Source organism: Chiloscyllium plagiosum, chromosome 20 (assembly GCF_004010195.1).
Source record: "Chiloscyllium plagiosum isolate BGI_BamShark_2017 chromosome 20, ASM401019v2, whole genome shotgun sequence".
Classification (NCBI taxonomy): Eukaryota; Metazoa; Chordata; class Chondrichthyes; order Orectolobiformes; family Hemiscylliidae; genus Chiloscyllium; species Chiloscyllium plagiosum.
Genome location: NC_057729.1, coordinates 38,925,625 through 38,997,713, shown reverse-complemented (window position 1 = coordinate 38,997,713; position 72,089 = coordinate 38,925,625). Strand labels below are relative to the sequence as shown.

General features: G+C 41.3%; 1 long non-coding RNA gene across 1 annotated transcript; it reads left to right on the top strand.

Moving 5' to 3' along the window:
• The first annotated feature begins 25,991 nt into the window (after nucleotides 1–25,991).
• LOC122560190 lies at nucleotides 25,992–56,815 on the top strand. The gene is made up of 4 exons (XR_006314689.1): nucleotides 25,992–27,346; nucleotides 45,499–45,684; nucleotides 55,496–55,608; nucleotides 56,311–56,815. It is a non-coding gene; the product is annotated as an uncharacterized LOC122560190 (long non-coding RNA).
• Nucleotides 56,816–72,089: the final 15,274 nt, after the last annotated feature.

The window sequence follows — 72,089 nt, the reverse complement described above, 5'->3', positions numbered from 1 at the left end:
GGGTGGGTCAGAGTGGGATGTTCTTCGGAGGATCAATGTAGACTTCTTGGACTGAATGAACTGCTTCCACACAAAGGATTCTATGATTGGAAGGGTACTTCCTGCACCACTGCTGACACAAGGCGTTGTGAACCTGAAGGCAAAGTACACTCTTACTGCTCTTCCAAGATCAGTCACAGGGAGTACTTTGGATGTGCATAAAAAGATTTTATATGCCAATCAATGCTCAGCCTTCAAATACTTTTATTTAGACTTTGGTTTGGTTTTGACTTCTTTACTTAGACACTAGAATAAGATAGGAATAATGGATAACATCTTTTCCCTGAGGCAGGGGAGTCCAGAACTAGAGGGCATAGATTTAGAGTGAGAGGGGAAAGATATGAAAGGGAAGTTCCCCATGAGAGACTGGTTAGCAACATTAGATCTCATGGAATACAGGGAGAACTAGCCACTTGGATACAGAATTGGCGCAAAATTAGATGACAGAAGGTGGTGGTGGAGGGTTGTTTTTCAGACTGGAGGCCTGTGACCAGGGAATGCCACAAGGATCGGTGCTGGATCCTCTACTTTTTGTCATTTATACAAATGATTTGGATATGAACATAGGAGGTATAGTTAGAAAGTTTACAGATGACACCAAAATTAGAGGTGTAGTGGACAGCAAAGAAGGTTACCTCAGATTATAATGGGATCTTGACCAGATGAGCCAATGGGCTGAGGAGGAGCAGATGGAGCTTAATTTAGATAAATGTGAGATGCTGCATTTTGGGAAAGCAAATCTTAGGTGGACTTATACACTTAATGTTAAGGTCCTGGGGAGTGTTCCCACCTCAGGCGACTGACTGTGTGGAGTTAGCACATTCTCCCCGTGTCTGCATGGGTTTCCTCCGGGTGCTCCGGTTTCCTTCCACAGTCCATTCAGAAACGATTTACAAGGATGTTGCCAGGGTTGGAGGTTTTGAGATATGGGGAGAGGCTGAACAGGCTGGGGCTGTTTTCCCTGGAGCATCGAAGGCTGAGAGGTGACCTTATAGAGGTTTATAAAATAGGGGCATGAATAGACAAGGTCTTTTCCCTGGAATGGGGGAATCCAGAACTAGAGGGCATAGGTTTAGGGTGAGAGGGGAAAGATATAAAAGGGTCCTAAGGGGAAACTTTTTCACGCAGAGGTGGTGTGTGCATGGAATGAGCTGCCGGGGAAGTGGTGGAGGCTAATACAATTGCAACATTTAAAAGGCATCTGGATGAGCATATGAATAGGATTGGATATCTGGTCGACATGGACAAGTTGGACCGAAGGGTCTGTTGTCTAAAAGAAACATTATTCCTTTCCGTATCTCTTAAAATAAATTTGAAAACTTCTCATTTTTTTTTTTGGTGTTTAACTGTCCAGATTCCATTTCCATTTTTTACTTTGTTCTATCCTTCTTCATTTATTGTCTTACCGAGCCAAATTCTTATTTTTGGTCTTAACGTTTATTACAATATTGCAACAAAAACTAACTAATGATTAATGAAACTATTACTCCCTCATTTTCAAATTAACAGTCCATCAATTCTGGTAGCTTGCTAATTGTCAAATTTCATATAGCATCTGCTGTGCTACTCTGCTACCAACCACGCATTGATTATTGCTAGAAAACTGCTTGCAATTTTATCTCTTCTTTAGTGACACTGGTTAGTCCAATTGATAGCTGAAAAATAAAGATTTTCTGTGATTCTCATTTACTTGTACCCAAAGGTGTCTTATGAGGTACAGGTCGTTCTGCTACAATGCACGATTCATTAACACGAATTTGCTACAACGTGATTGACGAATTGGGGACACTGTTTCTAAAGCATGAACATTTGGGGCGGCACGGTGGTTAGCACTGCTGCCTCACAGCGCCTGAGACCCGGGTTCAATTCCCGCCTCAGGCGACTGACTGTGTGGAGTTTGCACGTTCTCCCCGTGTCTGCGTGGGTTTCCTCCAGGTGCTCCGGTTTCCTCCCACAGTCCAAAAGATGTGCAGGTCAGGTGAATTGGCCGTAGTGTTAGGTAAGGAGTAAATGTAGGGGTATGGGTGGGTTGTGCTTCGGCGGGTCGGTGTGGACTTGTTGGGCCGAGGGCCTGTTTCCACGCTGTAATGTAATCTAATCTAAAAAATCTAATCTAATTTAAAGCATGTATTAGTTATAACATGATTCCGGCACCATTAGTTTAAATGATACTGGTATTAACATGAAATTCTTATAACATGGGATTGAACTACTGCATTATACTAAAACTGACTATATTGTTATATCAGAACTATTAATCTGAGACCAATAGATGTAGATTGCAATGAAAACCATTTTGGACAGAGTAATACTTATACTGTGGTATAAGAAGTCAAAGCAGGACTAGATCATATGTCCCATCAAGGCTGCTCCATCATTCAGAACATTTGTGGCTGATCTGATCTAGGCCTCAGCTCCAATTTCCTGAAAACACTCCCCAATTCTTGACTCCTGTATTTCCAGAATATGTCTGTTTCATACTTGCATATATTCGATTACTCAACCTCCACTTCTCTGTGGGGTGGAGAATTCCAAACATACATGATCCCCTGATGATTCCCTAGATGACCACATACAAGAAGTGCTCTCAGCTGCAGAAGCTGGAGTCGCGTTCTCAGAGCTTGAGCAGCGGTTGGAGACTATGAATAGCACATCCGTGAGGCTGAGAGTTATGTGGATCACATGTTTAGAGAGGTGGTCACACTGCAGCTCAAGAGACTAGAAGAGAGAGGGAATGGTTGACTGTCAGAAGGAACAGGCAGGTAGTTCCGATATTCCATTTCAGAAACTGATGTGGGTGCTGTTACCTCAGAGGAGTGCAGTCAGAGCCAAGTTTCTGGAACCACAAGCAGCTTGACTGTATATGGGGGTGAGGAAAAAGAAAGGAAGAACAATAATCATAGGGGATTCTGCAGTTGGGGGAGCAGATAAGCATTTCGACAGCCAAATATGTGACTCCAAATGACTGCAGGGCATCCTGACCGGGGAGGGTGATGACTTAGATGTCGTGGTCCATGTTGGTCCAAATGATATGGGCAAAGTGAGGAATGAGGTCTTGCATTCAGAATTCAGGAAGCTAAGCAGTAGAGTTAAAAGACAGGACCCCAATGATCATAATCTCTGGATTGTTTTTGGTGCTACGCGCTTGTGAGTTTAGAAATAGGAAAATAAGACAGATGAATATGTAGCTCAAGAGTTGTTCCAGTCAAGAGAGTTTTAGATTCCTGGATCACTGGAACCATAAGGTTAAAAATCACACAACACCAGGTTACATTCCAACAGGTTTATTTGGAGTTCGGTACCCATGAGGATGACATCAACCGGGACCTTGGGTTCACGTCACACTACAGGTGATTCCACTGCACCATACACTCTCTCTCATACACAGACCCTCTCTCATACACGAGCACCCTCGCATACGCCCACAAATGCACCCTGTCATAGGCTAATACCCCATCACACTCACACACATTACTTTACCAAGCTTGCGCACCCACAAGCACACACACTCTCACATGCACACACACTCACATGTACACACACACTCTGTTTCTCTCTCCTGCACGCACACACACACATAAGTTTATGGGTGAATTTATATTTGCGTATACATTCTATTTTGCTCAAAAAATGCATAACCTACAAGTAGTCAATCCATGTGATATCTTGTAAATTTCACTATAGAAATTGAACCTGTCTGACTCAAGATTGGGATACAGAGAGACTTTAACCTCACATCTTTAAAGCATTATCTGAACTGAGATGGCACCTTTTGTTATAAAACCTGAAGTTATCTCTTGAGAATGTGACTTAAAGGAAATTCTTGGATTTATGTATTAAAGAACTGAAACTAGTTAACCCATTCTAAAAGATGAAAGACTTAACCTAGTTTGTTCAATATATCCTTTCAGCTGCATGACACTGTAATCTTTTGCTGTAAATTCTGTGTCTTATGTCCTGCTTCACAACTACCTGATGAAGAAACAGCGCTTTGAAAGCTAGTGCTTCCAAATAACTCTGTTAGTCAATAACCTAGTGTTGTGCGATTTTGAACTTAGTCCACCCCAGTCCAATACTGGTTCCTCCAACTCATGTATAACGGTACCCTCTCTACCATAAAATTCTGTAGACCCTCCCTGTTTAAATTATATTTTACCTTTTTTCCACCAATGTGATCAATATCACATTTTCATATATTATATTCTTTCTGCTAAATTTTTATCGACTTGCTTAACTTGTCTGGAACCCTCTGCAGATACTGTGTCCAACTTACAACATTTTTTCATTTTTATCTTTGTATCATCAGCAAATTTTGTTCCAGTACACATTGTCCATTCATCCATTTTAATAGTTGGGACCCATGGTACTCTACTAGTTACAATTTGCCAACCCGAAAAATACCCAGTTTTCTTGATTATGTTTTCCATTAGTTAGCTAATCCTCTATTCATACTAATATATTATCAATATATTATAAACTCTAAACACACTACACTTACTGATACTCCTTTACCCACCAAATCATTAAACCCTCAAATAACTCTAATAAATTTGTCAAACACAGTTTTCCTTTCATTAAACTATTTGACTCTGCTTAATTGTATTGCGATTTCCTAAATGTACTGCTATTACTTCCTTAATGGATTCCGGCATTTTCCCAATAGCAGATGTTGGACTGACTGCCCTATAGTTTTCTGCTTTTCATCTCCGTCTTTTCTTGTGTGTTACTGACCTTTTTTTCTACGTTGGTAGTTTTTGCAAGTTTAAGCAAACTCCCATGAAATGAAAAATATCGCTTTTATTTATGAAGTGATTAAGCAGCTCCCATACATTTAAGGAATGGCATTGCATTTGGCCTTTTTTGTGCAACAGCTGGGGGAAACCCTCACCCAGTTGAAGTGAAGGTAAAATGGAATTACGTTGTTCAACTGCCTTCCAACCCATATTGTGTGAAGTATTGCCAATTTATTTTGTATTAATATTGCAATTATAACATTATTCCAGCAAGCAGCTCTCTGTCTCCCTATTATACCTTTCTTGCTGTATTACTAATGACTAACAAATTGCTTTTGCTATCTCCTTTCTTCTGTTCTGTCCAACCGTTCCACACCTTTTATGTGATACTAACATCAGCAGTACTCATACACCTAACTTAAATAGCTCCATCTCTTGGCCAACTTGCACTAGCAGTTCTATTTCTGTAATAGTAATAGCATGAGTATTTTCACTCTTAAATCAGTAAATAAGATTGGCAAGTTAGAGATGCAGATTGCCATGTGGAAATATGGTCTAACAGTAAAATAAAAACCTGACCCAAAGAAAAGCAGGTCTGGGTGGTAAATATTCCTGGCTACAAGGTACTGAGAAAAGATGGCACGGGAAGGAAATGAGGAGCAGTGGCAGAATTGATTAAGGACTGAGAAAGAGAAGGTCCCAGAATGTTCAAGGACCTAGAGCTAAGGAACAAAAAAGGTGCAATTACATTGCACAGTGTAGACTCTGGACCACCTACTAGTCAGAAGGATATAGAAGAACATTTTTGCAGAAAATTTACAGAGAGATGCCCAACATTACACAATAGTTATAATGGGACAATAAGTTTAAGGGGTAGAGAGAGAGAGAGGAAGTGGCAAGCATTCTGTGAGTGTGTTCATGTAAATTTCCGACAATAGTATGTATCCGGTTGAACAAGGAAGTATGCACTCATGGACCTGGTCCTTGGAACTAATGTGGTCCAAGTAGAAAAAGTTACGTTGGAGGAACATTTAGGAGACAGTGATCACTTGTATCATAAGATTTAGGATGATGAAGGACAATGTCAATCCCAACTAAGAAAATCAGATTTCCAAACAACCTACGTCCAGGGAGCATTGAAGTCATAATTCAATGGGAACTGAGTTGAATAGATTGGAACAAATTACTGTTGGGAAAATTTGTAAGCAATGGGCTACCTTCAAAGACCAAGACAGAAGCTGTGAGGTCATGGTAGGCAATAAGGTAGCGCTTTTGGTAAGATATAGTGAGAGATCTCACTTGACTTTGAGGTAAAAAACCTCCAAATAACATGATGCATCTTGGACCTAGCCAAAAATTGCAAGCTTCAGCACTATATCTTTGTTGAGAGGTATGGATATATCTCCTTATTTGTCTGCCACTGCTTCTCTACTGTTTTATCTTTTCACCTATTTTCCTTCCAGTTTAGCCAAGAGTGCCTTATTTCAATATAGCCTATAATGAAATTTAGACATACATTTCTCACCCCCAATCTGAATTTCTGTCTTGTTATGATCATTCTCACAAAGAGAATCCCCAATATGAAGAAACAAATCCTGCCTTATTACAAATTGCTAGGTCTAAAATAGCCATGTCCTTGATAGGTTCCAGAATGTATTGTTCTAAGAAATTGAACACACTCTATGATCTCATCCTCCAGGCCACTTTTGCCAAATTGATTTGTCCAATCCATATATAGATTAAAATCTTCCACAGTTATTCCAGTACCATTCTGACAAGTGACACTTTTATTTCTTTTTATTACTCTGCCAAAATTGCAACTACTGTCAGGGAACCTGCTCACACTAGTGACTTCGGTCCTTGTATTATCGAACAGCTTCTTCAGGCCAATGTTAATTTCCAAAAACCAAAACAAAACAGGAATTATTAAGTTGAATTACATGACAAATAATAAAAGCAATTTCAGAAAGAACAAATCATTTTGTACATTTTTGAATGTCAAATTTAAAAGCCTTGGCTGTAATTTTCCATTTTTACTCTGACTCGCACAATAACTTGTACATTAAAAAAAAAATATGGTTTACCCTTAGGGGCCAGGAACAAACAGTTTTGATTGAAAAATTCAGATCATGATGAAAATAAAAGTTATTTACTGAGCACAAACTGAAAATTAAAAAAGAATTACTAAAGTTAATCTGTCAAGATAGGGGAGAAAGAGAGAGAGAGACCCACACTGCTAACTGACACAATAGTGTACCTGCGCAGTTACTGCCTTTATTGTTTGAATTCATGTATCGCTGGACATCGGAGTGTGTCTGGGAAAATTAACATACAATGAAATTCATAACTGATCTTGGAGGAACCTGTTTGGGAGAGGTCACAGTACAGAGACAGATAAGTGAATGTTTAAAGTGTGGCCTTACAGAAAGTCCACAGTGGTGAGTAGAGTGGGTTCTTTCTTGATTATATGTTTTATTGAGATATGTCTCTTGATTAAACTTAAAATATAAGCCATAAGTATTAAGTTAGCCTGGAGTAATGTTTTGTAGAGGAGTAAGACAGTGCTATTTTCTGAATCTGTAGATTGGAAGAAGCAAAAATGGCCTTTAGTAGATGATATGCTCTTCTTGTCAGATGTGGGAGATTAGGGAGAGTTTACGTATTACTGAGGATTATATCTGCAATAAATGCTGTTGGTTGCGAATCCTATCAAATTGCATGGATCGATTGCAGAGACAGTTAGTAGCAAGGGGATGTGATTGATGGTAGTTATAGTAAGGGAAAAAAGTGGCAGATACAGTCACATGGATGGGTTAACTCCAGGAAAGGTAAGAGAGTTAGGCAGGTAGTGGAGGAGTCTTCTGTTGCTATCACCATTTCAAGCAAGTATGGTGTTTTGGAAAATGTAGGGGCGATGGATTCTCAGGGGAATATAGCAAGAACAGCCAAGTTTCTGGTATCGCGACTGGCTCTAATACAACGAGGAGTACGTCGGGTTCCAAGAGATCAATTGTGTTAGGGGACTCTCTAATCCGAGGCACTGATGGAAGTTCCTGTGGCCAGCAGTGAAAAAGCAGAATGGTGTGTTGCTTCCCTGGTGCCAGGATCAAGGATGTCTCAGAGAGAGTGCAAAATGTTCTCAAGAGGGAGAGGGCCCAGCAGGAGGTGGTTGTACATATCGGAACCAATTACATAGGAAGGCAAAAGGATGAGAATCTGAAGGAAAAATATAGAGAGTTAGGAAGGAATTTAAAAAAGAGATCTTCGTGAGTAGTAATATCTAGATTACTGCCGATGCTGCGAAGTAGTGAGGTTAGGAATAGAAGGATAGAGCAGATGAATGTGTGGCTGAGGAGCTGGTGTATGGGAGAAAGATTCACATTTTTGGATAATTGGAATCTCTTCAGGGGTAGAAGTGACCTAAACAAGAAGGACGGATTGCACCTAAATTGGAAGGGGACTGATATATTGGCAGGGAGAGCTGCTTGGGAGGATTTAAACGAGTAAGGTGTGGTGATGATGGTGGTGGAGGAGATGGGCGGGAGAGGTGGAACCCAGGGAGATAGTGAGGAAAGAGATCAATCTGAGACTGGTACAGCTGAGAAAAATAAGCAAGTCAAACAGTCAGGCAGGCAGGGACAAAGTAGAGAACAAGGTAGGACTGATAAATTAAACTGCATTTATTTCAATGCAAGAGGCCTAACAGGGAAGGCGGATGAACTCAGGGCATGGTTAGGAACATGGGAAGCCTTCAGAAATGAGATGACAAGAGTCCAGACACAGTATATTCCTGTCAGGGTGAAAGGAAAGGCTGGTAGGTGTAGGGAATGCTAGAAGACTAAAGAAGTTGAGAGTTTGGTTAAGAAAAAGAAGGAAGTACATGTCAGGTATAGACAAGATAGATCAAATGAATCCTTAGAAGAGTATAAAGGCAGTAGGAGTATACTTAAGAGGGAAATCAGGAGGGCAAAAGGGGACATGAGATAGCTTTGGCAAATAGAGTTAAGGAGAATCCAAAAGGTTTTTATAAATACATTAAGGACAAAAGGGTAACTGGGGAGAGAATAGGGTCCCTCAAAGCTCAGCAAGGCGGCCTTTGTGTGGAGTCACAGGAGATGGGGGAGATATTAAACGTGTATTTTGCATCAGTGTTTACTGTGGAAAAGAACATGGAAGATATAGAATGTAGGGAAATAGAATGGTGATATCTTGCAAAATTACAATATTAGAGAGGAGGAAGTAATGGATGTCTTGAAATGTATGAAAGTGGATAAATCCCCAAGACCTGATTAGATTACCCTCGATCTCTGTGGGATGCGAGGGAAGTGATTGCTGAGCCCCTTGCTGACATATTTATATCATTGATAGTCACAGCTGAGGTGCTGGAAGACTGGGGGTTGGCTAACGTCGTGCCACTACTCAAGAAAGGTGGTAAGAACAAACCAGGGAACTATAGACCGGTGAGCTTGACGTCGATGGTAGGCAAGTTGTTGGAGGGAATCCTGAGGGACAGGTCGTACATGTATTTGGGAAGGCAAGGACTGATTAGGGATGTGGCTTTGTGCGTGGGAAATCATGTCTCACAAACTTGATTGAGTTTTTTGAAGAAGTAACAAAGAGGATTTATGAGGGCAGAGCAGTAGATGTGATCTATATGGACTTCAGTAAGGCATTCAACAAGGTTCGACAAGTGCGAGACTTGTTCCCAAGGTTAGGTCTCCTGGACTACAGGGAGAACTAACCATTTGTATACAGAACTAGCTCAAAGGTAGAAGAAAGAAAGGGTGGTGGTGGACGGTTGCTTTTCAGACTGGAGGTAAAAACAATGACTGCAGATGCTGGAAACCAGATTCTGGATTAGTGGTGCTGGAAGAGCACAGCAGTTCAGGCAGCATCCAAGGAGCTTCGAAATCGATGTTTCGGGCAAAAGCCCTTCATCAGGAATAAAGGCAGTGAGCCTGAAGCGTGGAGAGATAAGCTAGAGGAGGGTGGGCGTGGGGAAAAAGTGGCATAGAGTGCAATGGGTGAGTGGGGGAGGGGATGAAGGTGATGGGTCAGGGAGGAGAGGGTGGAGTGGATCAGTGGAAAAGGAGATAGGCAGGTAGGACAAGTCCGGACAAGTCATGGGGACAGTGCTGAGCTGGAAGTTTGGAACTAGGATGAGGTCGGGGAAGGGAAAATGAGGAAACTGTTGAAGTCGTCATTGATGTCCTGGGGTTGTGGTTGATTGGTGCGGGTGTCCTGGAGATGTTCCCTAAAGCGCTCTGCCAGATGTAGAGGAGACCGCATCGGGAGCAATGGATACAATAAATGATATTAGTGGATGTGCAAGTAAAACTTTGATGGATGTGGAAGGCTCCTTTAGGGCCTTGGACAAACGTGAGGGAGGAGGTGTGGGCGCAGGTTTTACAGTTCCTGTGGTGGCAGGGGTAAGTGCCAGGATGGGAGGGTAGGTTATAGGGGGGCGTGGACCTGACCAGGTAGTCACGGAGGGAACGGTCTTTGCGGAACTGGAGGCCTGTTACCAGTGGAGTGCACAAGGATTCGTGCTTTGCCCACTACTTTTTGCCATTCATATAAATGATTTGGATGTGATCATAAGCGGTATAGTTAGTAAGCTTACAGATGACATCAAAATTGGAGGTGTAGTGGACAGCGAAGAAGGTTACCTCAGATTACAATGGGATCTTGATCAGATGGGCCAATGGGCTGAGAAGCAGCAGATGGAATTTAATTTAGATAAATGTGAAGTACTGCATTTTGGGAAAGCAAATCTTAGGTGAACTTATACACTGAATGGTAAGTTCCTGAGGAGTATTGCTGAACAAAGAGACTTTGGATTGCAGGTTCATAGCTCCTTCAAATTGGAGTCGCAGGTAGATAAGATAGTGAAGAAGGCGTCTGGTATGCTTTTCTTGATTGGTCAGAGTATTGAGTACAGGAGTTGGGAGGTCATATGCGGCTGTAGAAGATATTGGTTAGGCCACTTTTGGAATATTGCATGCAATTCTGGTCTCCTTCCTGTCAGAAAGATGTTATGAAACTTGAAAGGTTCAGAAAAGATTTACAAGGATATTGCCAGGATTGGAGGATTTGACCTATAGGGAGAGGTTGAACACGCTGGAGTTGTTTTCCCTGAAGCATCAGAGGCGGAGGGGTGACCTAATAGAGGTTTATAAAATCATGAGGGGCATGGATAGGATAAATAGACAAAGTCCTTTCCCTGGGGTAGGGGAGTCCAGAACTAGAGGACATTGGTTTAGGGTGAGAGGGGGAAGATATAAAAGAGACCTGAGGGACAACTTTTTCATGCAGAGGGTGGTATGTAGGAAGGGTTTGGAGGGATATGGGCCAGGTGCTGGCAGGTGGGACTAGATTGGGTTGGGATATCTGGTCGGCATGGACAGGTTGGACCGAAGGGTCTGTTTCTGTGCTGTACATCTCTACGACTTTAAGACTGTTGTATCTACCCTGCATCATTATCCATCCCCTTCTCTCTGACCAATTATCTCTTTTCATTACTTTTCAAGTACATGCATACTACTGCTGTAACTATTACAACTTAACCTATACTGGGTTGAGAAACCTTTGTCACAATATATCTCCACATTAACTACAAAAAGATACCTAAAGTTCAGGTGATTTAGCATTGTTAGGAGGATTGGGATCATGGGTGGGGTGGGAAGACAGGGTCACGTATACTGCATTTCTCGTTCATGTGAGCATAATCTGTTGGGAGGCTACTCAATCCACTATTCCTGTGCCAGGTCTTCAAAAGAGCTATCCCTTTGGCCCCACTTCTTTGCTCTGTTCTCACATACGTGTCCTATATACATGCATCCATACAGGTAGGTCTATGCATAAATAGTTGCCTTATTTTGTAGAGTATATAACCTTTTTGCTTACTTCACAGTCTTTACTATCAAAGTGAATAATTATTTGTGATTTGTTCAATGCTTGAAAAATTCTAGCCATTGGTTAATATCAATAAAAATCACAAATGGAAACATCTGCACTACTGATGTCAGGCTTTGTCAGATATTACAAAATTCAAAACATATGTGAACCTTTAGTCCTGAGGAGAATAGTTCCAACTATCCCAGATTTAGCTGTAACATGATAATAACAGACACATTCCTTATCAGTGATTGGTTTATTTTGTTTGCTTCCCAAAACTTTCCACGCTCTTAGACCTTTTCAACTTTATTTTGATACTGCTGTAAACCAAATATATCCTTCTATTGTTTAGATTCTTTCCAGACATTCTTTTAAAATTTCCCACCTATCTGATTATCTGATTTTTAATGAGTCCCAATTATTAGAGGCTTATATTATCTTTTTTTTGGTTAAGTTAGAGTTGCATTTGTTTTTTCTTTGGAGAGTTTATTGCCACAAGAACTAGCAAGTTCTCTTACTAAACTTCTCATTAATTACCTATCATGACCCTCAGTGTCTGTCACAACTGATTTCCACACCATCTTACCATGTATTGTTCACAGAAAAACTAGGCAGTCAACGGATATCCACTGAAATACTGGCATTTCTTGCACTTGTCCCAACTTTAAACATGCGTTGTAAACTTGGACAAGCAATGCTGTTCCAAAGTTGTCCTGGACAGATGCTGATATTTGCCCTGGACATGGCAGACGAGGGATAATTGATGCCCTGCTTTGTGGACAGAGTCCTGGAGGTCCTGATGAAAAGGGGGTTGCTGATGCAGGACTTCCTCTCTCATGTCTAGCAGAGCAGAGCGTGACACCAATCCATGCAAGTCAAGTCTGAGATTCTCACCAGGTTAAAGCAGCCTCAGCTCTTTAGAAAGCAGGTCAATGCCTTTCTCCATTTTTCCAGGATATCTTCCAACATTTTCCCTTCCACATCTCACAGTCATTCTAACTCTGCTACTGTGCTCACCTCTTACCAAAGCTCATGCTCTATCACTCTCACTATTGCTTGTAACATCTTCCCAACTCACTCTTACCTGCATCAATCCCTGACAACATTAACCTTTTTTACCCTCTATGCTGCCTACTCACTCACCCAGGCCACCTGCTCACCTGCACCAAAAATAATAGCTAATCCATGCGCTTTCATCTTTTGTAATTCCTGCCTTTCTCTCCTTCTATGATGAAAGACTCAAGATGAGTGGCAGACTGCCCAACATCACCACTTACGAGGAGAAGATCCTGACTTTAACCACCCTGAGTCCAGCCTGGACAGGTATCAGAGGATAATCTTGACTTATTGAGCCAAGAGCCCTTGAGTGAAGGCTATTCCCCTTGGCTTGACTGAGACTTATTGACAACTACAACAAGTTTCTGATTTTGTGTCTGCAAGACACTAATAACATGAGCCTGGTAACTCTGGCTGTAGAGACAAAATTACGTGCAAAATTAAAGCTGGATCCTGGAACTTGAGCACAATTCCACTAGCAGAGCCAGAAACTTACTGTTGGTTGGAGGAGGCTGCTATGAGTTAATGATCAGCAATGTCCAACCTCCATTGTCTTCTGAGAATGAAAAGGGAAACTTTGGCACCGCCACATGTCCAACCATCGTCTTGAGGATTGATAACTGAAGTGACTTGTTTTTTGGTTCTTTAAGAAATCTAAGTGCATGATTCATCTCTTCTAATCACCTTTTCTTGTGTGTGAATGATTGCGTGGGTGTAGTTACATTTACATTTTGGATGTTGAGAAAACACATTTTTATTCCTTATTTAAATTTTAAGCTATGAGAAATCCTGCTTTGTGTCTGTTTTTGAAAGTGTGGAAGGTGTTGAAACACCTCTCAAAACACAATCAATGAAGAGGTGGGAAAGGGAGAAAGTGATCCCACTTTTCTTGACAGTCTGTAACAGCATTCATTTTTTAATTCCATGTTTAATCAATCTGTTCAGTTAATGTGTTCAAAATCATTAGATTTTGACAGAGTAACTAATGGGAATCTGTTTCCATTGATGAATGGGATAGAGTACAGGATAAAGAAGGTGTGTTGAACTTACATAACTTGGTTAAAAATCACACAACACCAGGTTATAGTCCAACAGGTTTAATTGGAAGCACACTAGCTTTCGGAGCGACGCTCTCTGACTATCACCTGACGAAGGACCGTCACTCTCGAAAGCTAGTGTGCTTCCAATTAAACCTGTTGGACTATAACCTGGTGTTGTGTGATTTTTAACTTTGTATACCCTTGTCCAACACCGGCATCTCCAAATCATTACATAACTTGGTAAACCTCAGCCAGAGTACTGGGCACCATGCTATAGGAAAGATGTGGAGACATTGGAGAGAGTGCAGAGGAGGTTTATGAGAATAGCTCCAAGCATGAAACATTTCAGTTATGAGAATGGATTGGAGAGTTTATAACAGTTTGTTTTAACTGGAGAGAAGAAAGCTAAGAGAAGATCTGAAAGAGTTGTGCAAAATCTCGCTTGATGGTGTACATAGGGAGAAGCTGTTCTCACTTGTCAAAGGAAAAAGAATGAGACGAAACAGACTGCAAGGGATTTGCAAAAGAAGCAAATGTGATGTGAGGAAACCAACATTTTCTCACAGAGTAGTTGGAATGCTGCGCCCTGAAGGCAGCAAGTTCAATTGACCCATTCAAAGAGGCATTTGATGATTATTTAATATGTGCAAGGGTATTAGGAAAAAGCAAGACAATAGCACAAAGTCATGATGCTTATTTTATTGTTGATTGAATTATTGTTGTGACATGTAACAAGATGCAGTGTTGTTTAAGAGAGCTGCTAGAGACATAATGGGTGGAATGGTCTCCTTCTGCACTATATAACACTTCTGTAATTCTGTGTTTCAAACCAGAAAGCACAGAATTAAAAGTAGCAAAGGGAAGGTATTTCACTTCTTACATAGCGACTTGTAACTCTTTAGAATATCTTGTTTTAATGAGTGATTATCCATAACACCAAAGTGGCTCCCAACCATGCAGAGACATGGCACATGATGCCACCTGGCCATGACTAGCCACCGGAAGCATTGTCAATGTCAGCAGGCTTGAAATGACAGGGCTAGGCAGGCTTGGGGTGAGGGTGAGATGTTAGTGGAGGCTGGGGCTGAAAATGCAGAGCTTCCCCTCTGGTGGGGTCTGTAGAGGAGGTCTGTTCAGCTACTGTTCTTTCATCCCAATTGCTCCTCTGCTGCCCTGTCAGTTGTCCCCTCTGACCATCATGGTGCCTCAGGGTGGGGCCCTAGCTTCCTGGAAATGGAAGGTCATGCCCAGGGCTCAGGCCCTCATCTATTCCCTTCCAGCTGCTGCCCACTTTCATTGTCGCTGTTGGAAAAGGAGTGATCTGCCTGGTCTAACCAGCCATTGATACATGGCCACTGCTTGAGTTTGCTGCTGCAGCTGCATTTTGAAGGCCTAGTTTTCTGATTCCTGTCACTCACACTCAATGTGGGATGTAATTCAGACTACCAAGACCCAGATCCCTCTTCCTTTGATGATACACACTTACAGCAGAACTCTGTTTGAGATTGACTGCTGTTTTCTGTCACTTCTGAACAATATCAGGTTCTTCGTCACACACAAACACTTTTCAATTGCAGCACTCAAAGTCTTGTTTGAAAGGTTGGTAGTAGCAGATTCAATAGGAACTTTGGAAGGTGAATTGAAAAAGATATATTTGCAGGTCTTGAGTGGGACTAATTGTTCAACTCTGTCAAAATGACACAATGCATTGAATGATCTCTTCCTTTGCTATAAATTTCTAAGATTCTAATATTTTTCTTTCTGCTAGTGGTTCTGCAATCAGAATTGCAGATCGAGTGTATATATTACTGATATTCTGAAAGTGACTGTGAATCAGCGCAACATGACAAAAATACATGAAGATGTCCATGCAAAATTCCCCATATAGTGTATACATTGTACAAAGAGAATTTAGCCTGAAGTAAGTTGGAATTGTACTTGGAATTGAAATACAATATGCACTGTGTTTTTTCATTCATGCAGAGCCGTAAATAAGACTGCAACTCTGAAGTGGTGGGACTAACCCAAGGTAAATATTTTGGAGCCAAATGTGAAATGTGATTAGCTCCAAAATCACTGCATATTTCATTCTGAAGCCAAAGAAGGTACTTGACTCCAGTCATGGTTTAGTTTGCCAACAGTGGAAAATCTAGGGTCACTGAAACTTCAAAGAAGGTTCATAGTGAAATGTTCGTCTCTTCCAGAGAAATTAAAGTGAAATCTAATTTGGGGAAGTAAGTCAACAATTTTAAATTGTGGTTTTCAAACTGAGTCTACACATGTGCAAGTTTCAGAACCTTGAATATTGAATATAAAGACAACCAGCAATCCAAGACAGTTCGGAGAAACATAGATTATTCAGGCACAGGCATATAGGCAATTACAAGCACTTCCATTTTCATGAATTAAATTGCTTCACCATCTTATCAATATGAGGCACTGCGAGATACTCATATCACTTTGTTCACTTCCAACAGTGTTTCCTCCAAAAGCTTTACGTAAACGAATGCACTGAAAGTCTCTCAATTGTACTTGCCTGTTCTCAGACCCATTGTGATTTGATTGCTTCTAGCTGTGGGGGATTGTATGTCGTGACAACCAGAGGGCATTATACTATTTATTGTTTAATTGAAGAAGAAAATAGCATATAATTTAAGGCAGAGGATGAGAACAGATAGTTGCTTCCAGTAAGTGAACTCCCATTTTTAATGAGAAGGCATGTCTCAAGCTTCAAATTAGACAGAGGGATACAGGAAAGTAAAAGCATAGGCACTGTTTTGGAGGTTGGTCATAGCTTTCAGGGTTTCTTTCCTTTTATGTTGATGCAACATGTATAATTTGTTACCCAAGTACATAAATTGAGCATCACACACCCCCTGATATTACAAACAAATGGTGAGTGTATTGCTTACTTCTTTTTGTTTCTCCATGACTAAGCTGTTTTCGATCCAGAGACAGAAAAGCAGTGTGGACCTTTCATATAAAATCAGGTGCACCATCAGGCACCCTTTTGAATCTCAGTTGCCTGGTAAAGTGATTAAAATCATGGATCTACAAGAGGCCAGAATTAGCTGACCTGAAGTATCTCCAAAGGTTGTAGGGCTGGAAAGCCTTACAGAGATGAGCACAGACAAGGCCACCGAGGGATGCAAACATCAAGATGAGCATTTTAGAACTGGATCATTGCTTGACTGGGACACATTGTAAGCCGCCAGCACAGCCATATTGTAAGTCAAATAGAAAAGAATGTAGTTTAATAATTTGAATGGGAGCTTTCTCCCTCTAACAAGTGGAACCTTTTTTGCAATCCCCCATCTATGTAAAAAGTGGGCAAAAAAATCTCAGAAAACCCTGATCAATATTTTGCAAGACTCTTTGTTTAGTCTGCTTAACATCCAACAGAATAGGCACAAATCCAATCAGATAACATTAATATAAAAGCCACAAATAACATCACAACAATTCAAATTGTGGTCATCTTCCATCTTTTGTTCTTTCCCCAAACACAATAAGAGCTTTGCCAAACACATTTTGATGACATTATTGTTTAATTAAAGGTTGGAGAATTGAGAGGAAGCTTCTATTTACTAATTGTGTACCATACATGATAACAAACAGGTTTGCATAATGGACCTGCCAAGTTTACTGATTGAACTTTGTTTTGCAGCCTGATTAACTTGATTCTCACTGGACAGAGAATTTTATTTGTAGCACAGAAGAACTGAAACTTTTATGTATTTTCATTACTGTGGAGTTATATTTTAACTCAAAATTGAATGTAGAATATTCTCTTGGATTCACACTGTGGATATATTAGTCACTTCACAATATTAATCTGCTGTTAAACATTTTTCTCCTCTGAATATCATAGAAATAGAAAAAACATAAAATATACAAATTTTATAGTTTTAGAATTATTTGTTCAGTGCATGGCTTCTTTTTCAATTTGTGTTTACATTTCAGTGTTGAATTATTTTCTGATCTATAGTTATAATATTTACAGTAAACCAACGTATTACCACCATTTCATTTCTCTTCAGGGAAATTTATTTATTCATATAGCGATGTCCAGAATGTACACTTGGATTTGGTCACAAATCTAAAGGTTTTTTTTAACTAAACAGTTAAAGGTTTATGTCGATTCTGTTTTCCAATCAGATGTGTGACAAAATCAAATAGGATTTCCATGCAATGATAAGGTTGCCTGGACACCTAAAACAGAGGGAGAAGATGGAGCCAACCATAACACAAATAGAAGAAATTACCTCACAATTTACAGGAAGGAAAACGCAAGTGGTAATGTCACTGGACTAGTTATCTAAAATTTCAGGCTAATGTTCTGAGGACATGGGTTTAAATCCTTCCATGCCAGATGGTGAAATTTGAATTCAATAAAAGAAGTAGTCTAATGGTGACCATGCAACTAACTGTTGATTTTGTCAAAATCCATCTTATTCATCAGTCTCCTTTTAACGAAAGAAATTTATCATCATCACCCAGTCTGGCCACATATGACACCAGATTCACAGCAATTTTGGCCCTATCAAGTGTCAATCCAATTTCCTTTAGATATCATAATCATTTCCACATTTCCTACTTTCATACACAATGATTTTCAAATCATTGCATCCTCTGCCTGAAAGAAAAATGTTCTTCCACACAATGTCCAAAGTGACATGACCAGAACAGCCCCAACACTCTGTGTCTTAACCAGAGCTTTCTAACTGTTCAACATAACCTCCCTGCCTCTTTACTCAATATTTTATTCTCTCGGCATTGAATTTGATTTGTTAACTGTCAATTCTCTCAAAGACCTTTGAAAATGAATCCTCAATCTTTCTTATGAATATATGAATTTGAGGCAGAAAGACCTTTTAGTGTTGTTATGGTTCTGTAATCTATCTCTAACTCTTTTGCTAAAATGTATCACCCCCACCACTGTATTACAATTCAACTCTTTTTGGTCTACACATTCTGCTAAGGTACCCAAGTCCTTTTACAGTTCATTGGTATCATGCTTACTGTCATCCAAGATTTTGGGTTATAGAATTTTTGTTGCATTACTAAAAATGACTTAGCCTAGCTTTTCTAATGTTGCTTTTGCCTCTGAGATATACAAAGAAAATACATCAGTTGCTTATGTAACAGGAGCTTCATTCAATTTTGGTTTAAATATCTGCACTCTTGCACTTACACCAGCTTGCCTCATTTTAGTTTCTTTGTCGAAGTGACCACCCCCAGGTTAAACTGATCAAATACACGGAACAGTCAAAGAAATGAATACTGAAAATTACCACATTCATCAGCCTCTGTTTATAATCCAACACAGTGAGATGAGGGGGCTATGGCAACCTCCTTATTTTTTCATTCATCCACAATTTGTGAGGCCTATTATTCCTTAAATATTGCCAGGGTTTCTACCTTATTCTGTATCTGAAAATCTAATCATCAATCATAATTATTCATGTTTTAAGAACAAGCTTAGATAATTTCTACATTTACCTTACTCATTTATCTGTCTACTCATATCCTGCTGCAACAACTTAATTCTTATTTTTCCCTGTCATTTCCATTCCATTAGCTACCTCTATGTCACCTTCTTTCTATGCAGAAAGTCTCAATCTTCAGACTTCAGATTCTCAAGGAAGAATTTCAGATTATGGGTGGGAAGCTCACTGGGTGAGCAATTAGTGTAAAATCTACATCGTCTCAATGCTTTGGTCTCACTTAGGTCCTGCCAGCTGATGGCTCTTGTGGTGCAGTGGTAGTGTCCCTACATCTCAGCCAGGAGGCCTAGATTCAAGTCCAACCTGCTCTACAAATGTGTAATAACATCTCCAAACAGATTGATTAGAAAATGTCTAGAGCCTGCCAGTTAGATACCCTTCCAAATGAGTGGAAAGTGATGTTGGGAGGCAAATGGCCGATTATTGAAGATTAGGTAGCCCAGAAACTTTTGGATCACTTGCTGGGGAATTCATCAAGTTTTTGTGAGTGGGGAAAAAAGATTGACGACAGCAGAGGTTTACGTTTTCATTGTGGGATCTTGATCTCCACTTGATCCCCAGGAAATCTGTTTGCTGCAGACCATGTTTTGTTGAGCAGGGTGCTTAGGTAGGCAATCTGTTCAATGCAGGGATAGAATGCTATGGAGCTTCTATGAATGTTGGAGGGCTATGTTTCCTACAAGTGGATGAGGCAGGTGCCTAAGCTGCCTTAAAAAACATTGACATCACATTGGTGGGGATGGAGCAGTAAATCAGCAAACTCCATTTTAATTCTGCCTCTGTCAAGCTTCTGCAAGGTGGGGGAGACATAAATTACCTCTTATAATCATAGCTCTTCCCTGAACTATACAATTGCTTGAATGATGCTTGTGTTAATCGGAGACTAAAATCAGGTGTATAACTCAGTCCTGATGGTAAGTCCTGATCTGAACAACGTGACAGCTTGAGTATAACAAGGTCTGACTTACACAGAATAACAGAGTATGGGGTATTGCTGCTTTAGGAACTGGTCACATTTCTAATTAAACAAGAAATTTAATAAATCCATTTTCATGTGGTTTGCATATTCTCTTCCCAGTTGTCTTGATCTTCCCAGGCCCTTTGTGCCCTGAGATGAGTTGACTTGCTCTCAGGCATGTTGCCAATGCTGTTACAAGCCAGCTGTAAAAAACCACTGACAGAAAACAAGGGAAGAATCCATCAGAGAAAGAGAGAGAGAAATAGAGTAACATGGCATCTTGCATTCCTTCAAAGCATTCAGGCAATTAATAATTCAGTTGTGCCTGTCGGTCCTTCAAACTAAATGTTTTAATGATCAAAATAATAAATTTATTGGAAATGAGGTCATACGGGCTGCATTATACACATTCTATACAATCTCAAAAGGAACATGCAGGCTGACAATATTCAAGAGACCCTTAAAAGCTTCCTTTTGTGTGAAATTGTATTAGTTGAATTGTCAGCTTCAAATCTGGCTAATTACTTGTTCTGAGGATGTAATAACCCAACAAATAAAGCACAGTGGCTTTCATTGATGCTAAATTATGTAAATCCAAAGTTGGGGTTGCACCTTTTAGTGGAAGAGAGGCACACTTCCATCTTCCAGAGATTTTTATTTCCCTTAGAACTTGTGTTGGGCCTCATATCAATGTGCCAAAGCTATGGTTGTAACTGTTAACTATTATAGTGTAACTGTTCTCTGAAAATTCCATCTCTAAAAATAAAGCTTCTTTGGTGCCATCATCTGCACTTGACTTCCCTGTAACACTATCAATTATAACTATAAACTGAATTTGAATTGATTCAAAGGGGATAATTACCAAGAAAAATGTACACAATAAGATGATGCCAGCATTAGAAACTGTCAGGAAATAGGAGCATCGGAGGCTGAGGGTGACCTCATAGAGGTTTATAAAATCATGAGGGCATGGATAGGATAAATAGACAAAGTCTTTTCCATGGGGTGGGGGAGTCCAGAACTAGAGGCATAGGTAAAGGGTGAGAGGGGAAAGATATAAAAGAGACCTAAGGGGCAACTTTTCAAGCAGAGTGTGGCATGTGTATGGAATAAAATGCCAGAGGAAGTGATGGAGGCTGATACAATTGCAACATTTAAGAGGCATTTGGATTGGTATATGAATAGGAAGGGTTTGGAGGGATATGGACCAGGTGCTGGCAGGTGGGACTAGATTGGGTTGGGATATCTGGTCAGCCTGGACGAGTTGGACCGAAGGGTCTGTTTCTGTGCTCTGCATTTCTATGACTCTGTGACTCTGTGAGTTGACCTACTGAGGCTCTTTTTTTCAGTTGAGCAGAGATGCTGAAGAGGAGATTTATTTTTAAATTATTAAGTTTTTTTATAAATATTTTAATTGAAAAAAAAGAAAGTTTTTAGGTTTTTTACAAAATTACAGAACTAATACAAAATAGTGTCATCCCTTTACAGTATAGTAACAATATCAGTATAAAAAAAAGCTAACTACTAAGCTATTCTACAAACTACCAAGACACAAAGTAAGATATAAAAAGAAAAACTCTATATATTAGCAAAAATAACTACAGTGTAGTAAATAACTAATAACCAAAAAAGGGGAAAAAGTAAACAAATAAATAAATAAGCAAGCATTCAAAGTAAAATTATGTCAAGTCATAACGAAACCTGTATTTATATGGGATTCTTCCCTCCAGGGGCCCCCGAACTGACAGACATAGTCCCCATGGCTAAACAAAGGCCCTAGATAGTATGGCTGATATATCTGCATCAATGTAGCTCAGGAAGTGCCACCATGTTCTATAAAACAATTCCGTTTTTTGGTGCACCATATTTGTAAAGGAAGTCAAGAGGGATATATTCCATAACTATCCTATGCCAGTTCGAAAGTCCAGGAGGACTTTAGGATATCCAGTTTGCTAGTATGTTTTTCCTTGCACAAAAGGTGAGGGTAGAAAATAATTTCTTCCCATATCCATCTAGAGCGGGACCAAAAGGAGAGACATCGGGTGTAACCTAATCTTGGTTCCCAATATCTTTGCCAAGGCATTCGCTGCACTGTCCCGGTATCTACAAATCGTATGACATGTCCACAAACAGTGAATGAGAGTACCAACTTCTATTTTACATTTAGGAAACGTCGGAGATGCTCTTGCCTTAAACTTTGTAAGTCGCTCTGGTGCTATATGGGCCCTATGAAGTATCTTCAATTGAATAGCTCGAGTCCTCTTCCAGATAGAGCTCTTTCTGGCATTTTCCCAGATGTCCTCCTACATCTCTAAGGGGATTTCCATCCCTAATATTTGAGTCCAGGTTTTATATAGCCATTCCATGTCCTTCGAAACATTATTACCTAGCAAGTGATAGAGAATACTGACCGAGGGTGTGCCCATTGGCCGAAGCACTTTCCTTTCCATATCCGATTTGTAAGGATTGGTCGTCAATGTGGTCTTTTTTTGTATGAAATCTCATATTTGAAAATATCAAAAGAGATCCTTGCTGGACAACCTGAACTTCTGACGGATTAAATCTCTCAAGCAGGACATTCCTCTGGACTCCCAAATTTTAAATCCAGCGTCTATCAGACCTGGCTGAAATCCCAGCATTCCCACTATAGGAGTATAGGGGGAAGTTTTTTGTAAATTACCCTCACCCTGTTGTATCATCCTCCAAGCTTTGATTGAATTTAGGACAATCGGGTTTTTACAATGATCCGTGACAGTTCTCATCTTATCCATAAACAATAGATTGATGAGGGGGCATTTAGATTGGGAAGCCTCAATATCTAGCCAAATTGATTGTGAATGACAAGAGACCCAGTCAGCCACATATGATAGCAGAGAGCTCAGTTGGTACTTTCTAAGATCTGGAAAATCCAGATTTCCCCTTACTTGTAGGAGCTGTAATTTATCTAATTTAATAAGGGACTGTCTATGATTCCAAACAAAGGAACCAAGCCAACTATAAAGCTTCCACAGCACCTGTCTCGGCAACATCAGGGGAAGCATTCTCATGGGATATAATAAGCATCGGAGGATATTCATCTTAACCAAAGCTATTCTTCCTAACCAGGATTTGGAGATGCCGGTGTTGGATTGGGGTGTACAAAGTTAAAAGCCACACACCAACAGGTTACAGTTCAACAGGTTTAATTGGAAGCACACTAGCTTTCAGAGTGCCGCTCCTTCATCAGGTGAATCACCTGATGAAGGAGCGACGCTCCGAAAGCTAGTGTGCTTCCAATTAAATCTGTTGAACTATAACCTGGTATTGTGTGATTTTTAACTTCCTAACCAGGATATCGGGAGATCTTCCCAACGCTGGAGATTCTGCCTTATTTTCTCTAATAAATGAATATAATTAGCTTTAATAGCTGTCTGAATACCAGGCTAATAAAAATACCTAAATAAAGGAAACCTCCCAGTGACCACCGAAAGGGGAAGCAATATCCATCCGCAAAGATATGCTGATAAGTTAGCTTTGACAAAGGGTCAGTTAGACTCGAAACGTCAGCTCTTTTTTCTCCTTACAGATGCTGCCAGACCTGCTGAGATTTTCCAGCATTTTCTCTTTTGGTTTCAGATTCCAGCATCCACAGTAATTTGCTTTCATCAAATAAATTAACCACTTGAATTAAGCAGGGCACAGATATCAATGGATCATTTAAGAAAAGAAAGAACATCATCCTCATAAAGAGTAACTTTATGCTTGCCTGATCCTACCTCCGCGGCCGTTATACTGGGATCAGTTCAGATAGCTTCTGCCAGCTGTTCGATTCGCTAATGTAAATAATGGGGGAGAAAGAGGGCATCCTTGATGTCAACCTCTGCCAATACTAAAACTATCTGATCTTATGCTATTAGAAATCACCGTTGCTTTTGGATCATTATATAAAACTGTGACCCATTTAGTAAAAACCTGTCCAATACCAAACCGCTCCATAGTATATAAAAGGTATGGCCATTCTACCTAATCGAATGCTTTCTCTGCAGTTTGGGAGATAATTAGTCCCCGATTGCTTTTTGCTGGCAGACTTGTACCATATTTAGCACTCTTCTGATATTATTAGTAGATCAGCGACCCTTAACAAACCCTGTCTGATCCTCTTTTACAATAATTGGCAAAACCTTCTCCAGCCTTATTGTCAGCACTTTGGAGAGAATTTTAAAGTCCACATTTAATAAGGATGTAGGCCTACACGAGGTACAATTGTCTGGGGCTTTCCCTTTCTTGAGGATAAGAGAGATATTTGCTTCTCTCAGAGAGGGCGGGAGACGACCCTGACTAAATGATATGTCTATAAGTGTCTAGCCAATTCATCTATAAACTCTTTATAAAACTCAGCCTGAAATCCATCTGGCCCAGGCACTTTGCCACTCTGGAGCTGCCTCACCACCTCCTGCACCTCCTGAATTGTCAGGGGGGCATTCAAAGAAGAATGCTCTGAGGTTATGCCCGAAAGATCCAGATTCTTAAAAAAGGACTCCATTCTCCTCGCTCGAACCACACAGCCCTCCAGCTGGTACAGCTCAAAATAAAACTTTCTAAAAGCTGAGTTGATCTTTTAGGGTCACAAGTCAAAATACCAGCACTATCTCTAATAGATGTAATTGATTGGGGAGCTTTCTTCTTTCTGGCAAGGTATGCTAGATAAACCCACGCAGACACGGGGAGAATGTGCAAACTCCACACAGTCAGTCGCCTGAGGCGGGAATTTTAGGGTCACAAGTCAAAATACCAGCACTATCTCTAATAGATGTAATTGATTGGGGAGCTTTCTTCTTTCTGGCAAGGTATGCTAGATACCTGCCTGGCTTATCGCCATACTCAAATAATCTCTGCTTCGCAAATAGTATCTCCCTCTTTGCTGTTTGAGTAAGAGTAACATTCACGGTAGCCCTGAGGGCTGTGTTCCACTGTAATTTAATTATGGATGGCCTATCAGCATTTGCTGACTCGGCTGCCTTTAGGCGAGTCTTAAGCAGACGCTGTTGTTCTCCCTTTTGTCTTTTCCGGGTCGCAGAATATGAAATAATTAAGCCGCGCGCATGTCTCCCACATCACCGTTAGGAAAGCTTTAAATTCCTGCAAGAAGTATTCTATGAACTTACTATTCTTCAATAGGAAAGGGTCCATACACCAGTGTCGGGAGTCTATCTTATCACTGCTAATCTTGACCTCCATATAGACTGCTGCGTGATCAGAAATAGCTATATTCCCTATTTTACAGGACAGTATCAAATTCAGAAAGGTCAAAGGGGCAATAAACATATTGATTCTGGTGGGGCACTTGTGTGTGTTAGAGTTAAAAGTGAAATCTCTACCCTCAGGGTGAAGACACCTCCACACATCTATCAGTCCCAACTCCCTATTCAGATCAGCCAGCTGCCTAGATCGCAGAGATATGCCTGCACAGCTCCTAGGTATCCTGTCCACCTCAGGATCAATAATACAATTAAAATCTCCCCCTATAATTATGTGACGTACCCCAAGGGCCATCAGCCTGGAGAATGCATCTGTTATGAATTTAAAAGCATGTGCTGGGGCAGTATACATTCAAAATCCTGGACGCCTCTCCTTATATTAGAGCTTTAAGTATTATAAACCATCCAGACTCATCTTTTATCTGGCCTAACATTTGGAATGAAAGATTTTTTCTGAATAAGAAAGCCCCTGCTTTTCGAGTTGAAGGATGAATAGAACACCTGACCAAATCGTCCCTGCTGCAGCTTCAAGTGCTCCTTATCAGTTAGGTGTATCTCCTGTAAAAGGCTACATCAACCCTCTCTTTTTTTCAGACTTGATAATATCTTTTTCCTTTTTATTGGCGAGTGGCTCCCTTTAACATTCCAGGCGCACCATTTAAACAAATGACTAGCCACGATCGCTCAAGAAAGTCCGAGACCCTCCAGGAGGAAGATCCCCACACAACAGACATTAAGTAAAAATCGTAAACAATTCACATAAGTTTAAAAAAACAACCTTTACAAAACTACTAAAAATTACTCCCAAAAAATAATGACATAAAACATAGCTAAGAAGGGATTGTCCCCCTTGTCCTACAATCCAATAGTCCCACCATAACTCCTTCCAGCTGGAGCTATGCCCTTGTCCCAGACATCGCAAAATAAAATTAACAAATACCAATGTCTTATAACAAGGAAATTAAAAGTGGGCATCCAGCCCATTCCCTCCATATTATTATCCTAGGCATTCTTAACAAAGCAGCAACATGAAAACATATATATAAAATTACAATCCCAGAAAATATTCAAGGAAAACTCAAAAAAGCTTTGAAAACACCCCCCAGCAACCAGATAAGCCAAGCAAATTATAAATAAAAGTTAAAAGACAAGCCTCCCAGGAAAAGATAAGAGGAAAAAAGGGGGAAGGAGGAGACAAAAGAGGGAGGTAAAGAAGAAAAATAATTATCCATATAATTCAAATTCTTCAGTCTATTTAAGAGCATCCAAGACGTCTTTTGCTTTTTCTGGTGAACCGAAGTTCTACACAAACCCTCCATGACTGAGGCGAAGTGTTGCTGGTTGTCTCAAGGAGTACTGAATATTTAAATCCTTCAAATGCTTCTTCACCTCATCAAAGGCCTTCCTCTTACGTACCACAACAAGAGTGAAGTCCTGGAACAGCATTATATTGGATCATTTATATATCATAGCTTGGGGATCCTTCCCCAAAGCTCTGGAGGCCTCTAGCAGCATTTGCTTGTCCCTGTAGTGCTGGAGTCGCACTAGGACCAGGCGGGGGCGCTGGCCCGACCCGGGCCTGCAATCAGCAACCCAGTGAGCCCACTCAACCCGCACATGGCCCAGCCCCGACTCCAGCTTCAGCAGTTCTGGGAGCCATTGCTCCAAAAAAATCCACAAGCTGGCCTTCCTCCTCCTGTTCGGTAAGGCCCAACTTCAAACATTCTTCCGATGACCTCGAAAATCGTGGCATGTTGCTCCGCCCCTCCAACAAGCTGCCCGAGTTTCTCGATCTCCCACCTGGACCGGGTTTCTTCCAATGAAGCATCAATCTTCTCTCGGAGCTTGATAAACTCCGAGATCAGGCTCACCTCTGCAGGTGAGTCCCCCAGGGCGGCTGCGGATGCATCTGTTGCTGGGGGAGGGGGAATTCCAAACCTGTTGCAAACTCCGTGATCCTTTTCCTTTGGTCATTTTAAAATGTACCAAACTGCTAAAGTTTGGTGCAAAATTGCTGTAGGAACTGGGAAAAAGCTATTATAAGTGATTTAAAACATGAGAGGAGGGTGGGTACCCCATTTTGCCTGAGTCCTGGGTAGTGCTCAGCAAACTCGGACCTACTGGGTTGACGCCATCTTGAATCCCCCATGAAGTATTTTAATAGAGTGAGGAATCGCATTTTTAATTTTCATTAAGTGAGAAGGCAGTTTAGCAGAAACCTATCTATGGAGTTAGCTTTCGGTGTGTGGAATGTCTTGCCACAAAGAAGGTGGAGGTAGAGATCACCGCATCTTTAAATTCATCAACTTCAGCACATAGGAAGGTAAAGACAATGAAGAGAAGTTAGCCATGGTGAAATCAGGAGAGTCAACTGAGCTTCGGATTGCTCTCACAAAGAGCTGGCCCACATATAGTGAGTTGACTGACCTAATTCTGTGCTACGATCTTCCATAATTAGTATTTCTACAACCACCTGGGAGCCTTTCACTTGAGTAATTAATGTATATACCTGCAGAAAGTGACAACAACAACTTGTGTTTTTATAGTGTGGTATCCCAAAGTACTTCATAGGAGCCTTATCAAACAGAATTTGACACCACGCTATCATGTTGTATGACTAAAAGCTGTGTTAATTAAGAGATTTAGGCACAGAATGTCAGAATTTAAGTTCTGGAAACTGAGGGCAAGACCACTAATAGTGGAACAATTAAAATCAGGAATGCTCAAGACTAGAATAGGAAGGGTACCTGAGGTCTATGGTTGCAGTAAAGTACAGATATGGACGGGGGATGCCATGGAGGAATTTAAAAATAAGGATGAGAATTGTAAATATCAAAATATTATTTGATGGTGTTCTGATAAATACCAGCAAGTGGGTGGTGACTAAACAACCTTGAAACAACTTCAGAATAGGTAGCAGAGATTTCTATTAACCTCCCAACAAAGGCACTGAGAAAGCAAAATGGGAGATGAATAGTGAAGTCAACAGTAAGGTGAGCATGAGTTGAGGCAAGGGCAAAGTCAGGTGATGTACAGAGATGGAAATTGCTGCTGTTAGTGTTGGCATGAATGAGAAGCTCACCTCAGGTCAAATATTGTCAAGGTTGCAAACCGTCTGGTCCATTTTCCAGAGAAAAGAAAGTTGCTTCTGATGGGTAATAGTGTTTGTGGTAGCCGTTGAAGACAGTACCTATCACCTTCACATAACTGAGTTGGTGGAAATTTCTGCTCACCTAGTACTGGATGTTGGACTGCCAGTGTAACCGTTTCGAGTTGAGGATGGGAAATTGTCATCCAAATGCATGCAGAAGCATTCATGTTTTGAGTGGGGTTGCTAAGAGAAACAGGTAGATGAAAATTAAGAAGATATCAGAGGGAGATTCATGCGAGACATTGGAGGTATTGGTGTGGAACAGGAAGAAGATCAGTTGCGGATGATTCTCTGATTAGGAATGAGGAGATTAGATCAGTGTCATTCCGCCCAGCTCGATAAGGATGGAAAAACTTTGCAGGACAATGACTTGATCAACAGAGTCAATGGTTGCAGATAAGTCAATAAACATGAGGGGATATAGTTAAACAATGTCTTAGTCACATAGGATGTCATTTGAGAGTTTGATTAAAAAGCCATTTGATTGTGTGGCAGAGGCAGAAATGTGGTTGGAAGGATTGAAGCACACAGTTGGAAAAGATATACATTCAAGTTTCCTTTTATGTCAGGTGTCTGGATAATCAAAACATTAAAGCAAAAGTTGTCCTGGTCATTTTAAGTCCTATCAATTTATGAAATGAAACCATATTCTAGTGTTTTGTGTCATTGATGTTTGATACTGCTGAGATTTAATGATCTTTGAGGTATTTACTTCAAATTTATTGGGTGATATTCATTGCCTGAAATGATAATATGGTCAGTTAAACAGGGAAGCAGTTATGTGGTGCAAATGTCTCTGGACTAATAATCCAGAGGACTAGGTTGATACTCTGGGGAAATGAAAACTGAAAGAAGTGTGGATGCTGTAAATCAGAAACAAAGACAGAAGTTGCTGGAAAAGCTCAGCAGGTCAACAGTGTTTGTGGAGAGAAATTAGAGTTAACGTTTCGGGCCCAGTGACTCTTCCTCTGGGGATATGGGTTCAAATTAGACGACAGCAGCTAATGGAATTTAACTTCAGTTAACAAGTCCAGAATATAAAGCTCATCCAATGGTGACTAAGAAACCATTGTCAATTGTTATAAAAACCCTTCTGTTTCACTAATATCTTTTAGGGAAAGAAATCTGTCATCCTTCCATGGTTTGGCTCACATGTGACCTAAACCCACAGCAATAGGTTTAACTTCCCTCTGAAATGGCCTAGTAAGCCAAGACTTAGCAAGTTCAAGGACAATTACAAACAAATAACAAACGTAGTTTTGTTAAGACAATCCCAGGAAAAAATAAATAAACAGAAAGTGACTATTATTTACAAAAGGTTTGACCTAATGATCACAAATAGAATGAGCCAATATCATCAGTTTACCCTGATTTCACTGGCCCTTCCATGAAAAATACTGTCTAGTCACATGTAAGGTTTTTTTTACTGTTTCAATAGTTACAAGCATCAATCTCTATTCACACTTGAGCTGTAATATATTTTCCAAAGAGAAGAACCTTTTTACAGAAAGTCAAATGCTTTAATCTGATTCCCCATTTCCTTTTGTTGAAGTCTGTCTACAGCTTTGTTTTGTAAGTATCCAAAGTGCTATTCTTCTCTATTTATAATAATTAGAAGTTAAGTACAAATCAATGCTGAAAATGGTTTTTTTACAAATACTTAAAACTTGCTCATTCAGTCAACTTCTATTTTGCTTTGGTCTTCATCGTTAAAAGGGACATAAAAAAAATTCCTGTCAAGTATAGCTCAAATTCAAGCCCAAAACAGTCATCTTACACATTTTAAAACATAAAGTATATGTCATTTCTTGCCCAGAGCATCAATGATTCAAATCAGACAAATGGATTAGAATACTGTTCAACCCCTTAGCTTTATTATAAGGGCAGAACATATAACAATGATAAAGCTCTGTAAAGGAGCATGTAAAATAAGGTGTTTCATTTTACAACTTTCATTTTGCATGGCTGGAAGCTTGCCTGCCTCTAAAGGTTGTGGGCATTGGTAAGTCATTTGGGAAGATATTGTGAGTTTGTCCGAACTTGGGTTTGCAATTTTGAGCAAAAAAAGTTAGGTTCTGTAACCACGTTTTGAACAACAAGACAAGAGTATTGCTAATGAGTGGTGAGAAGCCTATTTGCATATATTAACATGCAATTATTGCTGAATTATGCTTAATTTCTGATTCGCTCATGAGACAGAGAGAAACTAGATCATGACAATTCCTGTCATGACAGTCAGAGGGGTACCTGGTTACTTCAGCACTCTGCTTGCTCCCCGAGCCTGCAGTGTGAACAGCAAACCCAAGATCTCCAGGGAAGCTCCATGGGTAATGACTGCCTGCCCCAACTCACACATCCATAGAGATTTACATCACACATATACCATCTTTGAATTCTCAACGCACACCTCTGGCCCACTTACAAAGGAGTTCTCCACTACTGTGCTGCACTTTGGAACATACAGGCACCTTACATTGCATTGCTGCTGCCAGGATACTTTGAGCATGGGATTCAAACAGAATGCATCTCAGGGCTCCTCATTTGCTTTTTTAGTGCTTACTTGCTTTGCACCAACCTCAATACTCATAGCAGCTCTGCCTTGCCTCGCATCTTTTCACTTTGCCCCCTCATTTGGAACAAAAAGGCTCACAGTAGTATTTCGGTCTTGTCATGCAGACAAAGGCAGGCAGTTTGTTATGGTTGATAAGTCATCTGGGATGAACATATTGCTGTATATCTTCACAATGAGCCAGCAGCTTGTGTGGCAAACACATTTGTTGTGTTTCAACCAAATAGCCATGTCTCAACGTCTGAGGGGGAATAGTGCTCAGTCAAGGAAGGGTCTTCCTTCAGTCAAGGGGTCCAGGTGCAAATAGCCAAGAGCAATAGCTGATATCAGTCCGGGGGTTGGACGTAGGCAGTCGGCTGCTTGGGGTGCTTAGGGTTAAGATGTCTCTGTCACTACAGGCTCTAAGAGTGGGCTGAGGTCAGTATTGCAGGTCTAGTGTAACCAGCCCAGCGTTAGTCAGGGAACTGTTCAGAGGTCGGTCTGGAGTCTGGTCACCCATTAGACAGGGCTGTCCTCCCAGTTGGTCAGGGATTGGTCACAATGTGTCCTTGGGATCAGCTCAGTGAAAGTTAAGGGTTGTTATCCGGGGCCATTGCTGTGGAAGGGATGTTGGCGAAGTCAGTTTTATGGATTGGAGACAGAGGGCAAAATAATTGTGAAGAGAGGCAACTTAACATATAAGCTTAGGAGATGATTGTACATGGGAGCAGAGTTTCATTGACATTCACAACTGATTTCAGCAGAGTGACTGTGCTGCATAATGATTCACGTGTGTAAGCTGTCGGGCCAGGGCTCTGGGGTAATGTTGAGAGGTAGAATTGTAAATTAAGGATGTGCATAGGAACATCTGAAAGCTTAGTACTGACGGGATCGATAGACAGTTCAAGGATGAAAGGAAAGTTCAGGTTCAAGGGTGCCCTTGATTACCCATTGGAGTCTGTGACTCACAGTGCCAAGCATGACTTGCACTGCCCTCTGTTTTCACACCATAAATGCACAACTGGAAATGTGACCACATCCAGAGTGTGCAAGTAACTTGTTTCCTTTTGCCTGAGCGCACAAGCTGTACTTGAGTGATGTGAGGCCCTTCAAGGGGCAATTGCATTAATCAGGCTCTCTAACAGTACAGGTTGAAAACATCTGTAATTGTAATACACTGCACTTGAAATGCATGCAGTGAACCACTGTGTGGGATAAAAATCCTGATCACAAGCAATTTTGACCTTGTCATTAGACATTACAGATTGATTGTGTCCATATTAGTGGGTGGCACAGTGGTTAGCACTGCTGCCTCACAGCGCCAGAGACCCGGGTTCAATTCCTGCCTCAGGCGGCCGACTGTGTGGAGTTTGCACATTCTCCCCGTGTCTATGTGGGTTTCTTCCGGTTTCCTCCCACAGTCTAAAAATGTGCAGGCCAGGTGAATTGGCCATGCTAAATTGCCCATAGTGTTCGTGGCAGGGGTAAATGTAGGGGAATGGGTCTGGGCGGGTTGCGCTTCAGTGGGTTGGTGTAGACTTGTTGGGCTGAAGGGCCTGTTTCCACACTGTAAGTAATCTAATCTAATTATTTCTGCTTCATAGAAATGACCAAGTGACCTTAAAAAGGCACCAGTGGGCTACAAATCACAAGACCCTCAAAGATCTCATATGGACACAGAACTGATTCCCTCTCAATGTGAGCTATAGGTATTTGCCAACATGCAATGGGGTTAGGGCTAACTCCTACCCGATGCAATGCTGCCTTTCTTGGGTGATGTGGGGATTTGAAGAGTTGGAACAAGGTATCAGTATTAATGCAACACTTAATCTCTTACTGTATTTGTGGATGATGGCTTGTGTGCTATTGGAATACAATCCCAATTTCAAAGGTCCATGGCCCTCCTCGTCAGAGTCCTCCATGTCCCTCTGTGTAGAGGACTATGCTAAGCTGTCATGAGCTGTGAATGCTGACTACTCATATTACTACAGACCTTCTCTGTTTCTGATATTCCTCAGCTTCCTTGGAACTGTAACCAATTTGTTATTGGGATTCTGGGTAAGGTAATCTGAAAAATCTCAGCTAAAATGACGCGAATATTAGATAGTTTATTGCTTTTAACTCTTCTATGATTTCTATGTCACATGGTTTTATAGAAAAGAAACAGGTCATTCAACCCAGCAGATCTATATCCACCGTGTCGTTGTATTTAACTTTTGTTTAATTACATAGAGTCTGCCCAACTACTTCTTGTGGTGGTGTTGTGAGCCCCAAATTCTCAAGACTTTAAGAGGTATCTCCCAAATTGTTAATTGGATTTATTTGTAATTATTTCACAAGGCACAAACACTTCTGCTCAATGATACTGTATCCTAAACTTAAAAGTAGGAAATCAATCTATTCTTGGTCTTCTATTTTGCAGAGAAAATTGACCCACATCTGGTACACTTTCGGTTATCTTAAATGTCAGAAATAGGAAATTTTGGTGATAACAGTGTTTTGATAATTTAGTACTTTTTTTGGTGACGGGAAAGATCATTTTTATGAATCAAACTTTTATATGATGATTTTTTGTCAGGGTTTCCCTTGATTAGCTGTTGTACTTTGACAGATTATCTGTGAATCCTACACTACATTTATAGGAAATCCCAATGACATACCCTTAGAGATTTTGTTTATGTAGGCATTAGATTTTAGCCAGCATACTGGGAAACCAGCAATAATGGGTAATGAGAACTAAACATAGATAAAGGAGACTAGAATTTGAAGCTTTTCATTTTGCACACATCAGAACTAGAACACAAGAAAAACTTGAAAAAAATGAGACATGATTTTATAGAGAATGAGAAGTGGATGCTGATTGGTTGGGCTGTAATTGGCATGGAGATACAATAAGAACAGTTAACAGTCAATCTTAATGCTCAGACCAGACAGGTAGATGCTGATTGGTCATGGTGTTGCCATGGGGATATTGCAGAGTTTGCCTGTCTCCATGACCTCTCTCTTTTTTCAGAAATGTGCAATGCATGTAAAATTCCATTTGCCCACATAAAACCATCTCTGTATTGGTGAGTTTTGAGATTTGTAAATCAAGTTGAGGTTTTGGATGTAGGTTTGCTCACTGAGCTGGAAGATTCATTTCCAGACATTTCATCACCCTACCAGATAACATCTTCAGTGAGCCTCAGGCGAAGCACTGCTGAAAATTCCTGCTTTCTGTTTATATGTTTGGGTTTCTTTGGGTTGGTGATGTCATTTCCTGTGGTGATGTTATTTCCTGTGGTGAAGTCACTTCCTGTTCTTTTTCTCAGGGGGTGGTAGATGGAGTCTAACTCGATGTGTTTGTTGATAGAGTTCCAGTTAGAATGCAATGCTTCTAGAAATTCTCATGTGTGTCTTTCTTTGGTTTGTCCTAGGATGGATGTGTTGGCCCAGTCAAAGTGTGTCCTTCCCTATTCTTATGTAAAGATACTAGTGAGAGAGGGTCATGTCTTTTACACCAACTAGCCACAAAAAGGCATGACCCTCTCTCACTACTAACCTTACATATGGATGAGAAAGGAGACCACTGGGACTGGGACAACGCATCCATCCTAGGACATCCATCCTAGGGTACGAAATGTCTGGAAATGAACATTCTTGCTCAGCAAGCAAATCTACATCCAAAACCGTCTCTGTATTTTATATATATATGTATATAGCTCTCATCACATGCAAATGCATCATATTGCAGGCCTGGGTGATGATCTGAAATTGGTTTCCAATGTACCTCTTTAGCACCATCCAGGTTAATTAATCTAACAGCAGAGTCATATCTGATGATGAATATACTTTTCTGGAGCTTGTAAGCATGGGTTGGTTGAGCACATGAAGCATGTGAATGGTTAAACGGTGGCATAGTGTCTCAGTGGTTAGCATTGCTGCCTCACAGCACTGAGAACCCACGTTCGATTGCATCCTCAGTCAACTGTCTGTGTGAAGTTTGCACATTCTCCTCGTGTCTGCATGGGTTTCCTCTGGGTATTCCAGTTTCCTCCTACAATCCAAAGATATGCAGGTTAGGTGAATTGGTCATGCTAACTTGCCCATAGCACTCAGGGATGTGTAGGTTCAGTGCATTAGTCAGGGGTAAATTTCGAGCAATAGGTTTGGGGAATGGATCTGGATGGGTTACTCTTTGGAGGGTTGGTGTGGACTTGTTGGGCTGAAGGGCCTGTTTCATATTGTAGGGATTCTATGTAATATTGTGTAAAGTGGCCCACAGGTTGTTGGGACATACAGTCCATATAAAGGCATCAGATTGGCATTGGAAATCACACCACATTACCCTTTTCTTGTGGTAGACCAAACATCATTTTTCACTTGTCTGCAGCTTCACTTTAGGGGAGAAAACCACCAATGGATTTATTGCATAGATGGACTGTGAGAAAGCTAGCTTTACCTGTTCAAATGTTTGCGATAGAGTCCCTTTCAGGGTGATCTGGCACCCGTGCATGGCCAAGAGCAATGGACATAGGCACTTTCATGAGTTCTCTGAACACCCAACAAATAATGATTTGATGAGGAGAATTTTTTTTCACTCAGAAGATGGTAAACCTTTGGAATTCTCTCCAACAGAGGTCACTGGAACCTCAGTCTTTGCGTACCTTTACGTTAGAAATTGATAGATTTCTGATTATCAATAGTGTAAAGCTTTATGGAATGGGGTGGCTAAAAGGCATTGAACGATGGTCAGCCATTATATGTATTGAAGGCAGGGCAGGCCTCACTATCTGAATGTCCTACTCCTTTTGCATGTTCCTATGAGATGCATTTGTGTATGCTAGAAGCAAGATACATAAATATACAGCATTCTGCCTTATGTAGGGCAAAAATAATTTGTACATAGATATCATCTTTTTTGACTAAAGAGGTCATGCGTACAGGCAAACTCTACTACACCTCATGGCAATGCCATGAACAATCACAATTTACCTGCCTGATCCGAGATTTACAATTGACAGTTAACTGTTCTCTCTTTATGGGGTAAAAACAATGACTGCAGATGCTGGAAACCAGATTCTGGATTAGTGGTGCTGGAAGAGCACAGCAGTTCAGAGAGCATCCAAGGAGCAGCGAAATTGACATTTTGGGCAAAAGCCCTTCATCAGGAATAAATTCTTTCTTTATCTTCATGTCAATTATTGCTCAACCAAACAGTACCCTCTTCTCCTTTTTATAAAATGGTGCCTCCTTTTTTACCCCCAAGTCTATTTCTTGAGTCCTGGTTCTGGTGAGTGCAAGATGAAAGCTTTCAACTTCTAGTCTCCATCTGGCAATGTTTAGGTTCTGTAGTGGGATTTCTCAGAAATGAAAATCAGCAACAAAAACATGATGAGAGACTTGTCTCTTTGAGCACGTGCATACGATGATCGGTTGGACCTTCGTTGGAGAGAATTTCAAAGGTTTACCACCTTCTGAGTGAAAAAAAACTTCTCCTCATCAAATCATTACTTGTATGTTGTGAAAACTCAAGAAAGTGCCTATGTTTGACTGTGTAATCATATTCACAAAAATAGAGCAGTCTACTTCAAACAGTAATGCTAGGGCTATTCCAGGCATTTCCTGAATTGTGTTTTTAATATAAATTCTCAGGGTCAGCACTTTGGCATGGAAATCCCAAGTAAATGCTTGAGTACTTGATGAGGGGAATAAATTCATGATGCTCACACTCAGGGAACTACACTTTAGAATGTATTCAAGAACTAAGAAATTAAGAGAAATGGATCAGAATGTGATTTTGCAAATATCAGCAAGGAGTTAAATAACTCATCAACTTTAGCTCAAAGCAATTTTTATTCACAGTAGCTTTGAAATGCAAACTGGCAATAGACCCTGAGGTAAATAGGACACATTGGACCTGATTGAACAGAGCAATCAATAGAGTAAACCCTTAACCTAAGAAGTAAGGGTTGGGCAATAAACACAGGAACAACTGAAGAGGAGGGAGAATTAAAATAGCATGAGTGCAATTTCACATCAGGCATAGAAAATAAATCAGATCAGAAAAAGTTGAGACTATGTGGGAGAGAAATAAATAGAAATCCGGGGTGGGATGGGGATAAGAAGGAAAGATAATTCATTCTTAAAATGTAGCATTTTAAAATCTTCCTGAAATTTTAAAACCTTAAAGTGAGGCTTCATATTAATTTTCAGTGCCAGATGGGTTGAGTGTTAGTAATGAATAATTATCACTATTAACATGGTACATATGCAACTAATTACTCATCCTAAATATCTGCAATAGCTTTTAATTGTATGTAGTGCATAAATACCAACATTTCATTCAACGTTAGGCAATGGTGAGGTGGTAGAAAGTGAGGGCTGCAGATGCTGGAGATCAGAGCTTAAAAATGTGTTGCTGGAAAGGCACAGCATCAAAGGAACAGGAGAATCGACGTTTCGGGCATGAGCCCTTCTTCAGGAATGAGGAAAGTGTGCCCAGCAGGCTAAGATAAAAGGTGAGGTAGTGAAAGAAATGTTGTATTCGCAAAGCCATCAGCAGCACAATCCAACTCAGACAGGAACCTTTGGATATTGGCAGTTAACCCTGTAACTGCTGTATCATTTATGCATAAATGATTAAGACAAGATTAGCCGCACCGTTACTTTTAAGCAAATTTTTCCAGGTAGATAGAAACATAGAAAATAGGGGGAGGAATAGGCCATTTGCCCTTTGAGCTGGTCTGCCATTCAATATGATCACGCTAAATCATCCAACTCAGTATCCTGTTTACATTCTCTTCCTCTGTCCTCTGATCCCTTTAGCCTTAAGAACAATATCTAACTCCTTCTTGAAAACATTCAATGTTTTGGCCTCAACTGCTTTCTGTGGCAGAGAATTCCACAGGCTCACTATCCTCTGGGTGAAGAAGTGTCTCTTCCTCCTCCTCTCCAAAATGGCTGACCACATAGTCTTAGACTGTGAATGCTGGCTCTGTGCTCTCTGATACAGACAGTTGTGTTCCGTTCTCATGCAATCCCATGTTATAAGAAAATCGTGTTATAGCAGTCCCTTTTAAACTAATAGGACCGGAATCACATTATAACCAATACATGCTTTAAAACTTTGCGCTTTAGAAAGCGTCCCCAATTTGTCAATCATGTTATAGCGAATTTGTGTTAACAAAACATGTGTTACAGCAGAATGATGTGTATTTGGTAGCATCCTTCCTGCATCTACCCTGGAACTTTAATGTAGAATTTTGTAGGCTTCTATAAGATCCCTTCCTTCATTCTTCTAAACTCCAGTAAACATTGTCGTAATTGATCTCTCTTCATACGTCAGTCCTGCCATCTCAGGAATCCGTCTGGTAAATTTTTATTATACTCCCTCCACAACGAGAACAAGATACCAGTGTTGTGACTGCACAGGAAGTGCTTGGCTAAGAGGTGCAGATAGTTATGGAATACTGATCTTTAATACTATTGCCAGAATATGACAGGGCCTTGACAATATTAAGTTTCTTCAGTCAATTCTTGACATTAGGTTTGATTGCCCACTCAGCACTCTTGGCTGAAGATGCTTACAAGTGCTCCATTCTTGTCTTCTGCACCTATGAACTGGGTTCCTCCCATCATTGAAAATAGAGATAGTTATGAAGCTGCTCCCCCTGGTGAGTTACGTTATTGTCCACCCACCATTCACAACTGGATGTGGCAGGACTTCAGAGCTTAGATCTCATCATTTGGTTTGTGGCATTTCTTAGCTCTGTTTGTCACATACTGCTTCCACTCTTGGGCATGCATGTAGCTTCACCAGGTTGACACTTCCTTTTTAGCCATGCCTGGTTCTGCACCTGGCATGCCCTCCTAAACTCTTCATCAAACCATGGTTGATCCCTGATCTTGGTGGTAATGGTAGGATGGAAGATATTCAAAGTTTGTGAGAAGATTTGTAGCTCGGGTGCTCGTTGTTGTGGTTCTGTTCGTCGAGCTGGGAATTTGTGTTGCAGACGTTTCATCCCCTGTTTGGGTATATTGGGTAACAGGACAAACAGGAAGACAGCTAATGATCTACATTCATGAACACCAACTAGCCACGAAACGACACGACCAGCTATCCTTAATAGCCACACATGCAGATGACAAGCAACATGAATTCGACTGGGACAACACTACTATTATAGGATAAGGCAAACAGAGAACAGCCAGGGAATTCCTAGAGGCATGGCACTCATCCACAGATTCAATCAATAAGCACATCGACCTGGACCCAATATACCGGCCACTGCAACGGACAGCTGGAACTGACAACCGGAAGCGGAAGATTCAAACCACTACAAATGCCGGAGGAAACATCACAGAAGCGCTTCACAGGAGGCTCCCAAGCACTGAGGATGTCACCTAGACAGGGGACGAAACGTATGGAAGATATATAAGGTCTTGAGCTTACACATTGTGACGAAATACAATTCTGCTGCCCCTGATGATCCCGGCATCTTATGGATACCCAGTCTGGAGCTTCTAGGTCTATCTCAATGAGTACTGAAGTAATGTCATTGTATAGAAAATATGGTAAAGGTAAAGCTGCCATAGAGCTGTTCTCTCATTAAAGAGAGAGACAATTACTGATGGTTAAACCTGAGGAACACCATGGTTCAGGTTGAGGGGAGGGTTTGAGAAGGAGAATCCTTCATAGTAATCTCAGCCAGTGTGGGAATTGATGTTGGCTACTCAACATCACAGATATAAAACATTCTTGCTCTTGATTCAGCTTATTTTCAAAATGGCTTTGGATTGGAAAGGAGCTAGCAAATAGACCTGCTGTTTAACAGCAGGAAATTATATACTTGCTCATTTCTAGATGCACCCTTATCAGTTCTTAAAGCCAGCCACAGATTTTCTAGATTTTATAAATAGATTATCGAACTACGTTCTTGTAAAGAATTCCTGCCAAAATTCAAATAAATGTAATTCATTATTGAATCACAATCAATCCTTTCAAATCATTTTAGCTTGCAGATTAGCTCGGTGCACTGGTTAGCATGCAAGACATCTGCAGTCTCTGGCATAGCAATTATAATAAAGCACAAAGGGTGTGTATAAGATTTACCACCCCAAAATGGAAGCAATGATTAAAATGCTAACAATGAGTTGGGGGCAGAGTAGATGACGCTAATTAATAAGGAGCTGGTGAAATGGTGATTTGTAGACACTTGAAGCAAAGGCCTGTGATTGGCCCAACTCCAGACTGTTGTATCTTTATTCATTTCTCTGCAGGAGCTTGGTAGCTACATAAAGGACCTTGATGAGTGGATCATTGTATACAAATTAAACTCACCGTGACAAGAATAATCACCAGCTGCTTTGATTGAGGCAGTAGCTTTGATTAAGCAATCTTTTTGTAAAGAATATTTGTAAATTAATTGATGCCATACCTGTAATTTAGTTTTATGTTCTATAACTGCAGTATGAAACTGATTTCTGTGTTTTTTTTTGGCTGATATTGAGAAGGTGGTGCAATGCTCTGTCCATTTCATGTCTGATGCAAGAGGCTAAGCTTATTTTTTTTTTAGATTACTTAGTGTGGAAACAGGCCCTTCTGCCCAACAAGTTCACACCGACCCACCGAAGAGCAACCCACTCAGACCCATTCCCCTACATTTACCCCTTCACCTAACACTATGGGCAATTTAGCATGGCCAATTCACCTAATCTACACATTTTTGGACTGTGGGAGGAAACCGGAGCACCTAGAGGAAACCCACGCAGACACGGGGAGAATGTGCAAACTCCACACAGACAGTTGCCCGAGGTGGGAATTGAACCCAGGTCTCTGGCGCTGTGAGGCAACAGTGCTAACCACTGTGCCACCATGAGTTTTGATTATTGAACCAGCAATTGAAGTGAATGAAAAATATAGCATCTCTTCCATGAAATCCAGTTGCATGAAATTGGTTAAGGAACATGTTCGAGGGCATGGTTAGACTGGCAATGAATGGAATGATTTTTGTCAGGAGAAGCAGTTGTGCTCAGCCCATTTGTAATTCAGAGTATTATATGACTTTTAAATGACATCTGCCTGTTCAAAGGCATGGAAGAGTAAAACGTTTTACTTTTAGATATACCTCATACAGCTGTACGTAACTTTTTTTTCCCTTCATTTCTCTTTTCTGTAAGTATGGATTGTACCTATGTACTGTGTACCTAAGATAGCGTGTGTGTTGGTGATATGTTACACTAACTAATCTTGTAACTGAAGAAGTTATATCTAGGTACCTTTGTAACTAATATGGTGCTGTAACTGGTGACTCATAAACTTTTCACTGTACTCATTTGCGTACATGTGGCAAAGCTAATTCAATATCGAGTAGAGGGTTAATTCGACTTTTAAGTATAGCTATTGAGCATATCCTTGCACAAAGAAGTGGACCCATTGCTAAAGTAACATCTTCAGTTTGTGTTTCATTTTAATGTGAGCGGGGAAACATTTAGGGGAGATACATGTGGAAAGTTCTTTACGCAGAGGTTGGTGGGTGCCTGGAACGCGTTGCCAGCGGTGGTGGTAGGGGTGGGAATGATAGCGTAACTTAAGATGTATCTAGACAGATACATGAACGGGCAGGGCACAAAGGGGATACAAATCCTTAGAAAATATCCGGCAGATTTAGATACAAGATATGGATTAGTGCAGGCTTGGAGGGCCAAAGGGCCTGTTCCTGCGCTGTAGTGTTCTTTGTTCTCCAGTGTTTCTCTTTTTTTAGGAAAAAAAGACTGTTTACATACAAGATTGATATTGGCGTGTTTGTTTTGAACAAAGTACAGTAAAGTGTAAAAAACAGAGGATCTAGAATAACTAAGAGAACACTTCTATAGGAAGTGTTTGTAGCTTAAGGAACTTGGGATTTGAGGAGCTACAGAGATTGTACCCAAGAGGGAAAGGGAAATGTACCTGGGTACTTTGCTGCAGGGGTCAGTCACACCCCCCAGACTAGGTACAGTACTTCAAATTTAATCTGTAATCAGGGACAGAAGGCTATGAGTATAGATTAGACAGGTGTGAGGACATGGGGTTATATTTGAGGAGCCTTGGCCCCCACAATTTTCCAACAGTGGGAGTTTTTGCAAGCTGTGTGGACAAGAATGGGGACTGCAGAGAGAATGAGTGAATTGACCATAGCACTGTGGTACAAAGAACCATTCAAGTAAGGTTAGAAAATAGGTAGGTGACAGTATAGTTTGGAGGATAGATACTGTTCCCTGCAGCCAGAAAAATGAGACTCAAAGTCTGTGCCTGCCTAGTGCCAGAGTTAAGGACAAGTCCTCACTGCTGGAGAAAAGCTTCGAGTGGTAAAGATGAAATAGCGATGTAAAATCATCGCAATGAAGACCTGAAGAGGAGAAAATGGGTCTGCTCTGGTCTGCTGAGATCAAAATTGACAAGACATTACTCTGTGTTTGGGGAAGGAGAGGGATGTAAGAAAAATGGGTCAAAAGCAAGTGGGAGGAGACTGAAGAGAGGGAAAACAGATTCACGAGCTGCAAGGAATACGCATTGGGTAGGAACAAGCTGAAGACCTGGATAGTCTCCAACAGGGCAGTCCTGCTTCTTGATTTCTTTTTCTGATGTGATTCTTTTGACACTTTACATCTGTTCCACAGTTACCACTTTTTCAGTTTTAGCTGCATCATCTTCACCGTGGATGTACAGTCCTTCTATATGACGAGTCCCCAACAGGACAGCCTGACAGCTCTCCACTTCTTCCTTGAAAAGAGGGATGGACAGTTCCTAACAATCACCACCTTCCTTTGCCTGGCTGAGCTCATTCTCACTTGGACAACTTCTCCCTTAACTTCTTTCACTTTCTCCAAGTCAAAGGGGGTTCCAGTTATGCTTTGTGAGGAATGTGGAACATTCCTTTTTCCAGCATCCTAGTTTTGTTTCCATCCACACCTTACTTTCTCCAGTTCATTGATAATATCATTGGTCCTGCTTCTTGTTCTTGATTAGAATTGGAAAAACTAACCAATATTTTTTTCGATGTCCATCCTTTTCTCTCATCACTTGGTCCACCTCCTGACTTTTCCTTTCCTTTCCTTGACTTCACTGTTCCATTTCTGTGGACAGACTATCCATCAATATCTACTACAAGCCCGTCAACTGCCAGTTATCTCAACCACACCTTCTCTTACTTTGCTTCCAGTGAGGATTCCATTCTATTCTTTCAGTTTCCCTGTCTCCATCACATCCGTTCTGATGAAGCCACCTTCCACTCAGGAGCTTCTTACATGTCCTCAGTTATGGAAGAAGCAGGACACCCCCCACCACACCCCAGCCCAAGTATGGTTGTCAGAGTCCCAAGCATATCCAATCCATCTCCTACAGTCCACCCTCACCCAGAACAATTATAGCATTCCCTCTGACCTCACTTTCCACCCCCACATTCAAAGGATCATCCACTGTCATTTCTACCCCCTCCAGCAGGATTCCATCACCAAACACATCTACCCCTCCACAATCAGCAGTCCACAGGAATCAATCCCTCCATAAGCTGCATAAAGTTTCAGAAAGATGTTCTCTCCCACTATGAATTAAAAATTGGAATATTAAATAAAACCTGCTTCTGTTCATTCAGAAGTATAGACATTATCTTGCCATGTTTAATATTGAATGATTACCTGAGAATTATTGCCATTGAGAAACAGATTTTGAATAACCCCCAAAAAAGTGTAGTTATTGAAAATAGATAAGCTTATGATGGCAATCAAAAACAGAATATTCTTGCGGACAGAAAATTGATTAAAATCCTTGAACTCCTTACAACATTGTGTGCCTATGTATTTTTAAAAAACTGACTGCATTGGTTCAGGATAAGTCGCAACTATCTTCTGAAGAGCAATTAGGTATGGGAAATAAATGTTGGCCCAGCCAGTGTGGCCTTTATCCCATGAACAAATATAAAAAGGTTTCTCCACTTCTGAGGAAATTAAAATGCTTGTTAGGCCATACTAAGAAGATTACTCATGCCTTGGTGCACTGTTGTATAGTCTTGTTAATTAACTTCAAGGATCAATCACTGATCCTGATAATTAAATTAAATACTGGTCACACTGAGAATATCTTTCAGTATTAAGTCTGAAGAAGTACGTTGCCTAGTCTAGCACGCAATTCATTTTAAACATTTAGGGAAACTTGTGCTTTAAAAAGAAAATGAGTAGTGTACACAATCCTTTTGGCTCAAGTGACTGCACGTTTATTCTGACTGAAGCATACAAACGTTTTACTGATCATTATCTATTAGGAAGGGTGATGTCCTATTTTCTCAACACCATCTATTGATTTGTGAACCAAGTGCCCACGTTTTGTGCTGCAGTGCCATTTCTAGCTCGGGACTGGTGTGCTAGGAGGTGGGGAGTCAGGTAAACAAAGGGACCTGGGTCAGGGTTGCTTCTGGATGCTGGGAAAGTTTTGGAATGGTTGTGGACTTCCTACTTGCTAAATGGTGGAGGCAAGGTTACATCCTCTCCTTTTCTCTAAGTTGACAGGAAATTACATGGAAAAAGAAGGGCCTTCGGCCCATCTGGTCTGTGACAGCTCTTCGAATGAGCATCACACCTTGTGCCATTCTCCTGTCTTCTCCCATAGACTTGCAAATCCTTCCTCTTCAAATAAATACCCAATTCCTTTTAGAATACTCAACTGAACCTGCTTCCATCAAATTTTCAGACAGTGCATTCCAGACCCCTAGCAGTATGAAAAGGTTTGTTCACATTTTTGCATCTTTTACTAATTACTTTAAAGTCACTGCCCTCTCATTTGTGATCCTTTCATGTACAGAAATGTTTTCTCCCTATTTACTGTGTAATGGCATCTCACAATTTTGAAAACTCCATCAGGTCTCCTCCCAAGCCTGCTTTTCTCCAAGGAAAGCAGTCACAACTTGTCTAATCTATCTACACAAGTGAAATTCTTCAGCCTTGAAATCATTGTTTTAAACCTCATCTACACCCTCTTCTATGCCTTCTTCAAGTGCAGCATCCAAAATTAGACAGGATACTCCAGCTGAGACCAAACTAACATCTTATTTAGGTTCAATCTCCTCATTTCTCTTGTTGTCTATGCTTAATAATACTAATTATTAAGTAATAATACTAATACTAATAAAACAAATCCCTAATAATAAAATCCAAGATACTGTGTACTTTATTAACCACATTCCTAACCTGTCCTACCATATTTTAATGGCTTATTCATGGATACACCCTAGTGTCTCTGCTTCTGCCTCCACCCCACCCCCCACCCCCGTAAAGTTGTACTCTTTATTTTACATTGTCTTTCTTTTTTTTCCAGCACCTCCATATTGAACATCACCTGTCAACTATGAAACACCTCTGTGGGATTTGAAACTAGAACATTGTGGCCAGAGATAGAGACACCACCATCACTCAGCAATAGCCCTGGAAAGCTGCAATATTATTCTCCTGTGTGTTTGTTCATCAGCCTGTTCTGACATGCTGTGGCACACCTCCACAACAGGTAGGACTTGAATCCAGACCTTCTGGTCGAGAACTAGGGACACTAATACACTAGTTCAGGCATTGGCTCAAAGGCAGGGGTGCTACTCACTACAAAAGATCTGCCTACCCAGCTCTATCTTCTTGCAGTTAACTATGCTACTAAGTTTCATCTCATGAGTAAATTTTGAAATAGTCTCCTTTGTCCCAAGGTCTAAAGTATTCATATATCATGAAAAGCACGAATTACAAACCAACTCTGAGCCTTGGGAAACTTCACTACAGGCCTTCACCAGTTCAAAAACATCAATTAACCATTACTTACTGTTTCCTGTTGTTCAACAGATTTTGCAATCATGTTGCTATTGCCCTTTTTATTTCATGAGCTCCAAGTTGTCTCACAAGTGTGCTATGCGTCATTTCTAACTGAAATGTCATGTGTACTACCTATAACATTGTCTTGATCACTGTTACCTCATCAGAAACACTCCTATAAATTAGTTAAACGTTATTAACTTCTTTTTCATAAAAAAGCTTAATTAGTTCACATTAATTACTGTTAATTTTGCCCCAAATTATTATTTCTAAAAATTCCCTAACCACTAAAGTTAAACTGACTGGTCTGTAGTTGCTAGCCTTATCCTTATACACTCTTTTGAGCAAGGATGTAATGTTTGCAACATTCCAAACCTTAATTCTAAGGAAGATTGCAGAGGCACTGGCAATAATCTTTCAATTTCCATTTTTCACTTACCTCTGTATTCTTGAATATATCTTCTCTGGTACCAATGCATTGCTAACTGAAGTACACACAACCTATTCAACTCCTCCCACATATCAATCTTAATTTCCTCCTCTTGGGTGGATGGTACCTTCTTCCTTTGCAAAGTATTTATTCAACACTGCAACCTCTGAGTCCATGTGTAAATTGCATTTTTGGTCCTTAATTAGCTTCGCTCCTCCTTTTTATCACTCGGATATGGTGTATTAGGAGGCTACCTCTGGGGAAATAAGTCAACCAAACCCAGTGCCAACAAGTTGGGCTTGTGACCTCCATTTTCTGAGGCCTCTGGCAAAAGTCCTGCTCATAGCTTCTAAGATTTTCCTACTCTCATACTTTGTAAACGTCGTTAGTTTAAAATTGCAATGCAAGCAGCAATATGAAAAAGAATTTTAAACAAACCAGCCTTTCATGAGGCCAGCACCAGTTTAGAATGACTGCTATTTGACCACCTCTATTAAAAGCTGCCATTTATTGAAAATTCCAGTACCAAACTGCCCCAAGAAATTACAATGTGGCCAAATGTGAACTGCGTAGGGACTGTATTTGTCTTGGCCCTAATCCGTAAACTCAACAATGCACTTTTTACAAAATGATATGGATTCCAAAAAGAAATGTTTTACTTATTACCTACAGATGCATTTCTTGTGACATGGTTTCAGATGATTGTAAATGCATTCCAGCTGCATGCCCAAGGCCAGACATTATTTCTGTGCCACTTAATCACATAATGAAAACAAGTGTTGCCTTTAGCTTTCTCAAGACTAACAAGAAGTGTACAACAGCACCATTATGCAGTTTCTCTGCAAAACTTTCTACAGGAAGTGCCCTTGCTTTACGTGCTGTTTTGTAAAAATGGCAATTTATACATAGGATAATGTAGTTTTATTGAAATCTAGTGGAAAATTATGTTCCTTGCAACAGTTGTGTGCCTATTAAGGGAAGTGCAGTTGCTGATCACAACTCAAAATTTTACAAAACAGTGTCACTGTAGTGATGAAAACAAAGGTGAATATGTTTTAAATTTCATATTGGCTATTTGGTTCCCTAGTAATATTGTTGCCTGCTGCCAATCTCCTACTAAGTCCCCATACCCTTACACATTATTTTTGTTTCAATATTCATCCAATGCCTTCTTGAGTGCTTCAGTTAAACCTGCCTCTTGACATTCCTAACTACTTACTGCACTTTTGCTTCTTTGGCAATCACTTAAAAGCTTTAAAAGGGGAGGCGCAAGTAAATAGGATAGTAAAAAAGGCATTATTATGCTTTCCTTAATTGGTCCCTGCATTGAGTATAGGAGTTGGAAAGTCATGTTATGGATGTACAAGACATTGGGTAGGCAACTTTTGGAATACTGTGTGCAATTCTGGTCACCCTCCTATGGGAAGGATGTTATGAAACTTGAAATGGTTCAGAAAAGATTTACAAGGATGTTACCAGGGTTGGAGGATTTGAGCTATACCAAGAAACTGAATAGGGTGGGGCTATTTTCCCTGCAGTGTTGGAGGCTGAGGGGTGACCTTATAGAGGTTCATAAAATCATGAGGGGCATGGATCCAGTAAATAGACAAGGTCTTTTTCTCGAGGTGGGGAATCCAAAACTAAAGGGTATAGGTTTAAGGTGAGAGGGAAAAGATTTCAAGGAACTTAAGGGGCAATGTTTTCACGCAGAAGGTGGCGCATGTATGGAATGAGTTGTTAGAGAAAGTTATGGAGGCTGGTACTTTTGCAATATTTAAAATGTATCTGGATGGGTATATGAATAGGAAAGGTTGAGGGATATGGGATAAATGCTGGCAAATGGGACTAGATTAATTTAGGATATCTGGTCAGCTTGGACCAGGGTCTGTTTCCATGCTGTACATCTCTATGACTATTTGAGACAAGTGAAAGGGGAGAGAACTCCCATCCAAAGAAGTGGGCATGGAGGCGAAGGTGATGGGAGAACAGTTTAACATCAGGTCATACCTGAAATTCATTGATATGGGGCATAAAGCGATAAAACCATTTCCTTTGCTGAGCACAGATTATTCAGCATTACACAGGAGAAGGTAAGAGGATATAGTGAATATGTGGCAAGAGCTGAGATTACTGTAAGGGATAGCACAGAGAGAAAGGGAGGGAAGAAAGGAACATTGGTAGCTGCCAGTTTTTGTAGCTTGTTCTCCTTAACACCTGAAAGGAAGAGAAAATCATTCTTGTTAAAGTATTGAATGAGACAAAGGATGAAATAGACTTGGAGTGCTTTGAGATAGCATGAAGTAATTGTGATAAAGAGAGAGGTCAAGAGTTTACATGTGGCAGTGCATGGCACTGAGTGTGAATCTCAGGATGTGGCAGGAGCAGCTGTCTGAAGAGCATCATGTCTTAGGGATAGCTGTAATCTTAATTGGATTTGAAGCATGAAGAATGGAACTTCAGTTGGAATCCGTGTGGGGTGAAATGGAACTGAAGACATCACTGAGGAAGGAGAGGTGACTATGAAAGTGAGTTTCAAAAACATCGAACATGAGGGAGGAGTTAGAAAGCAACAAAGGTGAACACACTGAAAGATTAAACAGAAATCTTGTCGAAGAGGAGAACAGAACTATTTGAGATGGAACACACCCTGGAAGAAATGGTAGTGAATTAAACACTCAAATGAAAGCAATAGAGCGCAGGGATGGTGTTCTGAAATAAAAAAAAGACAGTGTTGGAGAAACTCAGTGGTTTTGGCAGAATGTGTGGAGAAAAAAGAAAAGAAATCACATTGGGCTCAGTGTTGTCTCTGTCTGTCTACAGATGCTGCCAGACCTGACAAGTTTATCAAGCACTTTGTAGTTTTCTTTAGATTTCCAGCATCTGCAGTATTTTGCTTTTGTTTGAATAAAGATTGGTTCTGGTTTCATCCTCTTTTGTGTTTTATCAGCTTGGACATTTTTCTGTTCAAAGTACATTAGTAGCCTCTTCTGAATATGTTCAGTGACTGACCAACATGGTAAATTGCAAAATTAAAACATATGGTCTCTCTGTTTCACTCTGGGATCTGACTTATCCAACAATAACATCAACTGAGATTATAGCAATATCCACTTGGAAATGTTTCACTATAAGTATTTAAGTTAGCTCGCTGAGCTGGAAGGTTTGTTTTCAGACATTTCGTCACCATGACTAGTTAACATCATCAGTGAGAGTCTCTGGTGAGGTGCTGGTGGTATGTCCCACCTCTCTCTATTTATAGGCCTTGGTTTCTTAAGGTTGGTGATGTCATTTCCAGTTTTTGTTTCAAGGGTAGATAGGATCTAAATTGATGTGTTTATTGATGAAGTTCTGGTTCGAATGCCATGCCTCTAAGAATTCTCATGCGTGTCTCGATTATCAATTTTTTGTCTAAAATTAAGAATATAAGGACTGGACTAAAATGAACTAAAGACTTTGCCCACTGTTACTTTCTCAAAGCCTTGTGAACAAGTTATCTGGGAAGCTGACATCCAACCTAGTGGATAGGCTTCTGATCTTTGGGAAAATTACACAGGAAATGTAATTGCTCTACTGAAAGCAAAAAGCTGCAGAAGATGTTGCCCTTCATATAAATATACAGTGACATTTTTTGATGATGCTTCCTTGAGGATAAATGAATACTGGTGATAGATTGGAGAGAACTGGCTAAACTCCAGTCATCTTGCAACACTATATTACATAAAATAACAAAAGTATCCCAATGAATCATAAAACCTTTTTTTGGAAATGAGTCATAGCTTCAGTTTCTCCTACAGAATATCACCGGCTCTTTAATGGGTTATTTGTTTGACAGGCAGGTTCGTTCAATCTCATCCAATCATCCTTCATCACTTATTTAAAATCTCAACTGGCTGATGCAGAGTTCTATATCCCATAATATTTTAGGTTATGAATGCAGCAGATTTCTTCTGTGGATGGCTCCAAGGGTATGCATGCGTGGAAAGGCTAGCCATGTGTTTTTATGGGAGCAATGGAAGAGGCAGCTGTAGTCTCCAAGATGATACTTCCAGAGTTCCAGCTGAAAGTGAACTAGGCCTCATAAGCTGGGCCCAACAAAGAGGAGCAAAAGAGTACGCAGGTTTGGAACTGTACCCTTTAATATTCAAAACATTGATGCTCTGTCCTCTCAGCTCCAGTGCTGACATTCCCGGACATACGTCTGCATCACGGCCTTGTCCAACGATACACTGTCAGCTGCCTCCTGACCTATAGAGCTTCACCCCACTCCTCCTTCACCCCTGCTCCCTTTGTCTGATTCTCCTCCTGATATAGACCACTCCTCCCCTCAACCTGCTCCCCCTCCTAGCCTTAGACCCCCCACTACCCATTTGCCCAGGGCCCAAGGCCTCCTGACCCATCGCCAGTAGCCTACTTGTGGATAATGTCATCGCTGCACAGAGAATACGGTCATGATCTGTGCAAGTGTCACTAGGTGAGGTGTGTGGTGACCATATTGTGTTATGAATAATCATTTCAAACATTTTATTATTTCTCTTTTGTATGCCATATTTAAATGAAGATATAGTTGACCATTTATTTCTCGCTTGCCTGATTTCAACATTTTTGAACAATTTTCACTTACCTAGCATTTATATCGATATCAGCATTTTTCTAATTTTCTTAGACTACTTCAAATGCATTGTTAAGACAAATTACCATCCTTTTATATATCCGACTAAAGCCCAAACAAAAGTATCTGTTGCACCCATAATGGCACAGATATCTCTGAGAATTTTTAAAATAATTACTCTTCCCCATTCCAGTTGTTCAGGGAGTCTGGGGAGCACATCCCAGAGCCTCTGTGAAATCCTTCACAATTTAAGGTTTTTAAAAGAGTTACATCAGCATTGCTGAATTCACACAACCCCACCTTGCAACAGGATCAGGTGCAACAATGAACCAGTTTTTGCTTTATCAGTGTTAAAATTGCTGTCAATAGGGATTAAGTAGCTGTGCACTGGGAAATGTTCCATTTAACAAACTGACATGATCTATTTGCAGTTAGATTCTTAAGCAATGGAATTCAACCCTGTAAGGTGAAACAAGATCCCTACAGCATTTTAATTTCATTTATAAAGCTGAAATTTTCTCGGCCACCGGAGGCAGATTGGCTTTTGTGGAATATTTTAAAACTATTTTAAAGCAGTCTTAACACAGGGTCTTTTTGGTCAAATGTTGAATTTTATTTTGAAGTAAAAAGACAATCTGTACTGGAACACTGAGGTTTCTCCAACAATGCAGAGTTTCAGACAGCTTATATCCTCTTCTAATTGCTTTACAATCAAAGTGCTGCTTTCAATAAGACTAATACAATTAAAAAGGATTGGAATTTAGGACATTAGAACATTGACACTAAATAGCCATCACCATATAATCTAATTAAGAAATGGAGGAATCATTGTCACAGCCAAATGGCCTCAGACAATATCCATTCTCTCCTGTCACAGAAAGAGAGAGAAACTTTTCCAGAATGATCAGTTTGGGAGCCAGGGATACCTCACCTTGATGGAATGTATTATCTTCAGTTGTGGAAATAATATCGACACTGAGTGTTTATCTAAAAATAGGCTTGCAGGATCCAAGTCGAGTGCTAATTGCCAATCATCCAGCAGGAAATCTTCAGGAGATGTTTGTGATATTGTTTGCTGCAACTAACCATCTGACTCACATCTGCAATAAAGTTACTTTCTTGCTTTTGCAGTTTTGAAAGCTCAGTGTCTGAGACGCATTTGACCTCCAATGGCTATTGGGCTCAGAAGCCCCACTTCAATGGAATAGGAGGAGGCTGATAATTTAATGGAGCAAAATATCAGGAGAGAAAAGTCCTTCACCCTGCTGTAACAGACAACAGACAACGTGGTGTTATGGATCCCCATAGGTTGGCCATCTGATCTATTTAATGACTCAATTGAGGTTCATTTTCTGTTGCCTCCCAGGGCTCCTCTGTTGTAAGGGCTGATGCACATCTGAGGCGGTGCTGCATACCAAAGGCTAAGAGCATTGTGGGAGACCCCACACATCCCTCACTCAAACTCTTCACCCTCCTGCCAGCTGGCTGAAGATACTGGAGCATTCGGTCTCTCACGGGCAGACTGTGCAACAGTTTCTTCCCCCTCCAGCCATCAGGCTCCTCAACACTGTATGATCAGACTCTCTTCCATCTGAAACTCTTTGCAAGACTTTGAATTGCTGCTCGAACAATGTTTCATTAAGTATCATTCTTTTTTTACTCTGTAAGTTGTACACAACAGTGCCTATTGTCTTGACGTGTCAGAAATTAGTGTGCTATCTTGTGTGTTTTTCACTTCTAATGCACTTTATGTTGTATACGACTGTGTAGTTTGTGCTGTCTATGTAGCACCTTGGAGGAACACAGTCTCGTTTTTACTGTATCAGTTGTATATGGTAGAAATGACAAATAAAGTTACTCTTGACTTGCTGCTGTAACAGCTCCCTTGCTTCAATCAGCAGGGCCTGGCCCCAGCTTCTCCAATGGCACTCGTGTGCCTTTTGATGGTGCCTCACCATGGAGAGACCATTGTTTTGGTTCTGCAGCGTCAGTTGCTAAGCTGCCAACCTTTTGATTTGGCTGGTAGCACCTATTAGGTGGGTTAGCTTTCCAACTTGGACAGATACTCCAGTGTCCTGCAGGAGTGCAATCAACACCTGGTTTTGGCTTGACAGTGAACTGTCTGCCTCCAAAGCAAAATTCAGTCTGAGAAATCTAAAATCCTCTCAAACAAAAATGTTGTGATTTGAAACACATTCACAGCAATCTCTGAAATACCAAGAACAGCATCAAATAATGTCTCAAAAGATCTCACTTACCCAGAGAATACATGAATAAGGCCTATGAAAATAGTATAGATACGTTTAAAGCTTTTGAGGTAGAATAAAACTTATACTCTCAGTTTTTCATGAGTTTCTGATTCATAGCCAGGGCATTGGCTAAATAGCGGGTGGGGGGATGTCAGAAAATTCAAGGGAAAATTAGCCAGGCCTTTCCTAGATTTTCACATCAAATATATGAAAGGCTGAGAGTAGATTGCTTGCTGACTCCCTCTGTAAGGGATTGCAGCTCCATTATTGAGTCATAGACTTATACAGCATGAAAATAGACCCTTCAAACCAACCAGTCCATGCCGAACATAATTCCAAACTAAACTAATCCCACCTGCCTGCTCCTGGTCCATATCCCTCTAAACGTTTCCTATTTATATATCTATTTAGATGTCTTTTAAATGTTGTAATTAATCCTAAGGAAGTTCATTCCATATGCAAACCATACATAAAAAAATTCTGTCTTTTTTTAAAATCTCTCTCCTCTTGCCTTAAAAATGTGCCCTGTGGTCTTAACCAAAAAAGTAGCAATAAAAAAGACAAACTTAAAATGAGTTAAAGCAGGAAGGAAGAGTGTTTTCAAATGATAGATTTAAATTCATTCATGGGTCTTGAAATTAATTTCGTTATGAATTGCTCCACTAACTTCTTCACTATACCCAGTAACGTTAACATGGAGCTTACCGCTATTCTGTCAGACATCTAGAGCCACTTTAAATGGAACTGCTGCAGGTAATAGCACAGAAAATATCCGATCTTCCGTTCTGCTGAATATCAGTTATGTGATGGATCTGCCCTATTGTTGGATAGCGATTTTAAAGAGAAGTCTGAGTCCCGTGTTCAGCAGCACAAATCAATCTTTATTCGGAGCTCCCAGCCACACAGCATGGGAGAGATCTCTGGAGACAGACTGCAAGACACACACCCCCTCTTCCAGTAAAGTACAGGATATTTATACATTCCATGTTACAATGATTACATGCAGCACTTGCCACCTCCCCCTGACCATTATGCTCCTCCCTAGACATTAGCCAGCTGCATCATTCTGTGTGGGTGCTGTTTGTTACCTTGTGAAGCTGCAATTGTTTATTTTCCAGAAGTCATAATGACTAAGTAATGTTTTGCAATTGCCCCCTTACAATGCTATCTGTTTTCAGTGTCCTTTCATGAGTTATCTGTTTATACCCTTCGTTATACGTCATTAAGTCCTTGGTGTTAATACTATTTGTCCTTCAATCCACCCTGCAGATGGGTTACGGGCTTCTCTCTACTATCTACAGCCATTTGTCTAAATTTCTTAATGTTAGTTTGTTAGTTGCACTTATAATTTCAGTATACCCACTTGTATAATATGTCATCTCAATTACTCAAGTATTGATCATAGTCGGATCAGACTTTCCCTTCTACACTTTACTAAATAATAAGTTTTCCATGAGGCCCCTCATTTTTCTTATTTGGTTGCCATGTGTATGACGGCTACAATTCTGACTGTATAAACTACTGCCTCAACTATCATTTCTGTTCAGCCATGGTGAGCTTCAATACCCATCTATAGCACAACAGATGGGATAAAGCTCAGACTACAAAGTAAAAACACAAACAAAAGACACCATGGGGATATTAAAAAGATGTTAAATGGAGAAATGTTTGGCGAGATTCCGTTTGTTTGCAGAGAACAGGTCCATGTGGATGAATGGCACGTTGCTTCAGGCATGTTAAATGAACCATTGTTGTGAGCTTAAATAAAACAAAGAACTGCCGATGCTGGAGATCTGAAACACACACCCACAACCAGAAATTGCTGGAGCAGCTTCAGAACTGAAGAGAGGTCACTGGACTCAGTCGAGCAATTTCTGTTTTTGTGTGTTTCATATGATGGATCTGCCCCATTGTTGGATAGTGATTTTAAAGAGAAGTCTGAGTCCCATGTTCAGCAGCACAAATCAATCTTTATTCGGAGCTCCCAGCCACACAGCATGGGAGAGATCTCTGGAGACAGACTACAAGACACACACACTCCCTCTTCTAGTAAAGTACAGGATATTTATACATTCCATGTTACAATGATTACATGCAGCACTTGCCATCTCCCCCTGACCTTGACTAATTAGTCATTGTTACTGCTGCGATTACTAAACTCAAGATTGTGTCCCAAGTTCTGCCCATTGCAGTATCGCCTCTAACAATTGACATTTTGTTTCCAATGCAGTCTGATAGCCAATAGCTAAAGGAACTTGATGTTGAATTCAATTAGTCAATTCATTATGACTACAAACATGAACCTGGCACTGAAATTCATACCCAACATGGCTGAATCATTTGGTAAGTCCAATGCCTTTCCAGACTGATGTAAGTACATTTTTTTGTGGAACAAAATCACTCTCAACACCACTGCACGTCTTGGGATAAAATCAAAGCTCATGATTTTCCCATCCACTTATTGACCTTCTGCTAAGCGGTAGCTGCCATGATTTAGAATGTCCTGTGGAAGGAACTTTGGCTACAATGCATCTTGTGGATGGTGTATATTATTGTAAGTGGCACATTGATTATGGAGGGGTTATACTGGTGGATGGGATGCCAATCAGATTAGTTGCCTTATCCTGGATGGATGGAGCTTCTTGATGTTTGTTAAAGCTGAACTCCTTCAAATATATGCAAAATATTCCTTTGCAATCCTGATTTGTGCCTTGTAGATGGTAGGAATACTGTAAGGAGCTGGAAGTTGAGCTATTCATCACAGTACACCCAGGTTCTGACCTGCATTTGTCACCACATTATTTATGTGACTGGACCTATTAAGTTTCTGAACAATGTTGACCCTCAAGATATTGATGATGGCAGATTTGACTATGGAACTGCCATTTAAAGTCAAGGAGAGATGATTAGATTCTCTTGTATTTCTTATGGCTATTGGTTATGAATTAAATGGTGTGTATATTATTACCTTTTACATATCAAACTAAGCCTGGATGTTGACTAGAGCTAATTGCATAATAACACAGATTACTTAATTCTTTACAGAATCATGAATGGACTGAACACTGTACAATTAAGTGAGAATAACCCTGCCGGTGACTTTAAAATGAAAGCAAGATTATTGATGAAGCAATTGAAAATAGTTGGGCTGAGGATACATCATGAGAGAGAACTTCATTGATGCTCAGGGTTTGAGATGATTGACTACGAGCTAAATTGACCTCCGAATAACACCTTCATTGTATAGAAACCACAGAAGACAGTTGAACAGGTACAAAATATAATCAACATGTCTAATAGAATGTTTTTGCTATCTCAAGCTGACTGGACTTATAAAAATATATTGTGCTTAGAAGTGATACAGTGCAGATTAAGCAGATTTTTATGTCAGAAATAAAAGTTTTAAATTTTGCAGACAGGCTGCAAAATCTGGCTCGTCTTTTAATTTAATTGGATATGGTGGTCTAACCAAGATACAGGTCATTCTGCTATAATGTGCATTTCGTTAACATGAATTCACTGTAACACAATTGACGAATTAGAGGCACTGTTTCTCAACCGCCAACATTTCAAATGTGTTGGTTGTAAGGCAATTACATCGGCAACACTTTAAGTGCTGTTTCTAAAGTGCAATTTTTCTATAATGCAGAGTTGCACAAAAACACAACCATTGCGTTATAGAAGAACTACCTGTACTTAAAATAAGTGTTCTATAGGGATGACATGATGGCTCAGAAGTTGGCACTACTGCCTCACAGAGTCAGGGACTCGTGTTCGTGTCCAGCTTTGGGTGCATGTCTGTGTGGAGTTTGCACATTCTCCCCATGCTTGCATGGATTTCCTCCGGGCGCTCCGGTTTCCTCCCACAGTCCAAAGATGTGTCACGTTGGGATGTCTAATCAGCATGGACGAGTTGGACTGAAGGGCCTGTTTCTGTGCTGTACGACTCTATGCGCAGGCTAGGTGGATCAGCCATGTTATGTTGCTCATGAGAAATGCAGGGTTACAGGGAAAGGGTAGGAGTGGTCAGTCTGGGTGGGATGCTGTTTGGAGGGTTAGTGTGGACTCAATGGGTCGAATTGCCTGCTTCCATGTTGTAGGGATTCTATGATGGGATACAAAGAAACTATCCCCTCTGGTTGGTGAAGTTAAACTATGATTTTATATTTAAATTTAGTTCTAAACATTTTAGCAGAGAAGTCAGAAAGACGTTTTTCAATACAAATGGTGACAGAAATCTCAAACTCATTCTGCTGAAAGGGCACAGTGCCTAAATCAATTGAAATTTTGTTTGATAAGGATAGCAAGAGATATGGAGCAAAAATTGCTTATCTAGATCAGCCATGCCCTTGGTAAATGGCAGAAGAGGCTAAAAGTCACCCTATCTCTATGGAGTTAAAAATCACACAACACCAGGTTATAGTCCAACAGGTTTAATTGGAAGCACACTAGCTTTCTGAGCGATGTTCCTTCATCAGGTGATTGTGGAGGGCTCAATTGTAACACAGAATTTATAGCAAAAATTTCCAGTGTGATGTAACTGAAATTATATATTGAAAAATTGATTGTCTGTTAAGCCTTTCATCTGTTAGGATACAGATGAAAGGCTTATCAGGCAATCAATTTTTCAATGTATAATTTCAGTTACATCACACTGCAAATTTTTGCTATAAATTCTGTGTTACGATCGAGCCCTCCACTATCACCTGATGAAGGAGCGTCGCTCTGAAAGCTAGTGTGCTTCCAATTAAACCTGTTGGACTATAACCCGGTGTTGTGTGATTTTTAACTTTGTACACCCCAGTCCAACACCAGCATCTCCAAATCATATCTCTATGGAAAACAACTAGTTGATTTTGAAATCTTGCACTATGCGATATTCTTGAACTCTTTCTCCAAAGGGACATAAACTTTCAAAATGGAGAAAAGACCTACTTTTAAAATATTAAGAATCTTTTTTTTGTTAAATGTAATCTTTACTAATTACATTTAATAAAAAAAGATTCTTAATATTTTAAAAGTAGATTTAAAATACAAGTTTAGAAAGGGTGGCTATTCCTGTTTAGAGTTAAAACAATGCTGTATAATGAACATTTCTAAAATTAAGTTGAAAAGGATTGGTTAGAAACAAGACAAAGTATTATAAATATCAAGATCGAGATTATTAACTGCTTAACTTGAAAATACCTAAATGTACGGAAAATGATCCATTAATGAAGTGATTCAGTCAATAATAAATACATAAGCTTTGGAACACATTCTTGAATTTTTCTCAATTAATCTTTGTGCATTAGAGAGAAGATGAATGCCAATTGCTTCCTTTATTTTAAGGAGTTGAACTGAGGTAACTTTGAGAGCAAACAACAACTTTTAATTAATTAAACATGCTTAAGTATATGTCCTAAGGCACTTCACAAGAGAATTTTAAAATAAGACACTAAAGAAGGGGTTAGGTCAGAGGACTGAAAGCTTAGAGTTGACAAGTGTGGTGCTGGAAAAGCACAGCAGGTCAGGCAGCATCTGAGGAGCAGGAGAGTCGACAGTTCAGGCATAAGCCCTTCATCAGGAATGTGGGGGTGGAGGTGGGGAAGGGGCTGAGAGATAAGTAGGAGGGTGGGGATGAGATACCAGGGAAGGCGATAGGTAGATGCAGATGGGAGGTGACGGTGATAGGTCAGAGAGGAGGGTGGAGCAAATAGGTGACAAAGACAATGGACAGGTTGGACATTTCAAGAGGGCAGTGCCGAATTGGAGGATTGGCTTTAGGATGAGGTGGGAAGAGGGGAGATGATGAAACTGGTGAAATCGACATTGATGCCGTGTAGTTGGAGGGTCCCAAGGTGGATGAGGTGTTCTTCTTCCAGGCATCAGGTGGTTTGGATTTGGCAGTGGAGGAGGCGCATGACTTGCATGTCATTGGTGGAGTGGGAGTAGGAGGGGGTGTTGAAGTGGTTGGCCACAGGGTGGTGCGGTTGTTTGCTGTGTGTGTCCCAGAGATGTTCTCTGAAAAGTTCCCAAATGGAGAGGAGACCACATTTGAGAGCAACGGGCATAGTAGATGAGGTATTTGGATGTGCAGGAAAATCTCTACTGGATGTGGAAGGATTGTTTAGGGCCTTGGCTGGAGGTGAGGGGGTAGCTGTGGCAAGGGAAAGTGCTGATGCGGAGGGTGGATTGGTGTGGGGCATGGACCTAATGAGGGAGTCATGGAAGGAATGGTCTCTGTGGAATGCTTTTCAGGGTGAGGAGGGAAATATATCTCTGGTGGTGTGGTCTGATTGTAGGTAGCGGAAATGGTGGAGGATGATGCGCAGTATTTGGGGATTAGTGAGGTAAATGGGGGGTTCTGTCCTTTTTGCATTGGAGAGGTGGGGTTCAAGGGCAGAGGTGCAGGAAGTGGAGGGGATGCGCTGGAGGGCATCATCATGTACGTTGGAGGGGAAATTGTTGTCTTTGAAGAAAGAGGCCATCTGGGATGTTCTATGGTAGAATTGGTCCTCCTGGGAACAGATACGGCAGAGGCGGAGGAATTGGGAATAAGGGATAGGGAAGGGAGGTGTTCGAGATGGTCCAGGTGAACTTAAGGTTAGGGTGGAAGGTGTTTGTGAAGTTGATGAATTGTTCAACCTCCTTGTGGGGGCACAAGGTGGTGCTGATACAGTCATTGATGTAGTGGAGGAAAAGGGGTGAGTGGTGGGTGGTGCCAGTGTAACTGCGGAAGATGGGCTGTTCCACGTATCCAACGAAGAGGCAGGCAGAGCTAGGGCCCATGTGGGTTCCCATGGCTACCCCTTTGATCTGAAGGGAGTGGGAGGATTTTAAGGAGAAGTTGTTGAGGGTGAGGACCAGTTCCACCAATCGAATGAGTGTGTTGATGGAGGTGTACTGGTTGTTTCGGTGGGAGAGGAAGAAATGGAGGGTTTGGAGGCCTTCGTCATGGCAAATGGACTTGTATAGGATCTGGATGTTCATGGTGAAGATGAGGCATTGGGAACCAGGGAACGAAAGTCATGGAAGAGGTGGAGGGCGTGGGTGGTTTCCCAAATATATGTGGGGAGTTCCTGGACCAAAAGAGACAGGACAGTGTCAAGATATGAGGAGATAGGTTCGGTGGAGCAGGAGCAGGTGGAGACAATGAATCGGCTAGGACAAACAGGTTTGTGAATTTTGTATAAGAGGTAGAACCAGGTTGTGCGAGGTTCCAGGATGGAGGTTGGCGACTGTGAATGAGAGATCCTCTAAGGTGATGGTCTGGGAGATGATAGTTTGATGTTTGGAGGTGAGATTATGGCCAAGGAGGCAGTAGAAGGAAGTGGGGTCTAGATTGAAGTGGTGCTGGAAAAGCACGGCAGGTCAGGCAGCATCTGAGAAGCAAGAAATTCGACGTTTCGGACAAAAGCCCTTAATCAGGAATAGAGGCAGGGTGCCTGCAGGGTGGAGAGATAAATGAGAGGAGGGTGGGGATGGGGAGAATGTAGCATCGAGTACAATAGGTGAATGGGGATGGGGATGGAGGTGATAGGTCAGAGAGGATGGTGGAGTGGATAGGTGGAAAGGAAGATAGGCAGGTAGGACAGGGTCATGGGGACGGTGCTGAACTGGAAGGTTGGAGCTGGGGTGAAGTGGGGGAAGGGGAAATGAGGAAACTGGTGAAATCCACATTGATGCCATGGGGTTGAAGTGTTCCGAGGCGGAAGATGAGGTGGTCTTCCTCCAGGTATCGGTTGGTGAGGGAGTGGCAGTGGAGGAGGCCCAGGACCTGCAAGTCCTCGGCAGAGTGGGAGGGGGAGTTGAAATGTTGGGCCACAGAGCGGTGGGGATGATTGGTGTTGTTTGATTTTGTCCTTGTTTTTACCTAGTAGAAGGAAGTGTCTGAGTTGGTGCCTGGCTTCAGAGGTATAGAGGTCAGTGTGCCAAACTATCACTGCGCCCCCCCCCCCCCCCCCCCCCCCACCTCCTCCACTGGTTTAATGATGAGATTGGGGTTGATGCAGAAGGAGTAGAGGGCTACGCATTGCGAGGGCGGAAGTTTGGACTGGGTGAGGAGATGGGCAGGTTGGGGCAGTTAATGTCACGGCGGCAGTTGGAGAAAAAGAAGTTGAGGGCAGGTAGCAGACCAGGACAGTGTGTTCAAGTGGATTGAGTATGTTGTAGGTGGGAGAAGGGGTCCTTGGAGGGTGGTTGGGAGTCCTGATGGAAAAGGTAAGACACATTTATGGAGGACTGATCGTTCATCCTCAGTGAGGGGGAGGTCAGGGGTTGGGGGGAATGGTCAAGACATGACAAGCTGGGGGCTAGGACCTGTGTAGAGCGAGAATTGGGAGTGGGGCGGAGACCGCTACCACCAAATCGGAGGCACCCGACACCTGGTGGAAGAACGCCTCATCTTCTGCCTTGGGACCCTCCAATCACACGGCATCAACGTTGACTTCACCAGTTTGGTCATTTCCCCTCCCCCAGTCTCATTCCAGATCCAACCTTGCAACTCAGCACCTCTTGACCTGTCCTACCTATCCATCTTCCTTCCCACTTATCTCCTCCACCCTCCCCTCTGACCTATCACCATCACCCCCCCCACCTGCATCGACCTATCACCTTCCCAGCAACCTCACCCCTACCCCCAACCTCCTATTTATCTCCCAGCACCTTGCAATACCCCCCACATTCCTGATGAAGAGCTTATGCCTGAAATATCGATTCTTCTGCTCCTCCGATGCTGCCTGACTTGCTAGGCTTTTCCAGCACCACACTTTTCCACCCTAATTTCGGCCATCTGCAATTGTCACTTTCTCCGAGTGACTGAGGTGTTTTAGGGGAGGAAAGTGAGATAGTGACATTTTGACTATTGTAGAATTAGAGACCTGGGAAACTGATGGTGAGACCAGCAGTGGCGGAGTGATTAAAAGCATGGAGACTCAGGAATCCAGAATTAGAAAAGTGCTTTTATCTTGGAGTGTTGTGGTGCTAAGGAGATTGATATAGGGATTTGAAATCAAGATTTTGAAGTCAGTTTGGGTCCATAATTGAATGGGGCTTGGCACAAGTCGATTCACAGGGAGCAATGTCAGCAATGAAATAGAATTTATGTGGTCCTTTCATGGTTCCAAGAGGTAGAATAGTCTTTCTCTTTCCATGCAGTCACACTTCCAAGGGCAGAACCCAATTCAGAAAACACATTGTAACCCATAACTATTCATAGCTCCATCTAGTGGCTCAATAGAGCCACTGCTGCTGTATTGAAAAGTAAAAAAGCTTTGTTTTGAAGCCAGTTGAGTGGAAGGTTGAAAATTTCTCAATGTGATTTACATCATAGTTGCTCCATTCAGTAAAAAAAAAGTGGTCATTGATGACTTGCAGAGATGATATATACAGGTGCCTCTGGATCTGCTAACTTGTTATAGCCATTGAAACAAGCATGAGCACGAATACGTGCAAGAAGCTGAATTATAGGTCATTCTGCTAAAGCACATGTTTCGTTAGCGCAAGTTCGCTATAACACAATTGAGGAATTAGAGATATGGTTTCTAAAGCGCAGACTTTTAAAACATGCTGTAACGCAATTACATTCCCAACACTTGTTCCAAAGGTGCAATTTTTCTATAATGAGGGGTGCTCAAGAACACAACCATCACGTTATAGAAGAACTACCTGATACCTAGCAATTCCAGCGCGGTTGATAAGAAACCAGCTCAGCCTGCATTCCTTGGTACTAGAAATGGGAACAATCAGTGAACAGAGAAACAGTATATGGTTCATTTGTTGAGATATATTTTGTTCCACAAATCCAGATGACACAAGTTTCTGTACAATGGTAGATGCTTTATTATTGGACAACCAGCGAGAGATTCAAAATGTCCCCAAAGTAGCCATGTGTGGTGGCACTTCTCCATGAATCTCTGCCCTACACACAAAAACAGTATATTTATAGGGACTAAACAAAAAGTTTATCAGTCAAATGGTCGATTTGTCATTGCATAGTTTAAGATAGGTAATTATGAATTTACAAAACCCGATGAATGTGGATGTCCAGTGATAACTTGTGAATGGATTACAGTGACTGATTATTGTATTTTCCATGATCATGTGTTGATGGGAAGAGATTAAAACACAAGGGTTTTGCCTATTCCCAATGGGGGAATTCACATACCTATGCTAAAATGGAGCAGAAGTAAGACCATGGGAGCAGAAGACCTTTTAACAGGGTTGTGGCCAAGGCTATCCGTCTTGTCTGGGAAGGGCAAATACCTCTGTCTGAGGCTACAGGGGAATCCACATGTGTGGCTCCACTAGGCTCCATTTCTGAGATACAGTCAGCCTCCCCCCTACTGAGATGTTCTGTCTGTATTGTAAAAGTACAGGCTTTCAGTTGATACTGCAGTAAGTCCTTTGGCAGTGGAATGTTTAACTCTTGAGTCCCTAGTGTGTCCTGAAAGAGAAGTAAAGCATGGAACTGACCCCTCTGTGGCATTTTAACTTCCTCACATTCACATTACAGGACATAATAATATCACCCCATAACTGACTTAGATTTTTATTATTCTGGCAAACAAAAATAACTTGGATATATATTAAACATTTAGCTTTGTGAGAAGTTTCAAGATGTTTCATGTGAGCATTAAGAAATAAGTCATTAGGATTGGTGACCAAAAACCAGGTCAAAGAGTAGGTTTTAAGGAGTGTCTAAAAATAAAGAAAGGCAGAGAGAAAGAGTGGTGTAGTGACTGGAACCAGGTTGACCTCATTGACTGAGGTCATTGGGCAGGTTAATAATCTCAATCAATTAGGAAAGCTCTAGCCCTAACCATAACCATAACCTTAACCCTAATCAACACAACTAGTAGATTAGGCAACTGGTTCTGAGCTGGCTGGCGACAGCCAGTGTACTGTGCCCAAGTAAATAAAGGGTGACTTGGTGACAGGATACTCGCCTCTGTCCAGTTATTTCAAGTGGCAAACAGTTTTGGGAGAAATCCACATGTGCTCTATTCATGGCCAAAATAGCGCAGCCCAGAACTCATTCAGGGAAAGAACATACAATAAACTATCTCTAATTCATCTGGGAGGAGATTCAAGGCAGCAGACACAGACCTCTGGATTCATGACATCCAGAAATATTACTCATGCCATCTGAAAGGTGGCATTGGATGGTAACTACTCCACATCAGGACTTCATTCCTGCATCAGAAGATGTTCAACAACATCACCAAGGTAACATAATGGGCATCTCCTCCATTTTGTGCTTTGCCCATTCTGGGACCATGCACTTAGATTTAAAATACATTTACCCATTGTAGAAGTTGCTGAAATGAAAATTCTGCAATTCTTTTCTCACAATATTTTATCTTGAACAGGTGAGCTGAAAGTTCCTCTAAGTTACCAGAGTTCAAAATTCCACAAGACTCAATGTTATACTCAATACACCCCAGTCAAGGGTAGACCATGCCTGACAAATCTGTTGCAATTCTTTGAGGAAGTAACAAGCAAGTTAAACAAAGGGGAGCCAATGAATGTTTGCACTTCCAAAAGGCCTTTGACAAGATGCCAAGTAGGAGCTGGCTAAATAAGATAAGAGCACATAGTGTTAGGGGCAAGACACTGGCATGGATTTAAGATTGGCTGACCATAGGTAGGCAGAGAGGGTGGTGATAAAGGAGTCCTTTTGGTCGCAAGAGTGCACCAGCAAGCAGGAAAGTGGTTTGAAGTGTGTCTACTTCAATACCAGGACCATCTGGAATAAGGTGGGTGAACTTGCAGCATGGGTTGGTACCTGGGATTTCGATGTTGTGGCCATTTTGGAGACATGGCTAGAGGAGGGACAGAAATGTTTATTGCAGGTTCCAGGATTTAGATGTTTCAGTAAGAACAGAGAAGATGGTAAAAGAGGGGGAGGTGTGGCATTGTTAGTCAAGGACACTATTACGGTGGCAGAAAGGACGTTTGATGACACGTCTACTGAGGTACTTTGGGCTGAAGATAGAAACAGGAAAGGAGAGGTCACCCTATTGAGTGTTTTCTATAGACACGTGAATAGTTTCAGAGATGTAAAGGAAAGAATAACAAAGATGATTCTGGATAGGAGTGACAGTAAGAGGATAGTTGTCATGGGGGCTTTAACTTTCCAAATATTGACTAGAAATACTATAGTTCAAGTACTTTAGATGGGTCAGCTTTTGTGCAGAAGGGTTTCTTGACACAGTATGTTCACAGGCCAACAAAGGGCGAGGCCACATTGGATTTAGTACTGGGTAATTAAGCCGGCCAGGTGTTAGATTTATAGGTCGGTGAGCATTTTGGTGATAGTGACTGCAATTTGGTTATGTTCACTTTATGATTAGGCAAGATTTAGGATGCATAGTATGGGGAAGGAAACTAGGGGATGGGCACGATTGAAATGTGGAGCTTATTCAAGAAACAGCTACTGCGGGTCATTGATCAGTATGTACCTGTCAGGCAGGAGGAAGTGGTCGAGGGAGTGAGTGTGTGAGGGAGGAGGGAGTGAGTGTGTGTGAGGGTGAGGGAGTGAGTGTGTGAGTGGGTGAGGGAACGAGTGTGTGAGAGGGGGAGGGAATGAGTGAGTGAGGGGGTCAGGGTGTGAGAGTATGTGAGGGTGGGGGAGTGAGTGTGTGAGAGGGTGAGCCTCTCACAGCCTCTCACTGACACCGATACTCTCTCCCTCAGCCTCTCAATGGCAACAACACTGCCTCCTTCAGTGCCACACTGGCACCAACAATGTCTCTCTCAGCCCCTCACTGGCACCAACTCTGTATCCCTCAATCCCCCACTGGTTTACGAAAGAAGTTGAATCTCTTGTCAAGAGGAAGAAGAAGGCCTATGTTAGGATGAGACATGAAAGCTCAGTTAGGTCACTTGAGAATAACAAGCTAGCGAGGAAAGACCTAAAGAGCGAACTAAGAAGAGCCAGGAGGGGGCATGAGAAGTAGTTGGCAGATAGGATCAAGGAAAATCCTAAAGCTTTCTATAGGTATATCAGGAATAAAAGAATGACCAGAGTAAGATTAGGGCCAATCAAGGACAGTAGTGGGAAGTTATGCATGGATTCTGAGGAGATGGAGAAGCACTAAATGAATCGTTTTTCTCAGTATTCATTCTGGAAAAAGACAATATTGTCTAAGAGAATACTGAGATACAGGCTACTAGACTAGATGGCATTGAGGTTCACAAGTAGGAGGTTTTAGCAATTCTGGAAACTATGAAAATAGAGAAGTCCCCTGGACTGGATGAGATTTATCCTAGGATTCTCTGGGAAGCCAGGGAGGAGATTGCAGAGCCTTTGGCTTTGATCTTTATGTTGTCATTGTCTACAGGAACAGTGCTAGAAGACTGGAGGATAGCAAATGTTGTCCCCTTGTTCAAGAAGGGGAGTAGAGACAGCCTTGGTCATTATAGGCGAGTGAGCCTTGCTTCGGTCTGGGTAAAGTATTGGAAAAGGTTATAAGAGATAGGATTTATAATCATCTAGAAAGACCACGTTGATTAGGCATAGTTAACACAGTTTTGTGAAGGGTAGGTCGTGCTTCATAAACCTTATTGAGTTCTTTGAGAAGGTGACCAAACAGATCGATGAGGGAAAAGCAGTTGTTGTGGTGTATATGCATTTCAGGAAGCTGTTTGATAAGGTTCCCCATGATAGGTTATTGCACAAAATATGGAGGCATGGGATTGAAGGTGATTTAGAGGTTTGGATCAGAAATTGGCAAGCTGAAAGAAGACAGAGGGTGGTGGTTGATGGGAAATGTTCATCCTGGAACTCAGTTACTAGTGGTGTACCGCAAGGGTCTGTTTTGGGGCCACTGCTGTTTGCATTTTTATAAACAACCTGGATGAGGGCGTAGAAGGATGAGTTAGTAAATTTACTGATGACACTAATGTCGGTGGAGTTGTGGGTAGTGCAGAAGGATGTTGTAGGTGACAGAGGGACATTGATAAGCTTCAGAGCTGGGCTGAGAGGTGGGAAATGGAGTTTAATGCAGAAAAGTGTGAGGTGACTCGCTTTGGAAGGAGCAACAGAAATAACAAGTACTGGGCTAATGTTAAGATCCTTTGCAGTGTAGATGAACAGAGAGATCTTGGGGTCCATGTACATTGATCCAACAAAGTTGCCACCCAGGTTGGTAGGGTTGTTAAGAAGGCATATGGTCTGTTATTGGTAGAGGGATTTTATTTCGGAGCCACAAGGTTATGTTGCAACTGTACAAAACTCTGCTGTGGCCGCACTTGGAGTATTGTATATAGTTCTGGTCACCGCATTATAGGAAGGATGTGGAAGCTTTGGAAAGGCTTCAGAGGTGATTTACTAGGATGTTGCCTGGTGTGGAGGGAAGGTTTCATAAGGAAAGGTTGAAGGACTTGAGGCTGTTATTGTTAGAGAGAAGAAGGTTGAGAGGTGACTTAATTGAGACATATAATATAATTAGAGATTTAGATAGGGTGGACAGTGAGAGCCTTTTTCCTTGGATGGTGATGGCTAACACGAGGGGACATAGCCTTAAATTGAGGGGTGATAGATATAGGACAGATGGCAGAGGTAGTTTGTGTACTCCGAGAGTAGAGTTTCTTTACTCAGGTGTGGAACGCCCTGCCTGCAATAGTCGTAGACTCACCAACTTTAGGGCATTTAAATGGTCATTGGAAAAATGTATGGATGAAAATGGAATAGTGTAGAATAGATAGGCTCCAGATTGGTTCCACAGGTTGGCGCAACATTGAGGGCCGGAGGGCCTGTACTGCGCTGTAGTGTTCTATGTTTTTCAGGATGGCAACAAAACTAGTGGAGTTTTGCAGTCGTCAGTGTTGGGATCACAACTATTCATATTACCAATCACGATCTGGACAAAGGAACTGAGGGCCAAAATAGGCAGTGAGACAGGTAGTGTTGAGGAAATGGGGAGGCTGCAGAAGAATTTGGATAGGCTGTGAGAGTGGGCAAAGAAATGGCAGGTGGGTAAGTGTGAGATCATGCACTTTGATCGACCATTTTCTAAATGGAGAAAGGATTGGAAATCTGAATCACAACGGGACTTTGGAGTCCTAATTCAAGATTCTCTTAAGATTAACATGCAGGTTCATTTTGCACTTAGGAAGGCAAATGAAATGTTTGCATTCATTTCAAGAGGGCTAGAATACAAGAGCAGAGGCGTACTGCTGAGGCTGTTTAAGGCCGCATTTAGAATATTGTGAGCAGCTTCAGGCCCCATTCCGAAGGAAGGATGTGCTGACATTGGAGAGTATCCAAAGGAGGTTTAGAAGAATGGTCCAGGGGAATGAAAGGCTTGTCATATGAGGAACATTTGAGGGCCCTGGTCTCTACTCAATGGAATTTAGAAGGATGGGGGGGATCTCATTGAAACTTTCAGAATATTGAGAGGCCTGGATAGAGTGGAAATGAAGACTATATTTCCACTGGTAGGAGAGACTAGGACTCGATGGCACAACCCCAGATTGAAGGGACGACCTTTTAAAACTGAAATTTCTTCAACCAGAGATTCATGAATTTGTGGAATTCATTGCCGCAGAGGACTCTGGACGCCAAGTCATTTAGTGTATTTAAGAAAGAGAGAAAGAGAGGTTCTTGATTAGTAAACAGATCAAGGGTCACAGGGAGAAGACAGTAGAATGAGGTTGAGAAATATATCAGCCATGACAGAATGGTGGAGCAGACTTGATGGATCGAATGGCCTAATTCAGCTCCTTTATCTTACGGTCCATGTTTTCCCCAACACAGAATTGATCAAAACATATAATACAGGAGTGCGAAAGATTCACAAGTGCCAGAAATTAATTCCACTGTCATTTCCTAAGAACAAATAGCTGTGAAACGTATGGTGCACCCAGGGGGATTTGAATTGAATTGAATTGAATTTATTGTCACATGTACCGAGGCACAGTGAAAAGCTTTGTCTTGTGCGTAATACAGGCAGATCACAGAGTTAAGTAGCAAAGATAGTAAATAATAGGTAAACAGCGGCAATAGGTACAGGCAAATGTAGGAGTTTGTGAGTCCACTTAGTATTCAAACAACAGTAAGGTAGAAACTATTGTGAAACTGGTGCGTGTGTTCAGGCTCCTGTACCTTCTCCCCGATGGTAGAGGTTGTAGAAAAAAACATTGGCAGGGTGGGGTGGGTCTTTAAGAATGCTAGCGGCCTTTCCTTGACAGCGGGCCTGGTAGATGGATTCTATAGATGGGAGGTTGGCCTATGTGATTGTTTCGAGCCGAGTTCACCATTCCACAAAGAACAAAGAACAAAAAAAATTTACAGCCCAAGAACAAGCCCTTCAGCCCTCCAAGCCTGAGCCAATCCAAATGTACTGCCTAAACTTGTTGGTCAATTCCTAAGCATCTGTATCCCCTCTGTTCCTCACCTACTCATGCATCTGTCGAGACGCATCTTAAATGAATCTACCGTGCCTGCCTTTACCACCTCTGCTGGCAATGCGTTCCAAATGCCCACCACCCTCTGTGAGAAGTACTTGCTGCATGTATCCCCCTTAAACTTTCCACCTCTCAGCTTGAAAGCATGACCTCTCATTATTGAATCCTTCACCCTGGGAAAGGCTTGTCTCCCTACCCTGTCTATACCTTTCATGATTTTGTAGACCTCAATCAGGTCCCCCATCAATCTCCTTTTTTCTAGTGAAAATAAACCTAACCTATTCAACCTCTCTTCATAGCTAGCACCTTCCATACCAGGCAACATCCTCGTAAACCTTCTCTGCACCATCTCCAAAGCATCCACATCCTTTTGGTAATGTGGCGACCAGAACTGTACACAATAGGCTAAATTTGGCCGAACCAATGTCTTGTACAATTTTAACATGACTTGCCAGCTCTTTTACTCAATACTCCATCCAATGCCTTCTTGACCACTCCATCCACCTGTGCAGCAACCTTCAAGGTACAATGGACCTGCACTCCCAGATCTCGCTGCCCATCAACTTTTCCCAAGGCTCTTCCATTTATTGTATAATTCGCTCTAGAATTAGTCTTGCCTAAATACATCACCTCACATTTGCCTGGATTGAAAGCCATCTGCCACTTTTCCACCCAACTCTCCAGTCTATCTATATTCTCCTGTATTCTCTGACAGTCCCTTATGCTTTCTGCTACTCCACCAATCTTTGTGTCATCTGCAAACTTGCTGATCATACCAACAATGCCGTCTTCCAGATCATTTATGTATATCACAAACAACAGTGGCCCCAACACTGACCCCTGTGGAACACCACTGCCTGCATTTTGAGAAACTCCCTTCAACTACTATTCTCTGTCTCCTGTTGCTCAACCAGTTCTTTATCCACCTAGCTAGAACACCCTGCATACCATGTGACTTCACTTTCTCCATTCATTTACAATGGGGAACCTTATCAAACGCCTTACTAAAGTCCATGTGTATGACATCAACAGCCTTTCCTTCATCTAACAACATGGTCACTTCCTCGAAGAACTCTATTAAGTTGGTAAGGCACGATCTCACCTGCACAAAGCCATGTTGCCTATCACTGATAAGCTCATTCTTTTTCAAATATAAACAGATCCTATCTCTCAGTACCCTTTCCAGCAACTTGCCCACCACCGACATCAGGTTCACTGGTCTGTAGTTACCCGGAATATCCTTACTACCCTTCTTGTACAGGGGGACAACACGAGCAACTCTCCAGTCCTCCGGCACCTCACTTGTGTTTAAGGATGCCACAAAGATATCTGTCAGGGCCCCAGCTATTTCCTCTCCTGCCTTTCTCAGCAACCTGGGATAGATCTCATCCGGTCCTGGGGATTTGTCCACCTTAATAACCTCTAGCCTACCCAACACATCTTCCCTACTAATGCTAACGTGATTCAGACTAATAAAACTTCTATCTCTAATCTCAAGTTCCTCTCCTCAGTGAACACTGGTGCAAAGTAATCATTCAGAATCTCACCCATTCTCTCAGGTTCGGCACACAGCCTTCCTTCATTATTTTTTAGTGCACCAATGCTTTCTCCAGTTACCCGCTTGCTTCTTATATAAGAATAAAATGTTTTGGGATTTTCCTTAATTCTGCTTGCTGAAGCTATTTCATGACCCCTTTTAGCCTGCTTGATTCCTTGCTTAAGACTTGCCCTAATCTTCCTATATTCCTCCAGGGCCCATTCTGTTCTTAGCTGCCCAGACCTTATGTACGCTTCCCTTTTCCTCTTGGCTAGTTGTACAGTTTCTCCTGTCATTCATAGTTCATGAATCTTGCCCTTCCTATCCTTTGCCTTCAACGGGATGTGCCTATCCTGCACTACTGTTAACCTATCTTTGAAAGCCTCCCACATCTCAAATGTGAACTTCCCTTCAAATAGCTGTGTCAAATCCACATTTCCCAGCTCCTGCCTAATTTTGATATAATTGGCCTTAACCCAGTTTAGTACTCTTCCCTTAGGACCACTCTCTTCTTCGTCTAAGAGTATTCTAAAACTTACAGAATTGTGGTCACTGTTCCCAAAGAAATCCCCCACCGCAACTTCTACCACTTGTCCTGGCTCGTTCCCAGATCCAGGTCCAATATGGCCCTTTCCCTCGTCAGACTATTGACATACTGCTCTAGAAAACTTTCCTGGATGCTTCTTACAAATTCTACTCCATCCAGACCTCTAATGCTAAATGTATCCCAGTCAATGTTGGGAAAATTAAAATCTCCCATCACCACAACCCTATTGCCTCTACGTCTATTCATAATATGTTTACCTATTTGTTCTTCTACCTCAAGCTCACTGTTGGGAGGTCTGTAATACAGCCCCAACAGTGTAACTGCACCCTTCTTATTTCTCAGCTCCAC